Source organism: Dicentrarchus labrax, unplaced genomic scaffold (assembly GCF_905237075.1).
Source record: "Dicentrarchus labrax unplaced genomic scaffold, dlabrax2021, whole genome shotgun sequence".
Classification (NCBI taxonomy): Eukaryota; Metazoa; Chordata; class Actinopteri; family Moronidae; genus Dicentrarchus; species Dicentrarchus labrax.
Window position 1 is genome coordinate 9,258 of NW_026136877.1, and position 71,586 is coordinate 80,843.

At 47.8% G+C, this 71,586-nt stretch overlaps 2 protein-coding genes across 3 annotated transcripts; both read left to right on the forward strand.

The window, feature by feature from the left end:
- The first annotated feature begins 11,462 nt into the window (after nucleotides 1-11,462).
- Nucleotides 11,463-13,629, forward strand: LOC127360564 (uncharacterized). Its single transcript, XM_051394977.1, has 3 exons — nucleotides 11,463-11,530; nucleotides 12,782-13,298; nucleotides 13,413-13,629. Exons 2-3 carry the CDS (start codon nucleotides 12,784-12,786, stop codon nucleotides 13,627-13,629), a joined length of 732 nt encoding a protein of 243 aa, XP_051250937.1. The 5' UTR covers nucleotides 11,463-11,530; nucleotides 12,782-12,783.
- LOC127360565 (uncharacterized) lies at nucleotides 13,290-38,142 on the forward strand. Of its 2 annotated transcripts, XM_051394979.1 has the most exons (8): nucleotides 13,290-13,328; nucleotides 13,413-13,740; nucleotides 13,823-13,930; nucleotides 14,035-14,453; nucleotides 14,619-14,843; nucleotides 14,942-15,198; nucleotides 15,302-16,122; nucleotides 37,516-38,142. In XM_051394979.1, the coding sequence occupies exons 6-7, from the start codon at nucleotides 15,191-15,193 to the stop codon at nucleotides 16,098-16,100; spliced, it is 807 nt and encodes a 268-aa protein (XP_051250939.1). In that variant the 5' UTR covers nucleotides 13,290-13,328; nucleotides 13,413-13,740; nucleotides 13,823-13,930; nucleotides 14,035-14,453; nucleotides 14,619-14,843; nucleotides 14,942-15,190; the 3' UTR covers nucleotides 16,101-16,122; nucleotides 37,516-38,142. The 2 variants fall into 2 exon arrangements, with proteins under 2 accessions (XP_051250939.1, XP_051250938.1); XM_051394978.1 differs by lacking the exon at nucleotides 37,516-38,142 and having other exon boundaries at nucleotides 14,304-14,453; nucleotides 15,302-16,411.
- The last annotated feature ends 33,444 nt before the right edge of the window (nucleotides 38,143-71,586 follow it).

A 71,586-nucleotide genomic window follows, 5' to 3' on the forward strand; every position in this document is an offset into this window, starting at 1 on the left:
GGGATACTTACCTCTACCTGGAAAAAAAGAGAGAAAAAAAGAATACCTGTATGTCATGGCCGCCTGAAGAAGTCCCAAGAAGCGGACGAAACGTCGCGACCGCCATCTGACATACATGAGAGAGAACACATGTGATATAAATGAATAAAAAAACATTGAGGTAACTTAAAGGAGCCAACTGAAAACCTAGAAATAGCACTATTATACTTCATATAACAAAGGCGAACCTGTCTAAATGTAACTCATATAAAGAGTACATATAAACCTCATAAGAGAAGATGGAGACGGAGTGCAGGCCATCCGCAGGGTGGCGAGTGCAATTTTGGGGCCTCCACCTTGGTGGAATCCCCCAACCCAACCCCAACCCTAACCAGCCAGGGCCTCCTGTGGGTCAATGGTCTGTGCTCCTATCCATGCTAAGCTATTATAAGCTAACCCAGTCTAAATCCCATCTAACCCCAGCCCATACACTTCTGAACTAACCCTAACCAATTGGACCCTAACTAAGCCCCCTTTGAGGCCCTAACCCTAAATCCCAGGCCTGACTCAGTTCAGATCCCCACCCTGACTCCAAAACACTGGCCTTAATTTATTTCTAACCTCAGTGAAGGATTTTCTAAGCCCATATAATGGATGAAGCCACTAACTAAAGTAGGCATTTAAGTAAAATGGATGAAGTGTAGCCAGTAAAGGGAGGCACACATACCCAGTGGATCAAGTGTTAACCATAGATATGAACACTATATAAATTAAAGGCATAAGAATTGGAGCCAGAAACAAAGGATTTTTATTGAAAAAGACATGGGAAAGAACGGTTAGAGAAAATCACCACATGGAGGAGAAACACACGAATTTTCAGAAAGGGAGGGGTTCAGAGCATAAAAGGGAGCAGCGGACATTTTGTTTTCAGTTGGGCACGGCCCTCTGAGGGAGCCACATGTCCCCAGAGGGGCTCATTGTTAGGGGATACTTACCTCAACTAAATACTTACCTCCACTAAAGGGAATACTTACCTCAAACCAAAGGGAATACTTACCTCACCATAAGGGGATACTTACCTCTACCTGGAAAAAAAGAGAAAAAAGAATACCTGTATGTCATGGCCGCCTGAAGAAGTCCCAAGAAGCGGACGAAACGTCGCGACCGCCATCTGACATACATGAGAGAGAACACATGTGGAATAAATGAAAAAAAATACATTGAGGGAACTTAAAGGAGCCAACTGAAAACCTAGAAATAGCAACTATTATACTTCATATAACAAAGGCGAACCTGTCTAAATGTAACTCATATAAAGAGTACATATAAACCTCATAAGAGAAGATGGAGACGGAGTGCAGGCCATCCGCAGGGTGGCGAGTGCAATTTTGGGGCCTCCACCTTGGTGGAATCCCCCAACCCAACCCCAACCCTAACCAGCCAGGGCCTCCTGTGGGTCAATGGTCTGTGCTCCTATCCATGCTAAGCTATTATAAGCTAACCCAGTCTAAATCCCATCTAACCCCAGCCCATATACTTCTGAACTAACCCTAACCAATTGGACCCTAACTAAGCCCCCTTTGAGGCCCTAACCCTAAATCCCAGGCCTGACTCAGTTCAGATCCCCACCCTGACTCCAAAACACTGGCCTTAATTTATTTCTAACCTCAGTGAAGGATTTTCTAAGCCCATATAATGGATGAAGCCACTAACTAAAGTAGGCATTTAAGTAAAATGGATGAAGTGTAGCCAGTAAAGGGAGGCACACATACCCAGTGGATCAAGTGTTAACCATAGATATGAACACTATATAAATTAAAGGCATAAGAATTGGAGCCAGAAACAAAGGATTTTTATTGAAAAAGACATGGGAAAGAACGGTTAGAGAAAATCACCACATGGAGGAGAAACACACGAATTTTCAGAAAGGGAGGGGTTCAGAGCATAAAAGGGAGCAGCGGACATTTTGTTTTCAGTTGGGCACGGCCCTCTGAGGGAGCCACATGTCCCCAGAGGGGCTCATTGTTAGGGGATACTTACCTCAACTAAATACTTACCTCCACTAAAGGGAATACTTACCTCAAACCAAAGGGAATACTTACCTCACCATAAGGGGATACTTACCTCTACCTGGAAAAAAAGAGAAAAAAAAATACCTGTATGTCATGGCCGCCTGAAGAAGTCCCAAGAAGCGGACGAAACGTCGCGACCGCCATCTGACATACATGAGAGAGAACACATGTGGAATAAAGGAATAAAAATACATTGAGGGAACTTAAAGGAGCCAACTGAAAACCCAGAAATAGCAACTATTATACTTCATATAACAAAGGCGAACCTGTCTAAATGTAACTCATATAAAGAGTACATATAAACCTCATAAGAGAAGATGGAGACGGAGTGCAGGCCATCCGCAGGGTGGCGAGTGCAATTTTGGGGCCTCCACCTTGGTGGAATCCCCCAACCCAACCCCAACCCTAACCAGCCAGGGCCTCCTGTGGGTCAATGGTCTGTGCTCCTATCCATGCTAAGCTATTATAAGCTAACCCAGTCTAAATCCCATCTAACCCCAGCCCATATACTTCTGAACTAACCCTAACCAATTGGACCCTAACTAAGCCCCCTTTGAGGCCCTAACCCTAAATCCCAGGCCTGACTCAGTTCAGATCCCCACCCTGACTCCAAAACACTGGCCTTAATTTATTTCTAACCTCAGTGAAGGATTTTCTAAGCCCATATAATGGATGAAGCCACTAACTAAAGTAGGCATTTAAGTAAAATGGATGAAGTGTAGCCAGTAAAGGGAGGCACACATACCCAGTGGATCAAGTGTTAACCATAGATATGAACACTATATAAATTAAAGGCATAAGAATTGGAGCCAGAAACAAAGGATTTTTATTGAAAAAGACATGGGAAAGAACGGTTAGAGAAAATCACCACATGGAGGAGAAACACACGAATTTTCAGAAAGGGAGGGGTTCAGAGCATAAAAGGGAGCAGCGGACATTTTGTTTTCAGTTGGGCACGGCCCTCTGAGGGAGCCACATGTCCCCAGAGGGGCTCATTGTTAGGGGATACTTACCTCAACTAAATACTTACCTCCACTAAAGGGAATACTTACCTCAAACCAAAGGGAATACTTACCTCACCATAAGGGGATACTTACCTCTACCTGGAAAAAAAGAGAGAAAAAAAGAATACCTGTATGTCATGGCCGCCTGAAGAAGTCCCAAGAAGCGGACGAAACGTCGCGACCGCCATCTGACATACATGAGAGAGAACACATGTGGAATAAATGAATAAAAATACATTGAGGGAACTTAAAGGAGCCAACTGAAAACCTAGAAATAGCAACTATTATACTTCATATAACAAAGGCGAACCTGTCTAAATGTAACTCATATAAAGAGTACATATAAACCTCATAAGAGAAGATGGAGACGGAGTGCAGGCCATCCGCAGGGTGGCGAGTGCAATTTTGGGGCCTCCACCTTGGTGGAATCCCCCAACCCAACCCCAACCCTAACCAGCCAGGGCCTCCTGTGGGTCAATGGTCTGTGCTCCTATCCATGCTAAGCTATTATAAGCTAACCCAGTCTAAATCCCATCTAACCCCAGCCCATATACTTCTGAACTAACCCTAACCAATTGGACCCTAACTAAGCCCCCTTTGAGGCCCTAACCCTAAATCCCAGGCCTGACTCAGTTCAGATCCCCACCCTGACTCCAAAACACTGGCCTTAATTTATTTCTAACCTCAGTGAAGGATTTTCTAAGCCCATATAATGGATGAAGCCACTAACTAAAGTAGGCATTTAAGTAAAATGGATGAAGTGTAGCCAGTAAAGGGAGGCACACATACCCAGTGGATCAAGTGTTAACCATAGATATGAACACTATATAAATTAAAGGCATAAGAATTGGAGCCAGAAACAAAGGATTTTTATTGAAAAAGACATGGGAAAGAACGGTTAGAGAAAATCACCACATGGAGGAGAAACACACGAATTCTCAGAAAGGGAGGGGTTCAGAGCATAAAAGGGAGCAGCGGACATTTTGTTTTCAGTTTGGGCACGGCCCTCTGAGGGAGCCACATGTCCCCAGAGGGGCTCATTGTTAGGGGATACTTACCTCAACTAAATACTTACCTCCACTAAAGGGAATACTTACCTCAAACCAAAGGGAATACTTACCTCACCATAAGGGGATACTTACCTCTACCTGGAAAAAAAGAGAGAAAAAAAGAATACCTGTATGTCATGGCCGCCTGAAGAAGTCCCAAGAAGCGGACGAAACGTCGCGACCGCCATCTGACATACATGAGAGAGAACACATGTGGAATAAAAATACATTGAGGGAACTTAAAGGAGCCAACTGAAAACCCAGAAATAGCACTATTATACTTCATATAACAAAGGCGAACCTGTCTAAATGTAACTCATATAAAGAGTACATATAAACCTCATAAGAGAAGATGGAGACGGAGTGCAGGCCATCCGCAGGGTGGCGAGTGCAATTTTGGGGCCTCCACCTTGGTGGAATCCCCCAACCCAACCCCAACCCTAACCAGCCAGGGCCTCCTGTGGGTCAATGGTCTGTGCTCCTATCCATGCTAAGCTATTATAAGCTAACCCAGTCTAAATCCCATCTAACCCCAGCCCATATACTTCTGAACTAACCCTAACCAATTGGACCCTAACTAAGCCCCCTTTGAGGCCCTAACCCTAAATCCCAGGCCTGACTCAGTTCAGATCCCCACCCTGACTCCAAAACACTGGCCTTAATTTATTTCTAACCTCAGTGAAGGATTTTCTAAGCCCATATAATGGATGAAGCCACTAACTAAAGTAGGCATTTAAGTAAAATGGATGAAGTGTAGCCAGTAAAGGGAGGCACACATACCCAGTGGATCAAGTGTTAACCATAGATATGAACACTATATAAATTAAAGGCATAAGAATTGGAGCCAGAAACAAAGGATTTTTATTGAAAAAGACATGGGAAAGAACGGTTAGAGAAAATCACCACATGGAGGAGAAACACGAATTCTCAGAAAGGGAGGGGTTCAGAGCATAAAAGGGAGCAGCGGACATTTTGTTTTCAGTTGGGCACGGCCCTCTGAGGGAGCCACATGTCCCCAGAGGGGCTCATTGTTAGGGGATACTTACCTCAACTAAATACTTACCTCCACTAAAGGGAATACTTACCTCAAACCAAAGGGAATACTTACCTCACCATAAGGGGATACTTACCTCTACCTGGAAAAAAGAGAAAAAAAAAGAATACCTGTATGTCATGGCCGCCTGAAGAAGTCCCAAGAAGCGGACGAAACGTCGCGACCGCCATCTGACATACATGAGAGAGAACACATGTGGAAAAAAAAAAAAAAAATACATTGAGGGAACTTAAAGGAGCCAACTGAAAACCTAGAAATAGCACTATTATACTTCATATAACAAAGGCGAACCTGTCTAAATGTAACTCATATAAAGAGTACATATAAACCTCATAAGAGAAGATGGAGACGGAGTGCAGGCCATCCGCAGGGTGGCGAGTGCAATTTTGGGGCCTCCACCTTGGTGGAATCCCCCAACCCAACCCCAACCCTAACCAGCCAGGGCCTCCTGTGGGTCAATGGTCTGTGCTCCTATCCATGCTAAGCTATTATAAGCTAACCCAGTCTAAATCCCATCTAACCCCAGCCCATATACTTCTGAACTAACCCTAACCAATTGGACCCTAACTAAGCCCCCTTTGAGGCCCTAACCCTAAATCCCAGGCCTGACTCAGTTCAGATCCCCACCCTGACTCCAAAACACTGGCCTTAATTTATTTCTAACCTCAGTGAAGGATTTTCTAAGCCCATATAATGGATGAAGCCACTAACTAAAGTAGGCATTTAAGTAAAATGGATGAAGTGTAGCCAGTAAAGGGAGGCACACATACCCAGTGGATCAAGTGTTAACCATAGATATGAACACTATATAAATTAAAGGCATAAGAATTGGAGCCAGAAACAAAGGATTTTTATTGAAAAAGACATGGGAAAGAACGGTTAGAGAAAATCACCACATGGAGGAGAAACACGAATTCTCAGAAAGGGAGGGGTTCAGAGCATAAAAGGGAGCAGCGGACATTTTGTTTTCAGTTGGGCACGGCCCTCTGAGGGAGCCACATGTCCCCAGAGGGGCTCATTGTTAGGGGATACTTACCTCAACTAAATACTTACCTCCACTAAAGGGAATACTTACCTCAAACCAAAGGGAATACTTACCTCACCATAAGGGGATACTTACCTCTACCTGGAAAAAAAGAGAGAAAAAAAGAATACCTGTATGTCATGGCCGCCTGAAGAAGTCCCAAGAAGCGGACGAAACGTCGCGACCGCCATCTGACATACATGAGAGAGAACACATGTGGAATAAATGAATAAAAATACATTGAGGGAACTTAAAGGAGCCAACTGAAAACCTAGAAATAGCACTATTATACTTCATATAACAAAGGCGAACCTGTCTAAATGTAACTCATATAAAGAGTACATATAAACCTCATAAGAGAAGATGGAGACGGAGTGCAGGCCATCCGCAGGGTGGCGAGTGCAATTTTGGGGCCTCCACCTTGGTGGAATCCCCCAACCCAACCCCAACCCTAACCAGCCAGGGCCTCCTGTGGGTCAATGGTCTGTGCTCCTATCCATGCTAAGCTATTATAAGCTAACCCAGTCTAAATCCCATCTAACCCCAGCCCATATACTTCTGAACTAACCCTAACCAATTGGACCCTAACTAAGCCCCCTTTGAGGCCCTAACCCTAAATCCCAGGCCTGACTCAGTTCAGATCCCCACCCTGACTCCAAAACACTGGCCTTAATTTATTTCTAACCTCAGTGAAGGATTTTCTAAGCCCATATAATGGATGAAGCCACTAACTAAAGTAGGCATTTAAGTAAAATGGATGAAGTGTAGCCAGTAAAGGGAGGCACACATACCCAGTGGATCAAGTGTTAACCATAGATATGAACACTATATAAATTAAAGGCATAAGAATTGGAGCCAGAAACAAAGGATTTTTATTGAAAAAGACATGGGAAAGAACGGTTAGAGAAAATCACCACATGGAGGAGAAACACGAATTCTCAGAAAGGGAGGGGTTCAGAGCATAAAAGGGAGCAGCGGACATTTTGTTTTCAGTTGGGCACGGCCCTCTGAGGGAGCCACATGTCCCCAGAGGGGCTCATTGTTAGGGGATACTTACCTCAACTAAATACTTACCTCCACTAAAGGGAATACTTACCTCAAACCAAAGGGAATACTTACCTCACCATAAGGGGATACTTACCTCTACCTGGAAAAAAAGAGAGAAAAAAAGAATACCTGTATGTCATGGCCGCCTGAAGAAGTCCCAAGAAGCGGACGAAACGTCGCGACCGCCATCTGACATACATGAGAGAGAACACATGTGGAATAAAGGAATAAAAATACATTGAGGGAACTTAAAGGAGCCAACTGAAAACCCAGAAATAGCACTATTATACTTCATATAACAAAGGCGAACCTGTCTAAATGTAACTCATATAAAGAGTACATATAAACCTCATAAGAGAAGATGGAGACGGAGTGCAGGCCATCCGCAGGGTGGCGAGTGCAATTTTGGGGCCTCCACCTTGGTGGAATCCCCCAACCCAACCCCAACCCTAATCCCTTCTCAAATCAGAATTATAGAGGCTAAAAAGAAATAAGAGGGAGCAAAGAAAACACTAAAAGGCCCAGGATACCAGCAATGGTAACCTGGACCAGAAAAAAACATACACCAATTAGGTGTAATTGAAACATAAAAGGAGAAAGGGACTAAACACTTAAGTGGCTGCGTGCCCGTGCCTTCCTTCAACTAACTAGTTGAATTCTAAAAATCTTTTCTAAAAACCTAACCCTAACCCTAACCCTAACCCTAACCCAAATAAAGTATAAAGCCAAAGAAATAAACACAAATACAAGGCAAAGAAATACAGGGGGATGAGTGTAAAACAAATATGAACACGAATAAATTAAAGGAAAAGAATTGGTGTTAGAAGAATGGAGAAGAAGTGGAAAGGGAAATAGGAAAACCGGTTACACGAAAACATAATTTAATGGAAATACGGATACAGGACAGAAGTAAGGAGACACGAACATTCAAAGACAGAAAGGGGGCGGAGAGTATAAAAGGGAGTTACAGACAGTGGAAGCATCAGTTTGGCACGAACCTTCGACGGAGCAGCATCTCCTCGGAAGAACCTAAATAAAAGGAAAAAGAAGATTAGAACCTAAACAAAGGAAGAAGAACATTAGAACTCAAAAAAGAAGACTAAACAAAAGAAGAAAAAAAATGTATGTCTTGGCATAATGCCTGAAGAAGTCCCAACTAGGGACGAAACGTCGCGAGGCCAGACATACAAAAACAAAAGGTTAACCATAACAATGGGAGGGAAAGAAGAAGCCAAACAAAAAAAGAAAAAAACTACAAAAAAATAGAAAAAAATAGAAAAAACAAAAAAAGAGAAATTATACTTGATATAACAAAGGCAAAACCAGTCTAAAATAATTTAAATAGTAAATTATATATAAACCCAACTAAGGAAGATGGGGACGGGGGAACTGGCTGCTCATAGGGAGTGACAGTGCACCTCTGGGTCCCACCTAGGTGGGCTCAGCTCAGTTCCCCTCACCTAACCCTAACCCTAACCCTAACCCTAACCCTAACCCTAACCCTAACCCTAACCCTAACCCTAGCTGGGAGAATATATGAAACCAGCAAAGAAGGTCTCCCACTTCAACTGCAGGCACTGTGGCCAACCAAAGACGCGGGCGTTTGGCCACAGCCGCTACAAGACGGAGACCTTCTGCTCCCGGGCCGACGGGAAAGGGAGAACTGTGGAGCAGTGGCTGGCAGAGGTGAAGGGGCGTGATGGTGCAGCCCCCCCTCCCTGAGCGAACACTTTGTGTGTGTGTGTGTGTGTGAGTGTGTGATGGGGCAGCTCCCCCTCCCTGAGCGAACACTTTGTGTGTGTGTGTGTGTGTGAGTGTGTGTGATGGGGCAGCTCCCCCTCCCTGAGCGAACACTTTGTGTGTGTGTGTGTGAGTGTGTGTGATGGGGCAGCTCCCCCTCCCTGAGCGAACACTTTGTTTGTGTGTGTGTGTGTTTGGGAGGGAGGGATTTGTAAATATTGTGTATATAGTATATTTAGTTAGTCAGTTGTGTTTGTTAAATTAATATTATGTATATAGTTGTCATATATAAGTTATACCTTTTTATTTGTCCCACAATGGGCAAATTCCAATATCTATATAGTTGTATATAGTTGTCTTAATTGTTTTAGTTTAAATAAACTTTTCTTTTTTTAAACCAATGCTTTCTCCTGCTTCTTTCTGCCTTTAAGAAATTAAATAAATATAGGGAAGACTAGGTATCTAGAATAGGTGCCTGATATCAGTAAATCCCCACAAGTTACAGTCACAATACATCATTCCCTCTCCTCACTTGAAACTAGGGTCAAGGGGTCAACCAGGTCAGGTTCAAAGGCTTACTTAGAGACTAGGTGAGAATTGGCCTTTTACAAGTGGACATTGTAAAACAACAGGGGGTGCCGAGGGGCCTTCACTTCTCACCTCCTGGCTTCCTGATTAAAACAACAGGGGGGCTCTTATCTCCTGCGAGAACTTGGGGGTTTGACCGGACTGAGAGAGGGCCGAACTGGTAGGTGTGTCTCCCCCAAGAGGGGTTTCAAAAAAAAGGCAAAAAACAGACAGTCAATTCATTCAAGCATTTTATTTGGACAGAATGGAAGGCAGAAAAGCAAAGCGAAAAACCAGACATGTCACTTCATTAGGTTTGTTACAAATACACTTTTTAAAACTACATATGTGTTTCTATGTACCTTGACTAACAGAGTTCTGTATTGTATTTTATATTTTAGGGGACTACGACTGCACATCCTCCTCATCCTCCACCTCCTCAGCCTCCTCATCCTCCTCGTCATCCTCCTCCTCCTCCAGCTCCTCTCCTCGACAGCTTCAGGCAGCAGAGCCAGTGGCGGGGACCAGCAAGCCCACCCGTTGCACTGTCTACAGGCGCAAAATTAAAGCGGCAAAGGACAAAAAGTCCTCCAAAGTAGCAGGGGAAAGCCACAGCACCAGCCTGGGGACCCCTGCTACATCTGTGACCAAGCACGCACGGTGGATGGTGGCCACGCGTACTTCAAGGGCCAATACTTTTGTGCTGTGAAAGAGGGCCCTGGAGGACGCACAGTGCAAGAGTGGACCAGGGAACAGCTTGGCCCTGGTGAGCTGCAGAAGCTCCCCAGAACAACAGCCTGGAACCTCAAATGAAGGTATGAGAAACCAGAGAAACCGGGGGGGAAAGTGAGGAAGCCCCACAAACTGAGGATCTGCCAGCTCTGTGGCCAGCCACAGCAGAAAGACTTTGGCCACAGCCAATATGGGGGAGAGCACTTCTGTGCTCTTTATGAAGGGAAGACTGTGGAGCTGTGGCTGGCTGAGAAGAGGTCAAAAAAACATTAAAATTATCCAAGCACCTTATATGTTTCATCTGTTCATTGCACCTTATATTTTTTATTTTTACTTTGGACTGCATTATACTGGTTATTTATACATTTTTTATATTGCATTCTATATTGCTTTTTTTGATTGTGTGTGTATGTGTGTGTGTGTGTGTGTTTGTTGTTACTGTGTGTAATGCTGCTTCTACACTGCAATTTCCCTGCTTATGTTATACATTTTTAACCTTTCTAATAAACATTTAATTGATTAAATCCTTGTCTTCTCTATTTAAATATTTTTTAACTTAACTTTTTAAACCTGGAGCCATTCATGAGGCCAAAACCATTCAAATATTAATGTACATTTAACCAAACAAACCTGGAGCCATTCATGAGGCCAAAACCATTCAAATATTAATGTACATTTAACCAAACAGGTCTCGTCGCTTTAAATGCGTGCGGGGCCTTTAATTCTCCGTGTCGCCGCCGTATGATAAGTAGCCATGTGCTCGGGATGACGTAGGACAACAGCTTTTGACTGACACATGTCGAGAGAAGGGGGGGGAAAGGGGGGATCGTTCCAATTCTTTGGCGTTATAATCGGGAGAAATAGAAGGAGAGGCTCTTTGGGGCTGCTCTTTATCACACGAGCCCGGGGAAATGCGGCCGACCGGGGGCCGGGGGGGCCGGCTCGCGCGCCGCCCTCGGCGCTCCGCACGGCTCCCTTGCTTCTTCGCGCAATATGACCAGCAATGGTCTCTGTATGCCAGCCAATGAGCAGCAGCCAGTGCTGTCGAGCGTTAGTCGAGCGTTGTCAGCTCTGGGCCAATGAGCAGCCAGTGCTGTCGAGCGTTAGTCGAGCGTTGTCAGCTCTGGGCCAATCAGCAGCTCGGATTGTCGAGCGTTAGTCGAGCGTTAGACGTTAACGCCCACCTCTTAACCTCACCGGCTGCCGTATGCGACGGACAGAAATCCCCGTGTGTATTTGAGAGAGCAGTGAGATCTGAGAGAGTGAGTAAAACCAAAATAAATAGAATATTAATGTACTGATATAACACAGCGACCCCACTGTACTGTTACGATGTACTGAATGGAGTTAATGTTTTATTACGTTCTGCCGGCACTCTCTGGTTAGCTTATGCTAATATTGAACGTGGACGTCAGGCGTCCTGTTTACACATTTAAACCATATTTATACTTCGAATTTCGACTCCAAACTGTAGTAACTACATCTACAGGGTCTAAGGAAGATAATCAGGTAGTCTGTTTATAGATTAAATACATTGTGAGAGATCGCCAGCCCTCAGAAAAGTAGTAACTAAAATGACCCCATTCACCTCCTTGTTTTTAGTTAGCAAAATCGCGGCTGGTCTGTTTACACATTTAAACCATATTTACACTTCAAATTTTGACTCCACATCGTTGTACCAGCATCCCAATGGTCTTAAGAAGTGAGCCAAGTTGTCTCATCACGTTTTTAAAGCGTTTCCAGAGATCGTCAGCTCATCACAGCAGTGGCTAAATGCTCATTCATTTCCAACGCTTAGCATGCTAATAGCGATTTATATGCTAACGCATCTAAAGCACAGTTAAACTTTAAATATCAACTCCACACAATAGCAGTACAACATCCTAGGTCTCAACAAGTAAACACAGTATGGGAATACTATTTTAAACACATTTCACCGATCGGTAATGACATCGGCGGCAGTGCTAACTTACGCTAACGTTACATTGGCTCGCTGTTTCACTGCTAACTGATTACTGTATAATATATAAGCTGCCTTTTCGCTGTAGCACATAATCTGTTTAAAGATTAAATACATTTTGAGAGATCGCCATTATGTAATGTAATGTAACGTAGCTGTAGCTAGGATGCTACAGTATAATTACAACATGTGACGATCTCTGAAAACAAAATTAAAGTATGAAAAGACTATACAGTTAATGTCCTTAGAGCCTTAAGGTTATAATATCACCAGGTGAAATCAAAAGATAAAGTTTAAGTGTATGTTTTATACATTAACAATAAGCCTGTTTGTTTAATGGCTGCCAATGCATAGGGGGCTAACCCTGGGCTCATTATTTACCTGTTGTGTCACGTGATGTTAGTTTGTTAACGGTAATGTTTCAATAGTGAATGTGAAGTAACAGTATATCATTAATCTTATGTGTGATATTCCTGGTAATATAGCAGTTAATATGTAGTTTAACCTGTAATGCTCCTTTAATGCTGTGCTGTGTCATTTCTTGTCATTGTAGAAATGGTTTTTGCAAAACTGCAATTCACAGCCTCGCAGCAGCTTCTCCTGCGGGCCTCTGGTGAGGCGGTGGCCTACATCGCCGCCAAGGGGCCACGCGGGGCCGCCGCTGCTGCGAGGGCCAAGAAGCCGGAGGAGGTGGAGAAGGAGGCACAAGCCCACGTCGTCTCCACGGGCGGTGACCCTGGGAACCACATGCTGGTGCTGAGCTGCCACAGCATCCAGTTTGGGAAGTACCAGGGTCAAACGTTCCGTTGGCTCCTGGAGAACGACGTGGGCTACACGGTACAGTTGGTCGCCAGCCACCAGCGGGAGCGGGAGAAGAGTGCCTCCGACAGCCCCCTTATGGCCAACAAGGACGCTCTCGCCCAGTACTCGTGCGCCCACCCGGAGTTCGCTGAACACATAAGATTCCACCGGGCGCACGAGGAGGCCCGGGCTCGTGCCAGTCAGCCCGGGTGTGAGGGCGAGGCCCTTGTTGGCTTTGGGAAGTTTAAAGAGGACACCCTGAAGGACCTGTAAGAGTCCTCTGATAAGGACCGCCAAGGGTGAGTGATTGGTGCTACACACAATGGATTGTGAATTGCTGTATGTCATTATTGTTCACTAATGTGATGCCGTCCATGTTGTAGATTTGTCAAGTGGCTTCGAGGGAAGACACTGCACCCTGGGACTGCAATGGACGCCGCCAGGAAGTACATCCTGGGCCGAGACGCGAAGCGGTCGGCAGAGGCGGCAGCTGCGGCTGCTACCCCCCCTCCACCCACCAGCAGCCGCAGCATCAGCAGCAGCGCCCCCACCACCACCAGCAGTGGCCCCAGCAAGGCCGCTGCTTCCACCGCGCTGTAGCCACACAAGCCGATCGCCTCCAAGATCGCCGCCTGCGTCCCATGGGCCCAGGTGAGCTGCAGGCCAAGGTCAGGAAGCTGATGACCACACCTGCACAGCCTGCAGTTCGAGGTAGATCTCTTTCTTTCTCTTTAACACAACAGAGTACAGTTCACTGTACATGATTTACTAACCATTGCCCAACCCCCCATAGCGGTGTCTACATCCTTCAGAGACCAGCGCCCCTCGGTTCCGCCGCCGCCCCACGCCACAGAGGTGACGGACGAGGAACTGGTCCAGATGGCCACTGACATAGAAACAGGTAACTGGCACCAAACTGGACGTGTCACATTTGCCATCAATATATATTCTTCTGTCAGTGTGTTTTTTATTAACTGTAATTGTTTCATTTACTGGTCGCTACAGCTGATGCTTGAAGGACAAAGGTAGGTTTGGCAGGTAATATAGCCATCTTCGTAGGTGGTAGTGCCATCCTCACTCATGTGGCGGTAATGTAGATTTGATTAAACGCCTTCACATGTCTACTACCCTTGGCTCTGCTGCATCTTGTAGCACTAAACCTTCTGCCCTAATCACTGGCATACTGCATGTCATCAACACTCAGACTCACTTAGTCTTGTCCCATGACTATCATTGTGCTGAATCTATTTTGTTGTGTGTGACTGTGTCTGAAGCTGACGTACAGGTCCTTCAGACTCTCCCGCTCCCGCTGGTGGTGACGCCTCCATCTCCACCTCCTCCGGCACCGTCGGAGGAGGTGGAGATGGAAGAGGAAGGAGAGGAATGTGGAGCAGCCCGCAGCTCCCACTCCTGCTTCGGCTGAGGTACAAACACACACCACACACACACACACACACACACACACACACACACACCCACCTGTACTCATGGACGCACAACTCAGTGGAGTCGACTGTCAAACTGCATGTAGCACCGACTCAGCCTCCTTACAGTGTGTTTGTTTGTTTGTGTTGTTTTTTTCCTCACAGGCCCGGTTGCCTGAGAGCTGGCGGACAGCTCTCACCGTGGAAGAGCAGGAGTGGATCGGCCGGGAGCTGTTCCAGCCAGACAGCAAGGGGAGGACTAAACTCACCACGGACCTCAAGCTGTGGTGGGATCCCCCTCAGCCCCGGCCGAGTTATACTCAGCCACCCGCCTCACCAGCTGCCTTCTTCGCATGTCGGCTGTTCCTCTGGACGCCCCCTGCGTCTGAGGTAGGCACGCCACCTCTGCATCTCACATCACCACACTGTGCTCTTTTCCTCCCATTCATCTGACTGATTGTTTTCTGTCTCTGCTTGTGTGTCTGCAGGACTACAGAGGACCAGATGACCAGCCGGGGTACCTGGCCGTGGTCCAGTTGGCCACGGCCTTGGTGGGGTTGCGTTTCGAACCGGCCTTGTCCGAGGGGAGGGTAGATGAGCTAATCAGGCTCTACGAGGCCCTGTCAAAATTCGACAGGGACCGAGTAGTTTACCCTCCCCCCTACAGGGACAGGCCAGCTCGGGGGCGCTTCAAGGCAGCGAAGCCTAGCCGCACCAGTATACCTGGTGTGGAGAACATGAGACGGTAAGGCTACACTTCCATCACACGTTTCCCTGACGTACACACGAGCTATTGTAATGTTCACAGCATGCTCATATCCATCATTGTTTTTGTCCGTTGTCCGCAGCTGCCTGGTCGGACAGACCTCTGGACCTGCCAGCAGTCCCAGTGCAAGCCGGCTGGTAGAGGCAGTGTGCATCCAGCTCTGCCGCGTGTGCCCCTCAGGCACCCGTGTGAGCAGTGCCCGGCGGTCGCGGTGGCCAGGCGACGACAGCAGCGGCAAGGGCGGCGGTAACTCTGGCAGCAGCACCGGCTGTGGCAGCACCGGTGTCTGTGTGCAGACGGCTACTGGCGCCTTTACCGCCTGCCCCCTCAGCTGCTGTCCTGGCCGTACCACCAACAGCTGCTGCAGCAGCTGCAACGGGACCTTTTGCAGCTACACAGCCTCTCCTCCTGGACCTCTCACTGCCCCAGCAGAGTGTGAGGGTGCTCCCCATCCCCCCCCCATCCCAACGCTCCCTCGGACAACGCCAGCCCAACACGTCCTCCCTTTGCCGCTGGCCGCCGCACGTCACGCCGGCCCTCAGCTGCCTGCACTGCAGCTGCTGCCAGGACAGCAAGGACAACAAGCAGTGCAGGCAGCACCTCCTGCTCCTCCTCCTCAGCCTCTCTCTACGTACAAAACTGAATGGCTGAGGAGGAAGAAGGCCGAGCAGAGGGCAGCGGCACCGCCAGGAACAGGTGTCTCTGCCCGGGCCGGCGTGCCACAAGTACAGAAGTGCAGGAAGTGCGGCCAGCCAAAGCGGAGGGAGACCGGACACACCCGTTACGGCAGTGGACATTTTTGCTCTGCTGCGGCGGGTAAGAGTGTGGAGGACTGGCTGAGGGAGATGAAGGAGAGGGACCAGGGTCGAGACCCGGACTGATTTCGCACTCTTGCTGGGGCAGGTGTATATAGTTGTTTGCAGTGTTGTGTGTGTGTTTTTTTTTTAAAAAGACATTGACTTTCCCCTCCACAAGGACCGGGACTTTGCCGCAGTGTGGAGGCTTTCTACCAACACTGGTCCACCCACCCTGCCACAACTCTTCTACAGCACAGTGACACTCTGCTTGGAAAAAAATGTGTGTCCCATTCACACCTGTATAACACGCTGTCATGCCTCTGTGCTGTTCTGATTCTATGCACTGACAAGTCTTATAGGCCTGCTGTGTGTCTGCTGCCTGTCATATGGTTTAAGGGGGAAATCATTGTGTGTCCCATTCACACCTGTATAACACGCTGTCATGCCTCTGTGCTGTTCTGATTCTATGCACTGACAAGTTTTTTTATTTTTTATATTTTGGACATGTGGGTATGTTCATTAATGTGATCACTGTTACATCAGTTACATCCAGTAGCTGCGACGCAAGATATCGGACTGCCATTTGTGCTGGTTCATCTGCTGTTGCCACTGGCTCTGTTGCTGCCAAAAAAATAAAAAGCCTTGTATGTACAGGTACTTCACACTGTAATGCCCCTGTGTTATGTATCCATGCATATCTGTGCTGAGCTCTTATACTATGTGTCTGCCTGCTGTGATTGCCTTGTGCCACTGCTCTGTTCTGCATCACCATTTATTATTATTATTATTATTATTATTATTATTATTGGATTGTAGTTTAAATAATCTATTTTGCTCTGTACTTCTGCTGTGTTTGATGTTGTTGTTGTGAAGATGCAGAACACAACAACAATATATTTAATTGATATTTATTTCACTGAAGAAAAAGGGGAAACAAATCATACACAGCATGTAACTTTAATTTATACATAAATAATTTATTTACCCTTTTTTACTGAGAATTGTATTTTATTTGTAAAGCCCTTTCCACACTGATATGCTGCACTGTCCTGTATCCTGGACATCTGACTTCATATTTCAAATAAATTGTCATCATTTTATACTGGTATCATTGTTCTCTTGTCCTATATCAAATTTAAAGCAATAAACACTGATGATACATATTCTCAATAAACACTGATGATACATATTCTCAATAAAATGAAGACACAGGAGATAAACCGTACTGTAAATGAAAAATCCATTTATTATTGCATTGCCTGGCCTTGGAAATATGCAAATTCATTATCATTTATAGACTCTATACAACGGTTCCAAGCATGTTTTAATCATTTTTTTATATTTAGAGAAGACATTTCGACGCTATGCACGCGTTTCGCAGTTTGCCTCCGTCGGGATTCGAACCGGCGAGCGGGAGTGCCGTTCCGCACGTCGACCGCGCGTCTTTTGCGCTCTAGTGCGCATGCGCCAAAACAGAGAAGAACGCTGGGGGAGCGCCTCTGGGACAGCCTTCGTCTCTGTACCTGTGTTCCACATAAATGTCCCCACCTACCGATTTCAGAGGCTATCATTGGCTCATGCTCAAATGGAACAGGCCAATGGGTGAAGGCCAGGTCAACCCCATTGGTCTGTTCCATTTGGGTGCTGTGCTGTGATTCGACAGCTCGCCGCATGTCCCGCCCACCCCCAAAGCCACAGCCACGGTCAGTGTCATTCATTCATTCGGACTGAGCGGCGTTTGAGTGAGCGGACGGACGGACATTCACACAATATTATATGGTTAGACAAACTTTATTGTTTGTAAAATTATGTGCTACATTGAAAAGGCAGCTTATATATTATACAGTAATCAGTTAGCAGTGAAACAGCGAGCCAATGTAACGTTAGCGTAAGTTAGGACTGCCGCCGATGTCATTACCGATCGGTGAAATGTGTTTAAAATAATATTCCCATACTGGGTTTACTTGTTGAGACCTAGGATATTGTACTGCTATTGTGTGGAGTTGATATTTAAAGTTTAACTGTGCTTTAGATGCGTTAGCATATAAATCGCTATTAGCATGCTAAGCGTTGGAAATGAATGAGCATTTAGCCACTGCTGTGATGAGCTGACGATCTCTGGAAACGCTTTAAAAACGTGATGAGACAACTTGGCTCACTTCTTAAGACCCTTGGTATGCTGGTACAACGAGGTGGAGTCAAAATTTGAAGTGTAAATATGGTTTAAATGTGTAAACAGACCAGCCGTGATTTTGCTAGCTAAAAACAAGGAGGTGAATGAGGTCATTTTAGTTACTACTTTTCTGAGGGCTGGCGATCTCTCACAATGTATTTAATCTTTAAACAGACTACCTGATTATCTTCCTTAGACCCTGTAGATGTAGTTACTACAGTTTGAAGTCAAAATTCAAAGTGTAAATATGGTTTAAATGTGTAAACAGGACGCCTGATGTTGAATGTATGTTAATGAATGGGCACAGTATCATTGAGTACAGTAATAGACGGTCAGTAGGATGTAAACAGTGCATGTGTAGCAGATTACTGACTTAAATCTTATTTCTTGTCTTTCTAGAAAATGCAGCCTATTTTCCGCTTTGAGGCAAACCTTGACCTGACCCTGCGGGCCTCTCAGGAGGCGCTGGCCTTGAGCCGCCGCCAGAGGGGGGGCCTCTGCCTCTGCCACTGCCCTGGTGGTGGTTAAGACCCCTGAGCTGGTGCGCTCTGAGGCAAGAGACAGGGTGGTGCAGAAGGGAGGTAACCCCACCGATCACCATCAGGCTGTTCCCGCCGATGGTGGCAGCCATCGACAGGCGTAGGATGCTCGAGGGCAGTCCCCAGACCATGAGGGGCGTGGACGACACGCTGGTGGGGTTCGGTGTTCATAGTGACCTGACCTACAAGACCCTGTACGAGTCGACGGACCGTGAGCGGGCAAGGTAAGTTGTTTGTTTGTTTGTGTGTGTGTGTGTGTGTGTGTGTGTGTGTGTGTGTCTGTGTGTGTCTGTGTGTGTCTGTGTGTGTGTGTGTGTGTGTGTGTCTGTGTGTGTATCTGTGTGTGTCTGTGTGTGTATGTCTGTGTGTGTGCGTGACTTTTTTACCCATTGCATTTCTGTTCTCTTTTTTAGCTATGTACAGTTTGTGAGGCAGGCGGCACCCACAGCCAAAGCGTCCAGGTTGGTGGACTTAAAAAAATATGTGCAGGCCCGGGATGCAGAGAAGGCAGCCCTGGCAGCACAACCACCACAACCACCCCTGGACGCTGTTGGTCCCCAGGATGGACCCTCGGATGCTGACCTGCTCGCTGCCGCCATGGAGGTCGACCCGTGCAGGGATGCCCCATCAGCCGTGCCCCCCCTTCTCTCTCTCCCAGCCACCGGAACGTCCCCTTCAGGACAACACCTGTGGGGAGAGGTCAGGCCCCGGCGCACAGGTATGCTCAGTGATGACATATTGTGTTGTAGTGTGTGTGTGTCTGTGTTCAGTACACTAACGGTCTGACACTGCTGTGTGTTTCAGCTGCTACCACGTGGCTGGAGGCTGACGCTCCCCGAAGAGCAGCACGACTGGGTGGGCCGGGCACTGTTCAGGAGGGCACCCAACGGGCAGGGTGTCCTCACATCTGAACTCCGCCTGTGGTGGCACCCACCAGGTGCCCGGCCCCTCTACACCCAGCCACCCGCCACAGCCCACCCCTTTTTCCAGAGTCCCTTTTTCCTGTGGGTGCCCTACAGGATGTGGGCGTACCACCTCCGCTGCCCCATCGTCGCCTGTGGGGGCAAGCTTGCGGGAGCTGGCCTCTACAAGACGGTGAGGAGGGTCTTGGACAGGAGCTGCTGGTACTTCATGGGCACGGAGTACCTGGAATGCAGCTCCTGTCACAAGAAGATGCCGGGATGGTCGCAGGACATCTTGGGACAGCTGGACATGGCCCATCGTGAGCAGTTTCCAGCAGTTCTCACGTACAAGTAAGTAATGTAAACAGTAACAGCAACAGTAATGTATTTCTGTGGTTTTCTCCAGTAACCTCTGATCACCTCTTTCCCCTCCCAGGTTGTCCTGCGACAGAGCTGTGATCGGGCTCATGAAGGAGCGCACTTTGGGCAACAGTGCGTCTCGCCTCCGTGCCTCTCTGGTGGAGCAGCACACCAGAGAGTGGATGGCGCGGTCGATGCTGTACCTTTCCGTGCTCCGCAAGCTTCGGGTACCGGGCGCTGCGCCGCTGGCGGCGTCGTCGCTCCCAACCATGCACCCGGTGCCCACAGTGCTCTGGCTCATCAACGTCTACGTCAGGGACGCCTTGACGAGGCTCGACGAGACGAGAGCCAGAGTCACTTCCATCTTTGGTGATCTTTTGAAGATGGACTCCACCAAGAAGGTAGGTTTTGTTATCCACCACAGCGTGCCGTGTACCCAGTGTAATGTTTGTTTTGTCATGTGTCTGAATGTTGTTGTGTTGCTGTGTCACACAGATCACCAAAAAGCTTGCGGGCGGTGCTGCCGGGACGGCCGCCTGGGTCACCAACGTCGGCAATGAGTACGGGCAGGTGCTCATGTCCGTCCTCACCGCAGCTGAGGGGGGGCGGACTTGTCGACATGGCATGGTACCGCGAAGCCGGGAAGGCCCCTCCAAGGGTCCTGTACGTGGACCGGGACTGCTGTGCCACCGTGGGACAGTGTCAAACGTCCAAGCTGTTCCACGAGTGGCACGAGCTGGTCGTCAGGCTCGACGTGTGGCACCTCATGCGGCGTTTCGCCAGAGGGGGTGACCACCGACAGCCACCAGCTCTACGGCCTCTTCATGGCGAGGCTCTCCTTCGCCATTTTTGAGTGGGACGCCGAAGACGTGTCCCGCCTGAGAGGAGCCAAGCAGTCCGAGGAGGGGAGGGACGCCCAGGAGGTCAAGCTGTCCGCCAAGGAGCTCGCCCGTCACTGCCGGCGCCGCACCAGGGGTGCAGTGGAGACGGAGCGGCTGGTCCAAGAGGTGCTGGACACCTTCTGGCACGTGACGGACAGCATGGGCGTCCCTTTGATCGACCGCGCCCGAATGGAGGAGATCTGGAGCACGCAGCGCCGACACCTCGACTGCATCCAGGACCCTGCGGGAGTGGACCTCTACACCAAGACGGGAGAGCTCACCAAAGGCGGGGTGAGGCTCCCCGTCTACCGGTGCGGCCGAGGCTCCACTTCCCTGGAATCGTTCCACCTGCACCTGTGCCGCTTCATCCCAGGTAAGTACATGTGTGGTTTACAACACAGACTCAATTATGTATTTGTGTGTTTATTTGTCCTCACACTAACTGTGTTGCTTTGTTTCTGCTTAGGACAATCTGCAAGTGATGTACACTTCCAGGTGTACCTGCTGGAGGGCCTGGTGCGGTGGAACGAGAATCGAGGGAGGACAGAGGTCGGCGCTGCGTTGCTACAGTGCCCAGCTGCAGCACAGCTTCGACCAGCTGACCCAAGAGCTTCTTGGGCTCACGCTGGTCGACACGTACACCATGCCCAGGGAGTACACAGGTAAGTCATAAATCTGTCTGAGGTAACGGTAACGTTTAACACCTGTCTTAGGTGTCTGTCATTTAACATCTGTGTCTCTGTGTGCCCACAGGGGAACTCATTGGGGTGGAGTACCTGTTCTCCCAGACGGGCGCTGTGCTGCAGAAGGACCTGGATGATCCTGACGCTCCAGGAGGGACTGATGAGGACGAAGCCGGGGGGGGGGGTGGGGGGGCAGTGATGAAGAGTTCGAGGAGGAGGAACCAGAGGAGATTCGTCTCCTCGAACACCACAGCGCTCTCCTTCAGTCCTCAAACCTCACCCGCGTGGACCAAATGGAGGTGCAGCAGGCTGAGGAGGAGGAGGAGGAGGAGGAGGAGGAGGAGGAGGAGGATGTTATCGGGCCAGGTGGAGGCAGCTACCAGCACGTCGTGGCCCTGGCCCAGGCCCTCGTGGAACTGCGCCACCGCCGCTACGTCACTCCCAGGCAAGCCAGAGAGATCACCGCTCTCTGGCTGAAGTTGAGTGATTGGGACAAGGCAGCGGTCAAATTCCCCCCCCCCCGTCACCAGGGCCGGCTTGTCCAAGGCCGATTCCGGACCACCCAGCGGCACGCTCACATGCCAGGGGTGTGGATAGTGTGAAGCGGTAAGCAGTCACAATAAATTTCCAAGCTTTTTTTGGTTCTTGTCCTGTCCTGTCAGTCACTAATTAACTCACTGACTCACTCTCTCTCTCTCTCTCTCTCCCTCTCTCTCTCTCTGTCTATGTAGTGCGGTCCTGGGCAAGGGGGGCGGGAGCGGCGCAGTCTCCCGATGTGTCGAGGCTTGTGGAGGCTGTCCTGCTGGACCTCAGCATCCTCCACTGCAGCGAGGGCAGGAAGATTGCCGGGGTCTGGATTCCTCGCTGGGGTGCCGTCATGAGGGACTATCTAACAATTCGCGAGAATGTTTATAGTTGTGCAGCCCTCATGACGAGCACCCGCATCCAGCTATATGATGTCAATCGGCGGACCCTGACGCAATGGTAAGACCTGATCCTTTCTCTCACATCTGATTTGAAGTGGCACTGTGTGAGTGTGATGTCATGATTACTAATGTGCATTTGTTACATTCTGTTTTTTAAGGCACAACCAGAGGAGCAAGGCCATGATGAGGGACACCATCGCCATTGCAGTCCTGGGGCCCAGCACTCCCCAGACTGCAGCGGAGCCCCTGCCTGCCCCACCGACTGTGCTGCAGCAGCCTGAGCAGCCAGACCAGCCCCTCCAGCACCGCCTGCCCACGGACGCTTCTGGTCCTGGACCTCATCGTCGCCAGCTCCTCCACTGCCTCCTCCTCCTCCTCCTCATCAGCCACCCCACAAGCCTCCAGCGCGGACGCCGTCCTGTCCACCAGCGTCAGCGCGGAGGCCGGTGACATCCCCTCCACAGCCACAGCTGCCACTGCTCCACCAGTGCCAAGGAACACCGCCTGGAGGCGCAAGCTCCAGGAGGAGAAAGAGCGTTGTGCCGGGAGCTGGGAGAACACTTAAAACCAGCAAAGAAGGTCTCCCACTTTAACTGCAGGCGCAGTGGCCAACCGAAGACGCGGGCGTTTGGCCACAGCCGCTACAAGAAGGAGACCTTCTGCTCCCGGGCCGAGGGGAAAGGGAGAACTGTGGAGCAGTGGCTGGCAGAGGTGAAGGGGCGTGATGGAGCAGCCCCCCCTGCCTGAGCGAACACTTCACTTTGTGTGTGTGTGTGTGTGTGAGTGAGTGATGGGGCGGCTCCCCCTCTCTGAACGAACGCTTTTGTGTGTGTGTGTGTGTGTGTGTGTGTGTGTGTGTGTGTGTGTGTGTTTGGGAGGGAGGGATTTGTAAATATTGTGTATATAGTGTATTTAGTTTGTCAATTATGTTTGCTAAATAAATATTGTGTATATAGTTGTCTTATATAAGATATTCCTTTATTTGTCCCACAATGGGGAAATTCCAATATATATCTATATAGTTGTATATTGCTGTCTTAATTGTTTTTGTTTTAAATAAACTTTTCTTTTTTAAACCAATGCTTTCTCCTGCTTCTTTCGGTCTTTAAGAAATTAAATAAATATAGGGAAGACTAGGTATCTAGACTAGGTGCCTGATATCACTAAATTCCCACAGGTAACAGTCACACAATACATCATTCCCTCTCCTCACTTAAAACTAGGGTCAAGGGGTCAACCCAGGGTCAGGTTCAAAGGTTTACCTAGAGACTAGATGAGAATGGGCCTCAGATGGACACTGTAAAACAACAGGGGGTGCTGAGGGTTTAGTTGGACAGAATGGAAGGCAGAAAAGCAACGCGGAAAACCAAACACGTCACTTCATTAGGTTTGTTAGAAATATACTTTGTTAAACTGCATCTGTGTTTCTATGTACCTTGACTAACAGAGTTCTGTATTGTATTTGTATTTAAGTGGACTACGACTGCACATCCTCCTCCTCCTCCTCCTCCAGCTCCTCTCCTTGACGGCTTCAGGCAGCAGAGCCAGTGGCGGGGACCAGCAAGCCCACCCGTTGCACTGTGTACAGGCGCAAAATTAAAGCAGCAAAAGACAAAAAAGTCCTCCAAAGTACCAGGGGAAAGCCACAGCACAAACCTGGTGACCCCTGCAACATCCGTGGCCAAGCATGCACGGTGGATGGTGGCCACACTTACCTCAAGGGCCAATACTTTTGTGCTGTGGAAGAGGGCCCTGGAGGACGCACAGTGCAAGAGTAGATCAGGGAACAGCTTGGCCCTGGTGAGCTACAGAAGCTCCCCAGAACAACAGCCTGGAACCTCAAACAGAGGCATGAGAAACCAGAGAAACCAGGTGGGAAAGTGAGGAAGCCCCACAAACTGCGGATCTGCCAACTCTGTGGCCAGCCACAGCAGAAAGACTTTGGCCACAGCCAATATGGGGGAGAGCACTTCTGTGCTTTCTATGAAGGGAAGACTGTGGAGCTGTGGCTGGCTGAGAAGAGTTTAAAAAGACATTAAAAGTTTTTTTTTTTTAAATATTTACTGTACTATTATCCAAGCACCTTATATGTTTCATCTGTTCACTGCACCTTATATTTTTTATTTTTAGTTTGCACTGCAATTATACTGGTTATTTATCCATTTTTTATATTGCATTCTATGTTGATTTTTTTGATATGTCTGTGTGTTGTTACTGTGTGTAATGCTGCTGCTACATTGCACTTTCCCAGCTTATCTATTATACATTTTGACCATTCCTAATAAATATTGAATTGATTAAAACCTTGTCATGTCTATTTAAATACTTTTTAACTTGACTTTTTAAACCTGGAGCCATTCAGGAGGCCAAAACGATACAAATATTAATGCACATTTAACAAAACAGGTCTCCTTGCTTTAAATGCGTGCAGGTGCCTTTAATTCGCCATATGATAAGTAACCATGTGCTCGGGATGACGTCGAACAACAGCTGAGAAAAGAAGCTTTTTCATTTAAGCTGCCATTGTCTTCCAGAAGCACCTATCTGCCAGTTTCCACCTCAGGAAGCTTCACAGCGGTGACTAGTACATTATAGAGTGGTTTGGTGTGGCTCTCTCACTTAGTTTGGCTGTAATGCACAAAACTATTAAAAGTGACTTTTTTGCGTTCCCCATGTAATTCTGGCTTTTTCCTGTTTCACATGCAATTCTGTGGGACTTTGGTGTTTTTCCACCTAAGTGTGCTGAATGAGCTTCTCAGGCTGAGAAAACAAGCTTTTTCACACAAGCTGCCATTCTCTTCTGGAAGCACCTATCTGCCAGTTTCCACCTTAGGAAGCTTCACAGCAGTGACTTGTACATTATAGAGTGGTTTTCTGTGTTCCAAATGCAGTTACGCTTTTTCGACAAAAGAGGGCACACTTGACCACAGAATAATTCATTCTGGACTTGCAAAGCTTCACAGTGGCATAATTAAAGTGATGCATAAGTGGTTTGGTGTGGCTCTCTCACTTAGTTCAGCTGTAATGGACAAAACTATTAAAAGTGACTTTTTTGCGTTTCCCATGTAATTCTTGCTTTTTCCTGTTTCACATGCAATTCTGTGGGACTTTGGTGTTTTTCCACATGAGTGTGCCAGGCTGAAAAAACAAGCTTTTTCACACAAGCTGCCATTCTCTTCCAGAAGCACCTATCTGCCAGTTTCCACCTCAGGAAGCTTCACAGCGGTGACTTGTACATTATAGAGTGGTTTGATGTGGCTCTCTCACTTAGTTTGGCTCTAATGGACAAAACTATTAAAAGTGACTTTTTTGCGTTTCCCATGTAATTCTGGCTTTTTCCTGTTTCAAGTGCAATTCTGTGGGACTTTGGTGTTTTTCCACCTAAGTGTGCCAGGCTGAGAAACCAAGCTTTTTCACACAAGCTGCCATTCTCTTCCAGAAGCACCTATCTGCCAGTTTCCACCTCAGGAAGCTTCACAGCGGTGAATTGTACATTATAGAGTGGTTTTCTGTGTTCCAAATGCAGTTACGCTTTTTCGACAAAAGAGGGCACACTTGACCACAGAATAATTCATTCTGGACTTGCAAAGCTTCACAGTGGCATAATTAAAGTGATGCATAAGTGGTTTGGTGTGGCTCTCTCACTTAGTTTGGCTGTAATGAACAAAAATATTAAAATTGACTTTTTTGCTTTTCCCATGTAATTCTGGCTTTTTCCTTTTTCACATGCAATTCTGTGGGACTTTGGTGTTTTTCCAACTAAGTGTGCTGAATGAGCTTCTCAGGCTGAGAAAACAAGCTTTTTCACACAAGCTGCCATTCTCTTCCAGAAGCACCTATCTGCCAGTTTCCACCTCAGGAATCTTCACAGCGGTGAATTGTACATTATAGAGTGGTTTTCTGTCTTCCAAATGCAGTTACGCTTTTTCGACAAAAGAGGGCACACTTGACCACAGAATAATTCATTCTGGACTTGCAAAGCTTCACACTGGCATAATTAAAGTGATGCATAAGTGGTTTGGTGTGGCTCTCTCACTTAGTTTGGCTGTAATGAACAAAAATATTAAAATTGACTTTTTTGCTTTTCCATGTAATTCTGGCTTTTTCCTTTTTCACATGCAATTCTGTGGGACTTTGGTGTTTTTCCAACTAAGTGTGCTGAATGAGCTTCTCAGGCTGAGAAAACAAGCTTTTTCACACAAGCTGCCATTCTCTTCTGGAAGCACCTATCTGCCAGTTTCGACCTCAGGAAGCTTCACAGCGGCGACTTGTACATTATAGAGTGGTTTGGTGTGGCTCTCTCACTTAGTTTGGCTGTAATGGACAAAACTATTAAAAGTGACTTTTTAGCGTTTCCCATGTAATTCTGGCTTTTTCCTGTTTCACATGCAATCGAGCCCCGGACTGATTTCGCACTCTTGCTGGGGCAGGTGTATATAGTTGTTTGCAGTGTTGTGTGTGTGTGTTTTTTTTAAAAGACATTGACTTTCCCCTCCACAAGGACCGGGACTTTGCCGCAGTGTGGAGGCTTTCTACCAACACCGGTCCACCCACCCTGCCACAACTCTTCTACAGCACAGTGACACTCTGCTTGGAAAAAAATGTGTGTCCCATTCACACCTGTATAACACGCTGTCATGCCTCTGTGCTGTTCTGATTCTATGCACTGACAAGTCTTATAGGCCTGCTGTGTGTCTGCTGCCTGTCATATGGTTTAAGGGGGGGGAAATCATTGTGTGTCCCATTCACACCTGTATAACACGCTGTCATGCCTCTGTGCTGTTCTGATTCTATGCACTGACAAGTTTTTTTATTTTTTATATTTTGGACATGTGGGTATGTTCATTAATGTGATCACTGTTACATCAGTTACATCCAGTAGCTGCGACGCAAGATATCGGACTGCCATTTGTGCTGGTTCATCTGCTGTTGCCACTGGCTCTGTTGCTGCCAAAAAAATAAAAAGCCTTGTATGTACAGGTACTTCACACTGTAATGCCCCTGTGTTATGTATCCATGCATATCTGTGCTGAGCTCTTATACTATGTGTCTGCCTGCTGTGATTGCCTTGTGCCACTGCTCTGTTCTGCATCACCATTTATTATTATTATTATTATTATTATTATTATTATTGGATTGTAGTTTAAATAATCTATTTTGCTCTGTACTTCTGCTGTGTTTGATGTTGTTGTTGTGAAGATGCAGAACACAACAACAATATATTTAATTGATATTTATTTCACTGAAGAAAAAGGGGAAACAAATCATACACAGCATGTAACTTTAATTTATACATAAATAATTTATTTACCCTTTTTTACTGAGAATTGTATTTTATTTGTAAAGCCCTTTCCACACTGATATGCTGCACTGTCCTGTATCCTGGACATCTGACTTCATATTTCAAATAAATTGTCATCATTTTATACTGGTATCATTGTTCTCTTGTCCTATATCAAATTTAAAGCAATAAACACTGATGATACATATTCTCAATAAACACTGATGATACATATTCTCAATAAAATGAAGACACAGGAGATAAACCGTACTGTAAATGAAAAATCCATTTATTATTGCATTGCCTGGCCTTGGAAATATGCAAATTCATTATCATTTATAGACTCTATACAACGGTTCCAAGCATGTTTTAATCATTTTTTTATATTTAGAGAAGACATTTCGACGCTATGCACGCGTTTCGCAGTTTGCCTCCGTCGGGATTCGAACCGGCGAGCGGGAGTGCCGTTCCGCACGTCGACCGCGCGTCTTTGCGCTCTAGTGCGCATGCGCGGGTGCCGACCAAAACAGAGAAGAACGCTGGGGGAGCGCTCTCTGGGACAGCCTTCGTCTCTGTACCTGTGTTCCACATAAATGTCCCCACCTACCGATTTCAGAGGCTATCATTGGCTCATGCTCAAATGGAACAGGCCAATGGGTGAAGGCCAGGTCAACCCCATTGGTCTGTTCCATTTGGGTGCTGTGCTGTGATTCGACAGCTCGCCGCATGTCCCGCCCACCCCCAAAGCCACAGCCACGGTCAGTGTCATTCATTCATTCGGACTGAGCGGCGTTTGAGTGAGCGGACGGACGGACATTCACACAATATTATATGGTTAGACAAACTTTATTGTTTGTAAAATTATGTGCTACATTGAAAAGGCAGCTTATATATTATACAGTAATCAGTTAGCAGTGAAACAGCGAGCCAATGTAACGTTAGCGTAAGTTAGGACTGCCGCCGATGTCATTACCGATCGGTGAAATGTGTTTAAAATAATATTCCCATACTGGGTTTACTTGTTGAGACCTAGGATATTGTACTGCTATTGTGTGGAGTTGATATTTAAAGTTTAACTGTGCTTTAGATGCGTTAGCATATAAATCGCTATTAGCATGCTAAGCGTTGGAAATGAATGAGCATTTAGCCACTGCTGTGATGAGCTGACGATCTCTGGAAACGCTTTAAAAACGTGATGAGACAACTTGGCTCACTTCTTAAGACCCTTGGTATGCTGGTACAACGAGGTGGAGTCAAAATTTGAAGTGTAAATATGGTTTAAATGTGTAAACAGACCAGCCGTGATTTTGCTAGCTAAAAACAAGGAGGTGAATGAGGTCATTTTAGTTACTACTTTTCTGAGGGCTGGCGATCTCTCACAATGTATTTAATCTTTAAACAGACTACCTGATTATCTTCCTTAGACCCTGTAGATGTAGTTACTACAGTTTGAAGTCAAAATTCAAAGTGTAAATATGGTTTAAATGTGTAAACAGGACGCCTGATGTTGAATGTATGTTAATGAATGGGCACAGTATCATTGAGTACAGTAATAGACTGTCAGTAGGATGTAAACAGTGCATGTGTAGCAGATTACTGACTTAAATCTTATTTCTTGTCTTTCTAGAAAATGCAGCCTATTTTCCGCTTTGAGGCAAACCTTGACCTGACCCTGCGGGCCTCTCAGGAGGCGCTGGCCTTGAGCCGCCGCCAGAGGGGGGGCCTCTGCCTCTGCCACTGCCCTGGTGGTGGTTAAGACCCCTGAGCTGGTGCGCTCTGAGGCAAGAGACAGGGTGGTGCAGAAGGGAGGTAACCCCACCGATCACCATCAGGTGCTGGCCGAGAGCGAGCTGCAGCTCGGCCAGTACCGTGGTCAGACGTTCCGGTGGCTGCTGGAGAATGACGTGGGATACGCAGTCACCATCTGTGTGTCCCACGAGGGAGAGAGAGACAAAGGGGGCACTAGTCAGCAGAATGCCCTCATGGTGCACAAAGACGCCCTCGTCTCCTACGCCAGGCTGTTCCCGCCGATGGTGGCAGCCATCGACAGGCGTAGGATGCTCGAGGGCAGTCCCCAGACCATGAGGGGCGTGGACGACACGCTGGTGGGGTTCGGTGTTCATAGTGACCTGACCTACAAGACCCTGTACGAGTCGACGGACCGTGAGCGGGCAAGGTAAGTTGTTTGTTTGTTTGTGTGTGTGTGTGTGTGTGTGTGTGTGTGTCTGTGTGTGTGTGTGTGTGTGTGTGTGTGTGTGTGTGTGTCTGTGTGTGTATCTGTGTGTGTGTCTGTGTGTGTATCTTGTGTCTGTGTGTGTATGTCTGTGTGTGTGCGTGACTTTTTTACCCATTGCATTTCTGTTCTCTTTTTAGCTATGTACAGTTTGTGAGGCAGGCGGCACCCACAGCCAAAGCGTCCAGGTTGGTGGACTTAAAAAAATATGTGCAGGCCCGGGATGCAGAGAAGGCAGCCCTGGCAGCACAACCACCACAACCACCCCTGGACGCTGTTGGTCCCCAGGATGGACCCTCGGATGCTGACCTGCTCGCTGCCGCCATGGAGGTCGACCCGTGCAGGGATGCCCCATCAGCCGTGCCCCCCCTTCTCTCTCTCCCAGCCACCGGAACGTCCCCTTCAGGACAACACCTGTGGGGAGAGGTCAGGCCCCGGCGCACAGGTATGCTCAGTGATGACATATTGTGTTGTAGTGTGTGTGTGTCTGTGTTCAGTACACTAACGGTCTGACACTGCTGTGTGTTTCAGCTGCTACCACGTGGCTGGAGGCTGACGCTCCCCGAAGAGCAGCACGACTGGGTGGGCCGGGCACTGTTCAGGAGGGCACCCAACGGGCAGGGTGTCCTCACATCTGAACTCCGCCTGTGGTGGCACCCACCAGGTGCCCGGCCCCTCTACACCCAGCCACCCGCCACAGCCCACCCCTTTTTCCAGAGTCCCTTTTTCCTGTGGGTGCCCTACAGGATGTGGGCGTACCACCTCCGCTGCCCCATCGTCGCCTGTGGGGGCAAGCTTGCGGGAGCTGGCCTCTACAAGACGGTGAGGAGGGTCTTGGACAGGAGCTGCTGGTACTTCATGGGCACGGAGTACCTGGAATGCAGCTCCTGTCACAAGAAGATGCCGGGATGGTCGCAGGACATCTTGGGACAGCTGGACATGGCCCATCGTGAGCAGTTTCCAGCAGTTCTCACGTACAAGTAAGTAATGTAAACAGTAACAGCAACAGTAATGTATTTCTGTGGTTTTCTCCAGTAACCTCTGATCACCTCTTTCCCCTCCCAGGTTGTCCTGCGACAGAGCTGTGATCGGGCTCATGAAGGAGCGCACTTTGGGCAACAGTGCGTCTCGCCTCCGTGCCTCTCTGGTGGAGCAGCACACCAGAGAGTGGATGGCGCGGTCGATGCTGTACCTTTCCGTGCTCCGCAAGCTTCGGGTACCGGGCGCTGCGCCGCTGGCGGCGTCGTCGCTCCCAACCATGCACCCGGTGCCCACAGTGCTCTGGCTCATCAACGTCTACGTCAGGGACGCCTTGACGAGGCTCGACGAGACGAGAGCCAGAGTCACTTCCATCTTTGGTGATCTTTTGAAGATGGACTCCACCAAGAAGGTAGGTTTTGTTATCCACCACAGCGTGCCGTGTACCCAGTGTAATGTTTGTTTTGTCATGTGTCTGAATGTTGTTGTGTTGCTGTGTCACACAGATCACCAAAAAGCTTGCGGGCGGTGCTGCCGGGACGGCCGCCTGGGTCACCAACGTCGGCAATGAGTACGGGCAGGTGCTCATGTCCGTCCTCACCGCAGCTGAGGGGGGGCGGACTTGTCGACATGGCATGGTACCGCGAAGCCGGGAAGGCCCCTCCAAGGGTCCTGTACGTGGACCGGGACTGCTGTGCCACCGTGGGACAGTGTCAAACGTCCAAGCTGTTCCACGAGTGGCACGAGCTGGTCGTCAGGCTCGACGTGTGGCACCTCATGCGGCGTTTCGCCAGAGGGGTGACCACCGACAGCCACCAGCTCTACGGCCTCTTCATGGCGAGGCTCTCCTTCGCCATTTTTGAGTGGGACGCCGAAGACGTGTCCCGCCTGAGAGGAGCCAAGCAGTCCGAGGAGGGGAGGGACGCCCAGGAGGTCAAGCTGTCCGCCAAGGAGCTCGCCCGTCACTGCCGGCGCCGCACCAGGGGTGCAGTGGAGACGGAGCGGCTGGTCCAAGAGGTGCTGGACACCTTCTGGCACGTGACGGACAGCATGGGCGTCCCTTTGATCGACCGCGCCCGAATGGAGGAGATCTGGAGCACGCAGCGCCGACACCTCGACTGCATCCAGGACCCTGCGGGAGTGGACCTCTACACCAAGACGGGAGAGCTCACCAAAGGCGGGGTGAGGCTCCCCGTCTACCGGTGCGGCCGAGGCTCCACTTCCCTGGAATCGTTCCACCTGCACCTGTGCCGCTTCATCCCAGGTAAGTACATGTGTGGTTTACAACACAGACTCAATTATGTATTTGTGTGTTTATTTGTCCTCACACTAACTGTGTTGCTTTGTTTCTGCTTAGGACAATCTGCAAGTGATGTACACTTCCAGGTGTACCTGCTGGAGGGCCTGGTGCGGTGGAACGAGAATCGAGGGAGGACAGAGGTCGGCGCTGCGTTGCTACAGTGCCCAGCTGCAGCACAGCTTCGACCAGCTGACCCAAGAGCTTCTTGGGCTCACGCTGGTCGACACGTACACCATGCCCAGGGAGTACACAGGTAAGTCATAAATCTGTCTGAGGTAACGGTAACGTTTAACACCTGTCTTAGGTGTCTGTCATTTAACATCTGTGTCTCTGTGTGCCCACAGGGGAACTCATTGGGGTGGAGTACCTGTTCTCCCAGACGGGCGCTGTGCTGCAGAAGGACCTGGATGATCCTGACGCTCCAGGAGGGACTGATGAGGACGAAGCCGGGGGGTGGGGGGCAGTGATGAAGAGTTCGAGGAGGAGGAACCAGAGGAGATTCGTCTCCTCGAACACCACAGCGCTCTCCTTCAGTCCTCAAACCTCACCCGCGTGGACCAAATGGAGGTGCAGCAGGCTGAGGAGGAGGAGGAGGAGGAGGAGGAGGAGGAGGAGGAGGATGTTATCGGGCCAGGTGGAGGCAGCTACCAGCACGTCGTGGCCCTGGCCCAGGCCCTCGTGGAACTGCGCCACCGCCGCTACGTCACTCCCAGGCAAGCCAGAGAGATCACCGCTCTCTGGCTGAAGTTGAGTGATTGGGACAAGGCAGCGGTCAAATTCCCCCCCCCGTCACCAGGGCCGGCTTGTCCAAGGCCGATTCCGGACCACCCAGCGGCACGCTCACATGCCAGGGGTGTGGATAGTGTGAAGCGGTAAGCAGTCACAATAAATTTCCAAGCTTTTTTTGGTTCTTGTCCTGTCCTGTCAGTCACTAATTAACTCACTGACTCACTCTCTCTCTCTCTCTCTCTCTCTCTCTCTCTCTCTCTGTCTATGTAGTGCGGTCCTGGGCAAGGGGGCGGGAGCGGCGCAGTCTCCCGATGTGTCGAGGCTTGTGGAGGCTGTCCTGCTGGACCTCAGCATCCTCCACTGCAGCGAGGGCAGGAAGATTGCCGGGGTCTGGATTCCTCGCTGGGGTGCCGTCATGAGGGACTATCTAACAATTCGCGAGAATGTTTATAGTTGTGCAGCCCTCATGACGAGCACCCGCATCCAGCTATATGATGTCAATCGGCGGACCCTGACGCAATGGTAAGACCTGATCCTTTCTCTCACATCTGATTTGAAGTGGCACTGTGTGAGTGTGTGTGTGTGATGTCATGATTACTAATGTGCATTTGTTACATTCTGTTTTTTAAGGCACAACCAGAGGAGCAAGGCCATGATGAGGGACACCATCGCCATTGCAGTCCTGGGGCCCAGCACTCCCCAGACTGCAGCGGAGCCCCTGCCTGCCCCACCGACTGTGCTGCAGCAGCCTGAGCAGCCAGACCAGCCCCTCCAGCACCGCCTGCCCACGGACGCTTCTGGTCCTGGACCTCATCGTCGCCAGCTCCTCCACTGCCTCCTCCTCCTCCTCATCAGCCACCCCACAAGCCTCCAGCGCGGACGCCGTCCTGTCCACCAGCGTCAGCGCGGAGGCCGGTGACATCCCCTCCACAGCCACAGCTGCCACTGCTCCACCAGTGCCAAGGAACACCGCCTGGAGGCGCAAGCTCCAGGAGGAGAAAGAGCGTTGTGCCGGGAGCTGGGAGAACACTTAAAACCAGCAAAGAAGGTCTCCCACTTTAACTGCAGGCGCAGTGGCCAACCGAAGACGCGGGCGTTTGGCCACAGCCGCTACAAGAAGGAGACCTTCTGCTCCCGGGCCGAGGGGAAAGGGAGAACTGTGGAGCAGTGGCTGGCAGAGGTGAAGGGGCGTGATGGAGCAGCCCCCCTGCCTGAGCGAACACTTCACTTTGTGTGTGTGTGTGTGTGTGAGTGAGTGATGGGGCGGCTCCCCTCTCTGAACGAACTTTTGTGTGTGTGTGTGTGTGTGTGTGTGTGTGTGTGTGTGTGTGTGTTTGGGAGGGAGGGATTTGTAAATATTGTGTATATAGTGTATTTAGTTTGTCAATTATGTTTGCTAAATAAATATTGTGTATATAGTTGTCTTATATAAGATATTCCTTTATTTGTCCCACAATGGGGAAATTCCAATATATATCTATATAGTTGTATATTGCTGTCTTAATTGTTTTTGTTTTAAATAAACTTTTCTTTTTTAAACCAATGCTTTCTCCTGCTTCTTTCGGTCTTTAAGAAATTAAATAAATATAGGGAAGACTAGGTATCTAGACTAGGTGCCTGATATCACTAAATTCCCACAGGTAACAGTCACACAATACATCATTCCCTCTCCTCACTTAAAACTAGGGTCAAGGGGTCAACCCAGGGTCAGGTTCAAAGGTTTACCTAGAGACTAGGTGAGAATGGGCCTCAAATGGACACTGTAAAACAACAGGGGGTGCTGAGGGTTTAGTTGGACAGAATGGAAGGCAGAAAAGCAACGCGGAAAACCAAACACGTCACTTCATTAGGTTTGTTAGAAATATACTTTGTTAAACTGCATCTGTGTTTCTATGTACCTTGACTAACAGAGTTCTGTATTGTATTTGTATTTAAGTGGACTACGACTGCACATCCTCCTCCTCCTCCTCCTCCTCCAGCTCCTCTCCTTGACGGCTTCAGGCAGCAGAGCCAGTGGCGGGGACCAGCAAGCCCACCCGTTGCACTGTGTACAGGCGCAAAATTAAAGCAGCAAAAGACAAAAAAGTCCTCCAAAGTACCAGGGGAAAGCCACAGCACAAACCTGGTGACCCCTGCAACATCCGTGGCCAAGCATGCACGGTGGATGGTGGCCACACTTACCTCAAGGGCCAATACTTTTGTGCTGTGGAAGAGGGCCCTGGAGGACGCACAGTGCAAGAGTAGATCAGGGAACAGCTTGGCCCTGGTGAGCTACAGAAGCTCCCCAGAACAACAGCCTGGAACCTCAAACAGAGGCATGAGAAACCAGAGAAACCAGGTGGGAAAGTGAGGAAGCCCCACAAACTGCGGATCTGCCAACTCTGTGGCCAGCCACAGCAGAAAGACTTTGGCCACAGCCAATATGGGGGAGAGCACTTCTGTGCTTTCTATGAAGGGAAGACTGTGGAGCTGTGGCTGGCTGAGAAGAGTTTAAAAAGACATTAAAAGTTTTTTTTTTTTAAATATTTACTGTACTATTATCCAAGCACCTTATATGTTTCATCTGTTCACTGCACCTTATATTTTTTATTTTTAGTTTGCACTGCAATTATACTGGTTATTTATCCATTTTTTATATTGCATTCTATGTTGATTTTTTTGATATGTCTGTGTGTTGTTACTGTGTGTAATGCTGCTGCTACATTGCACTTTCCCAGCTTATCTATTATACATTTTGACCATTCCTAATAAATATTGAATTGATTAAAACCTTGTCATGTCTATTTAAATACTTTTTAACTTGACTTTTTAAACCTGGAGCCATTCAGGAGGCCAAAACGATACAAATATTAATGCACATTTAACAAAACAGGTCTCCTTGCTTTAAATGCGTGCAGGTGCCTTTAATTCGCCATATGATAAGTAACCATGTGCTCGGGATGACGTCGAACAACAGCTGAGAAAAGAAGCTTTTTCATTTAAGCTGCCATTGTCTTCCAGAAGCACCTATCTGCCAGTTTCCACCTCAGGAAGCTTCACAGCGGCGACTTGTACATTATAGAGTGGTTTGGTGTGGCTCTCTCACTTAGTTTGGCTGTAATGGACAAAACTATTAAAAGTGACTTTTTGCGTTCCCATGTAATTCTGGCTTTTTCCTTTTCACATGCAATTCTGTGGGACTTTGGTGTTTTTCCACCTGAGTGTGCTGAATGGTTCTCAGGCTGAGAAAACAAGCTTTTTCACACAAGCTGCCATTCTCTTCTGGAAGCACCTATCTGCCAGTTTCCACCTTAGGAAGCTTCACAGCGGTGACTTGTACATTATAGAGTGGTTTTCTGTGTTCCAAATGCAGTTACGCTTTTTCGACAAAAGAGGGCACACTTGACCACAGAATAATTCATTCTGGACTTGCAAAGCTTCACAGTGGCATAATTAAAGTGATGCATAAGTGGTTTGGTGTGGCTCTCTCACTTAGTTCAGCTGTAATGGACAAAACTATTAAAAGTGACTTTTTTGCGTTTCACATGTAATTCTTGCTTTTTCCTGTTTCACATGCAATTCTGTGGGACTTTGGTGTTTTTCCACATAAGTGTGCCGAATGAGCTTCTCAGGCTGAGAAAACAAGCTTTTTCACACAAGCTGCCATTCTCTTCCAGAAGCACCTATCTGCCAGTTTCCACCTCAGGAAGCTTCACAGCGGTGACTTGTACATTATAGAGTGGTTTGGTGTGGCTCTCTCACTTAGTTTGGCTCTAATGGACAAAACTATTAAAAGTGACTTTTTTGCGTTTCCCATGTAATTCTGGCTTTTTCCTGTTTCACATGCAATTCTGTGGGACTTTGGTGTTTTTCCACCTAAGTGTGCCAGGCTGAGAAACCAAGCTTTTTCACACAAGCTGCCATTCTCTTCCAGAAGCACCTATCTGCCAGTTTCCACCTCAGGAAGCTTCACAGCGGTGACTTGTACATTATAGAGTGGTTTTCTGTGTTCCAAATGCAGTTACGCTTTTTCGACAAAAGAGGGCACACTTGACCACAGAATAATTCATTCTGGACTTGCAAAGCTTCACAGTGGCATAATTAAAGTGATGCATAAGTGGTTTGGTGTGGCTCTCTCACTTAGTTTGGCTGTAATGAACAAAAATATTAAAATTGACTTTTTTGCTTTTCCCATGTAATTCTGGCTTTTTCCTTTTTCACATGCAATTCTGTGGGACTTTGGTGTTTTTCCAACTAAGTGTGCTGAATGAGCTTCTCAGGCTGAGAAAACAAGCTTTTTCACACAAGCTGCCATTCTCTTCTGGAAGCACCTATCTGCCAGTTTCGACCTCAGGAAGCTTCACAGCGGCGACTTGTACATTATAGAGTGGTTTGGTGTGGCTCTCTCACTTAGTTTGGCTGTAATGGACAAAACTATTAAAAGTGACTTTTTAGCGTTTCCCATGTAATTCTGGCTTTTTCCTGTTTCACATGCAATCGAGCCCCGGACTGATTTCGCACTCTTGCTGGGGCAGGTGTATATAGTTGTTTGCAGTGTTGTGTGTGTGTGTTTTTTTTTAAAAGACATTGACTTTCCCCTCCACAAGGACCGGGACTTTGCCGCAGTGTGGAGGCTTTCTACCAACACCGGTCCACCCACCCTGCCACAACTCTTCTACAGCACAGTGACACTCTGCTTGGAAAAAAATGTGTGTCCCATTCACACCTGTATAACACGCTGTCATGCCTCTGTGCTGTTCTGATTCTATGCACTGACAAGTCTTATAGGCCTGCTGTGTGTCTGCTGCCTGTCATATGGTTTAAGGGGGGGGGAAATCATTGTGTGTCCCATTCACACCTGTATAACACGCTGTCATGCCTCTGTGCTGTTCTGATTCTATGCACTGACAAGTTTTTTTATTTTTTATATTTTGGACATGTGGGTATGTTCATTAATGTGATCACTGTTACATCAGTTACATCCAGTAGCTGCGACGCAAGATATCGGACTGCCATTTGTGCTGGTTCATCTGCTGTTGCCACTGGCTCTGTTGCTGCCAAAAAAATAAAAAGCCTTGTATGTACAGGTACTTCACACTGTAATGCCCCTGTGTTATGTATCCATGCATATCTGTGCTGAGCTCTTATACTATGTGTCTGCCTGCTGTGATTGCCTTGTGCCACTGCTCTGTTCTGCATCACCATTTTATTATTATTATTATTATTATTATTATTATTATTGGATTGTAGTTTAAATAATCTATTTTGCTCTGTACTTCTGCTGTGTTTGATGTTGTTGTTGTGAAGATGCAGAACACAACAACAATATATTTAATTGATATTTATTTCACTGAAGAAAAAGGGGAAACAAATCATACACAGCATGTAACTTTAATTTATACATAAATAATTTATTTACCCTTTTTTACTGAGAATTGTATTTTATTTGTAAAGCCCTTTCCACACTGATATGCTGCACTGTCCTGTATCCTGGACATCTGACTTCATATTTCAAATAAATTGTCATCATTTTATACTGGTATCATTGTTCTCTTGTCCTATATCAAATTTAAAGCAATAAACACTGATGATACATATTCTCAATAAACACTGATGATACATATTCTCAATAAAATGAAGACACAGGAGATAAACCGTACTGTAAATGAAAAATCCATTTATTATTGCATTGCCTGGCCTTGGAAATATGCAAATTCATTATCATTTATAGACTCTATACAACGGTTCCAAGCATGTTTTAATCATTTTTTTATATTTAGAGAAGACATTTCGACGCTATGCACGCGTTTCGCAGTTTGCCTCCGTCGGGATTCGAACCGGCGAGCGGGAGTGCCGTTCCGCACGTCGACCGCGCGTCTTTGCGCTCTAGTGCGCATGCGCGGGTGCCGACCAAAACAGAGAAGAACGCTGGGGGAGCGCCTCTGCTCTGGGACAGCCTTCGTCTCTGTACCTGTGTTCCACATAAATGTCCCCACCTACCGATTTCAGAGGCTATCATTGGCTCATGCTCAAATGGAACAGGCCAATGGGTGAAGGCCAGGTCAACCCCATTGGTCTGTTCCATTTGGGTGCTGTGCTGTGATTCGACAGCTCGCCGCATGTCCCGCCCACCCCCAAAGCCACAGCCACGGTCAGTGTCATTCATTCATTCGGACTGAGCGGCGTTTGAGTGAGCGGACGGACGGACATTCACACAATATTATATGGTTAGACAAACTTTATTGTTTGTAAAATTATGTGCTACATTGAAAAGGCAGCTTATATATTATACAGTAATCAGTTAGCAGTGAAACAGCGAGCCAATGTAACGTTAGCGTAAGTTAGGACTGCCGCCGATGTCATTACCGATCGGTGAAATGTGTTTAAAATAATATTCCCATACTGGGTTTACTTGTTGAGACCTAGGATATTGTACTGCTATTGTGTGGAGTTGATATTTAAAGTTTAACTGTGCTTTAGATGCGTTAGCATATAAATCGCTATTAGCATGCTAAGCGTTGGAAATGAATGAGCATTTAGCCACTGCTGTGATGAGCTGACGATCTCTGGAAACGCTTTAAAAACGTGATGAGACAACTTGGCTCACTTCTTAAGACCCTTGGTATGCTGGTACAACGAGGTGGAGTCAAAATTTGAAGTGTAAATATGGTTTAAATGTGTAAACAGACCAGCCGTGATTTTGCTAGCTAAAAACAAGGAGGTGAATGAGGTCATTTTAGTTACTACTTTTCTGAGGGCTGGCGATCTCTCACAATGTATTTAATCTTTAAACAGACTACCTGATTATCTTCCTTAGACCCTGTAGATGTAGTTACTACAGTTTGAAGTCAAAATTCAAAGTGTAAATATGGTTTAAATGTGTAAACAGGACGCCTGATGTTGAATGTATGTTAATGAATGGGCACAGTATCATTGAGTACAGTAATAGACTGTCAGTAGGATGTAAACAGTGCATGTGTAGCAGATTACTGACTTAAATCTTATTTCTTGTCTTTCTAGAAAATGCAGCCTATTTTCCGCTTTGAGGCAAACCTTGACCTGACCCTGCGGGCCTCTCAGGAGGCGCTGGCCTTGAGCCGCCGCCAGAGGGGGGCCTCTGCCTCTGCCACTGCCCTGGTGGTGGTTAAGACCCCTGAGCTGGTGCGCTCTGAGGCAAGAGACAGGGTGGTGCAGAAGGGAGGTAACCCCACCGATCACCATCAGGTGCTGGCCGAGAGCGAGCTGCAGCTCGGCCAGTACCGTGGTCAGACGTTCCGGTGGCTGCTGGAGAATGACGTGGGATACGCAGTCACCATCTGTGTGTCCCACGAGGGAGAGAGAGACAAAGGGGGCACTAGTCAGCAGAATGCCCTCATGGTGCACAAAGACGCCCTCGTCTCCTACGCCAGGCTGTTCCCGCCGATGGTGGCAGCCATCGACAGGCGTAGGATGCTCGAGGGCAGTCCCCAGACCATGAGGGGCGTGGACGACACGCTGGTGGGGTTCGGTGTTCATAGTGACCTGACCTACAAGACCCTGTACGAGTCGACGGACCGTGAGCGGGCAAGGTAAGTTGTTTGTTTGTTTGTTTGTGTGTGTGTGTGTGTGTGTGTGTGTGTGTGTGTGTGTGTGTGTGTGTGTGTCTGTGTGTGTGTGTGTGTGTGTGTGTCTGTGTGTGTATCTGTGTCTGTGTGTGTATGTCTGTGTGTGTGCGTGACTTTTTTACCCATTGCATTTCTGTTCTCTTTTTTAGCTATGTACAGTTTGTGAGGCAGGCGGCACCCACAGCCAAAGCGTCCAGGTTGGTGGACTTAAAAAAATATGTGCAGGCCCGGGATGCAGAGAAGGCAGCCCTGGCAGCACAACCACCACAACCACCCCTGGACGCTGTTGGTCCCCAGGATGGACCCTCGGATGCTGACCTGCTCGCTGCCGCCATGGAGGTCGACCCGTGCAGGGATGCCCCATCAGCCGTGCCCCCCCTTCTCTCTCTCCCAGCCACCGGAACGTCCCCTTCAGGACAACACCTGTGGGGAGAGGTCAGGCCCCGGCGCACAGGTATGCTCAGTGATGACATATTGTGTTGTAGTGTGTGTGTGTGTCTGTGTTCAGTACACTAACGGTCTGACACTGCTGTGTGTTTCAGCTGCTACCACGTGGCTGGAGGCTGACGCTCCCCGAAGAGCAGCACGACTGGGTGGGCCGGGCACTGTTCAGGAGGGCACCCAACGGGCAGGGTGTCCTCACATCTGAACTCCGCCTGTGGTGGCACCCACCAGGTGCCCGGCCCCTCTACACCCAGCCACCCGCCACAGCCCACCCCTTTTTCCAGAGTCCCTTTTTCCTGTGGGTGCCCTACAGGATGTGGGCGTACCACCTCCGCTGCCCCATCGTCGCCTGTGGGGGCAAGCTTGCGGGAGCTGGCCTCTACAAGACGGTGAGGAGGGTCTTGGACAGGAGCTGCTGGTACTTCATGGGCACGGAGTACCTGGAATGCAGCTCCTGTCACAAGAAGATGCCGGGATGGTCGCAGGACATCTTGGGACAGCTGGACATGGCCCATCGTGAGCAGTTTCCAGCAGTTCTCACGTACAAGTAAGTAATGTAAACAGTAACAGCAACAGTAATGTATTTCTGTGGTTTTCTCCAGTAACCTCTGATCACCTCTTTCCCCTCCCAGGTTGTCCTGTGACAGAGCTGTGATCGGGCTCATGAAGGAGCGCACTTTGGGCAACAGTGCGTCTCGCCTCCGTGCCTCTCTGGTGGAGCAGCACACCAGAGAGTGGATGGCGCGGTCGATGCTGTACCTTTCCGTGCTCCGCAAGCTTCGGGTACCGGGCGCTGCGCCGCTGGCGGCGTCGTCGCTCCCAACCATGCACCCGGTGCCCACAGTGCTCTGGCTCATCAACGTCTACGTCAGGGACGCCTTGACGAGGCTCGACGAGACGAGAGCCAGAGTCACTTCCATCTTTGGTGATCTTTTGAAGATGGACTCCACCAAGAAGGTAGGTTTTGTTATCCACCACAGCGTGCCGTGTACCCAGTGTAATGTTTGTTTTGTCATGTGTCTGAATGTTGTTGTGTTGCTGTGTCACACAGATCACCAAAAAGCTTGCGGGCGGTGCTGCCGGGACGGCCGCCTGGGTCACCAACGTCGGCAATGAGTACGGGCAGGTGCTCATGTCCGTCCTCACCGCAGCTGAGGGGGGCGGACTTGTCGACATGGCATGGTACCGCGAAGCCGGGAAGGCCCCTCCAAGGGTCCTGTACGTGGACCGGGACTGCTGTGCCACCGTGGGACAGTGTCAAACGTCCAAGCTGTTCCACGAGTGGCACGAGCTGGTCGTCAGGCTCGACGTGTGGCACCTCATGCGGCGTTTCGCCAGAGGGGTGACCACCGACAGCCACCAGCTCTACGGCCTCTTCATGGCGAGGCTCTCCTTCGCCATTTTTGAGTGGGACGCCGAAGACGTGTCCCGCCTGAGAGGAGCCAAGCAGTCCGAGGAGGGGAGGGACGCCCAGGAGGTCAAGCTGTCCGCCAAGGAGCTCGCCCGTCACTGCCGGCGCCGCACCAGGGGTGCAGTGGAGACGGAGCGGCTGGTCCAAGAGGTGCTGGACACCTTCTGGCACGTGACGGACAGCATGGGCGTCCCTTTGATCGACCGCGCCCGAATGGAGGAGATCTGGAGCACGCAGCGCCGACACCTCGACTGCATCCAGGACCCTGCGGGAGTGGACCTCTACACCAAGACGGGAGAGCTCACCAAAGGCGGGGTGAGGCTCCCCGTCTACCGGTGCGGCCGAGGCTCCACTTCCCTGGAATCGTTCCACCTGCACCTGTGCCGCTTCATCCCAGGTAAGTACATGTGTGGTTTACAACACAGACTCAATTATGTATTTGTGTGTTTATTTGTCCTCACACTAACTGTGTTGCTTTGTTTCTGCTTAGGACAATCTGCAAGTGATGTACACTTCCAGGTGTACCTGCTGGAGGGCCTGGTGCGGTGGAACGAGAATCGAGGGAGGACAGAGGTCGGCGCTGCGTTGCTACAGTGCCCAGCTGCAGCACAGCTTCGACCAGCTGACCCAAGAGCTTCTTGGGCTCACGCTGGTCGACACGTACACCATGCCCAGGGAGTACACAGGTAAGTCATAAATCTGTCTGAGGTAACGGTAACGTTTAACACCTGTCTTAGGTGTCTGTCATTTAACATCTGTGTCTCTGTGTGCCCACAGGGGAACTCATTGGGGTGGAGTACCTGTTCTCCCAGACGGGCGCTGTGCTGCAGAAGGACCTGGATGATCCTGACGCTCCAGGAGGGACTGATGAGGACGAAGCCGGGGGGGTGGGGGGCAGTGATGAAGAGTTCGAGGAGGAGGAACCAGAGGAGATTCGTCTCCTCGAACACCACAGCGCTCTCCTTCAGTCCTCAAACCTCACCCGCGTGGACCAAATGGAGGTGCAGCAGGCTGAGGAGGAGGAGGAGGAGGAGGAGGAGGATGTTATCGGGCCAGGTGGAGGCAGCTACCAGCACGTCGTGGCCCTGGCCCAGGCCCTCGTGGAACTGCGCCACCGCCGCTACGTCACTCCCAGGCAAGCCAGAGAGATCACCGCTCTCTGGCTGAAGTTGAGTGATTGGGACAAGGCAGCGGTCAAATTCCCCCCCCCCCGTCACCAGGGCCGGCTTGTCCAAGGCCGATTCCGGACCACCCAGCGGCACGCTCACATGCCAGGGGTGTGGATAGTGTGAAGCGGTAAGCAGTCACAATAAATTTCCAAGCTTTTTTTGGTTCTTGTCCTGTCCTGTCAGTCACTAATTAACTCACTGACTCACTCTCTCTCTCTCTCTCTCTCTCTCTCTCTCTCTCTGTCTATGTAGTGCGGTCCTGGGCAAGGGGGGCGGGAGCGGCGCAGTCTCCCGATGTGTCGAGGCTTGTGGAGGCTGTCCTGCTGGACCTCAGCATCCTCCACTGCAGCGAGGGCAGGAAGATTGCCGGGGTCTGGATTCCTCGCTGGGGTGCCGTCATGAGGGACTATCTAACAATTCGCGAGAATGTTTATAGTTGTGCAGCCCTCATGACGAGCACCCGCATCCAGCTATATGATGTCAATCGGCGGACCCTGACGCAATGGTAAGACCTGATCCTTTCTCTCACATCTGATTTGAAGTGGCACTGTGTGAGTGTGTGTGTGTGATGTCATGATTACTAATGTGCATTTGTTACATTCTGTTTTTTAAGGCACAACCAGAGGAGCAAGGCCATGATGAGGGACACCATCGCCATTGCAGTCCTGGGGCCCAGCACTCCCCAGACTGCAGCGGAGCCCCTGCCTGCCCCACCGACTGTGCTGCAGCAGCCTGAGCAGCCAGACCAGCCCCTCCAGCACCGCCTGCCCACGGACGCTTCTGGTCCTGGACCTCATCGTCGCCAGCTCCTCCACTGCCTCCTCCTCCTCCTCATCAGCCACCCCACAAGCCTCCAGCGCGGACGCCGTCCTGTCCACCAGCGTCAGCGCGGAGGCCGGTGACATCCCCTCCACAGCCACAGCTGCCACTGCTCCACCAGTGCCAAGGAACACCGCCTGGAGGCGCAAGCTCCAGGAGGAGAAAGAGCGTTGTGCCGGGAGCTGGGAGAACACTTAAAACCAGCAAAGAAGGTCTCCCACTTTAACTGCAGGCGCAGTGGCCAACCGAAGACGCGGGCGTTTGGCCACAGCCGCTACAAGAAGGAGACCTTCTGCTCCCGGGCCGAGGGGAAAGGGAGAACTGTGGAGCAGTGGCTGGCAGAGGTGAAGGGGCGTGATGGAGCAGCCCCCCCTGCCTGAGCGAACACTTCACTTTGTGTGTGTGTGTGTGTGAGTGAGTGATGGGGCGGCTCCCCTCTCTGAGCGAACGCTTTTTGTGTGTGTGTGTGTGTGTGTGTGTGTGTGTGTGTGTGTGTGTTTGGGAGGGAGGGATTTGTAAATATTGTGTATATAGTGTATTTAGTTTGTCAATTATGTTTGCTAAATAAATATTGTGTATATAGTTGTCTTATATAAGATATTCCTTTATTTGTCCCACAATGGGGAAATTCCAATATATATCTATATAGTTGTATATTGCTGTCTTAATTGTTTTTGTTTTAAATAAACTTTTCTTTTTTAAACCAATGCTTTCTCCTGCTTCTTTCGGTCTTTAAGAAATTAAATAAATATAGGGAAGACTAGGTATCTAGACTAGGTGCCTGATATCACTAAATTCCCACAGGTAACAGTCACACAATACATCATTCCCTCTCCTCACTTAAAACTAGGGTCAAGGGGTCAACCCAGGGTCAGGTTCAAAGGTTTACCTAGAGACTAGGTGAGAATGGGCCTCAAATGGACACTGTAAAACAACAGGGGGTGCTGAGGGTTTAGTTGGACAGAATGGAAGGCAGAAAAGCAACGCGGAAAACCAAACACGTCACTTCATTAGGTTTGTTAGAAATATACTTTGTTAAACTGCATCTGTGTTTCTATGTACCTTGACTAACAGAGTTCTGTATTGTATTTGTATTTAAGTGGACTACGACTGCACATCCTCCTCCTCCTCCTCCTCCTCCAGCTCCTCTCCTTGACGGCTTCAGGCAGCAGAGCCAGTGGCGGGGACCAGCAAGCCCACCCGTTGCACTGTGTACAGGCGCAAAATTAAAGCAGCAAAAGACAAAAAAGTCCTCCAAAGTACCAGGGGAAAGCCACAGCACAAACCTGGTGACCCCTGCAACATCCGTGGCCAAGCATGCACGGTGGATGGTGGCCACACTTACCTCAAGGGCCAATACTTTTGTGCTGTGGAAGAGGGCCCTGGAGGACGCACAGTGCAAGAGTAGATCAGGGAACAGCTTGGCCCTGGTGAGCTACAGAAGCTCCCCAGAACAACAGCCTGGAACCTCAAACAGAGGCATGAGAAACCAGAGAAACCAGGTGGGAAAGTGAGGAAGCCCCACAAACTGCGGATCTGCCAACTCTGTGGCCAGCCACAGCAGAAAGACTTTGGCCACAGCCAATATAGGGGGAGAGCACTTCTGTGCTTTCTATGAAGGGAAGACTGTGGAGCTGTGGCTGGCTGAGAAGAGTTTAAAAAGACATTAAAAGTTTTTTTTTTTTAAATATTTACTGTACTATTATCCAAGCACCTTATATGTTTCATCTGTTCACTGCACCTTATATTTTTTATTTTTAGTTTGCACTGCAATTATACTGGTTATTTATCCATTTTTTATATTGCATTCTATGTTGATTTTTTTGATATGTCTGTGTGTTGTTACTGTGTGTAATGCTGCTGCTACATTGCACTTTCCCAGCTTATCTATTATACATTTTGACCATTCCTAATAAATATTGAATTGATTAAAACCTTGTCATGTCTATTTAAATACTTTTTAACTTGACTTTTTAAACCTGGAGCCATTCAGGAGGCCAAAACGATACAAATATTAATGCACATTTAACAAAACAGGTCTCCTTGCTTTAAATGCGTGCAGGTGCCTTTAATTCGCCATATGATAAGTAACCATGTGCTCGGGATGACGTCGAACAACAGCTGAGAAAAGAAGCTTTTTCATTTAAGCTGCCATTGTCTTCCAGAAGCACCTATCTGCCAGTTTCCACCTCAGGAAGCTTCACAGCGGCGACTTGTACATTATAGAGTGGTTTGGTGTGGCTCTCTCACTTAGTTTGGCTGTAATGGACAAAACTATTAAAAGTGACTTTTTGCGTATCCCATGTAATTCTGGCTTTTTCCTTTTCACATGCAATTCTGTGGGACTTTGGTGTTTTTCCACCTGAGTGTGCATCAGGCTGAAAAAACAAGCTTTTTCACACAAGCTGCCATTCTCTTCTGGAAGCACCTATCTGCCAGTTTCCACCTAAGGAAGCTTCACAGCGGTGACTTGTACATTATAGAGTGGTTTTCTGTGTTCCAAATGCAGTTACGCTTTTTCGACAAAAGAGGGCACACTTGACCACAGAATAATTCATTCTGGACTTGCAAAGCTTCACAGTGGCATAATTAAAGTGATGCATAAGTGGTTTGGTGTGGCTCTCTCACTTAGTTTGGCTGTAATGAACAAAAATATTAAAATTGACTTTTTTGCTTTTCCCATGTAATTCTGGCTTTTTCCTTTTTCACATGCAATTCTGTGGGACTTTGGTGTTTTTCCAACTAAGTGTGCTGAATGAGCTTCTCAGGCTGAGAAAACAAGCTTTTTCACACAAGCTGCCATTCTCTTCCAGAAGCACCTATCTGCCAGTTTCCACCTCAGGAAGCTTCACAGCGGTGACTTGTACATTATAGAGTGGTTTTCTGTCTTCCAAATGCAGTTACGCTTTTTCGACAAAAGAGGGCACACTTGACCACAGAATAATTCATTCTGGACTTGCAAAGCTTCACAGTGGCATAATTAAAGTGATGCATAAGTGGTTTGGTGTGGCTCTCTCACTTAGTTTGGCTGTAATGAACAAAAATATTAAAATTGACTTTTTTGCTTTTCCCATGTAATTCTGGCTTTTTCCTTTTTCACATGCAATTCTGTGGGACTTTGGTGTTTTTCCAACTAAGTGTGCTGAATGAGCTTCTCAGGCTGAGAAAACAAGCTTTTTCACACAAGCTGCCATTCTCTTCTGGAAGCACCTATCTGCCAGTTTCGACCTCAGGAAGCTTCACAGCGGCGACTTGTACATTATAGAGTGGTTTGGTGTGGCTCTCTCACTTAGTTTGGCTGTAATGGACAAAACTATTAAAAGTGACTTTTTAGCGTTTCCCATGTAATTCTGGCTTTTTCCTGTTTCACATGCAATCGAGCCCCGGACTGATTTCGCACTCTTGCTGGGGCAGGTGTATATAGTTGTTTGCAGTGTTGTGTGTGTGTGTTTTTTTTTAAAAGACATTGACTTTCCCCTCCACAAGGACCGGGACTTTGCCGCAGTGTGGAGGCTTTCTACCAACACCGGTCCACCCACCCTGCCACAACTCTTCTACAGCACAGTGACACTCTGCTTGGAAAAAAATGTGTGTCCCATTCACACCTGTATAACACGCTGTCATGCCTCTGTGCTGTTCTGATTCTATGCACTGACAAGTCTTATAGGCCTGCTGTGTGTCTGCTGCCTGTCATATGGTTTAAGGGGGGGGAAATCATTGTGTGTCCCATTCACACCTGTATAACACGCTGTCATGCCTCTGTGCTGTTCTGATTCTATGCACTGACAAGTTTTTTTATTTTTTATATTTTGGACATGTGGGTATGTTCATTAATGTGATCACTGTTACATCAGTTACATCCAGTAGCTGCGACGCAAGATATCGGACTGCCATTTGTGCTGGTTCATCTGCTGTTGCCACTGGCTCTGTTGCTGCCAAAAAAATAAAAAGCCTTGTATGTACAGGTACTTCACACTGTAATGCCCCTGTGTTATGTATCCATGCATATCTGTGCTGAGCTCTTATACTATGTGTCTGCCTGCTGTGATTGCCTTGTGCCACTGCTCTGTTCTGCATCACCATTTATTATTATTATTATTATTATTATTATTATTATTATTGGATTGTAGTTTAAATAATCTATTTTGCTCTGTACTTCTGCTGTGTTTGATGTTGTTGTTGTGAAGATGCAGAACACAACAACAATATATTTAATTGATATTTATTTCACTGAAGAAAAAGGGGAAACAAATCATACACAGCATGTAACTTTAATTTATACATAAATAATTTATTTACCCTTTTTTACTGAGAATTGTATTTTATTTGTAAAGCCCTTTCCACACTGATATGCTGCACTGTCCTGTATCCTGGACATCTGACTTCATATTTCAAATAAATTGTCATCATTTTATACTGGTATCATTGTTCTCTTGTCCTATATCAAATTTAAAGCAATAAACACTGATGATACATATTCTCAATAAACACTGATGATACATATTCTCAATAAAATGAAGACACAGGAGATAAACCGTACTGTAAATGAAAAATCCATTTATTATTGCATTGCCTGGCCTTGGAAATATGCAAATTCATTATCATTTATAGACTCTATACAACGGTTCCAAGCATGTTTTAATCATTTTTTTATATTTAGAGAAGACATTTCGACGCTATGCACGCGTTTCGCAGTTTGCCTCCGTCGGGATTCGAACCGGCGAGCGGGAGTGCCGTTCCGCACGTCGACCGCGCGTCTTTTGCGCTCTAGTGCGCATGCGCGGGTGCCGACCAAAACAGAGAAGAACGCTGGGGGAGCGCTCTCTGGGACAGCCTTCGTCTCTGTACCTGTGTTCCACATAAATGTCCCCACCTACCGATTTCAGAGGCTATCATTGGCTCATGCTCAAATGGAACAGGCCAATGGGTGAAGGCCAGGTCAACCCCATTGGTCTGTTCCATTTGGGTGCTGTGCTGTGATTCGACAGCTCGCCGCATGTCCCGCCCACCCCCAAAGCCACAGCCACGGTCAGTGTCATTCATTCATTCGGACTGAGCGGCGTTTGAGTGAGCGGACGGACGGACATTCACACAATATTATATGGTTAGACAAACTTTATTGTTTGTAAAATTATGTGCTACATTGAAAAGGCAGCTTATATATTATACAGTAATCAGTTAGCAGTGAAACAGCGAGCCAATGTAACGTTAGCGTAAGTTAGGACTGCCGCCGATGTCATTACCGATCGGTGAAATGTGTTTAAAATAATATTCCCATACTGGGTTTACTTGTTGAGACCTAGGATATTGTACTGCTATTGTGTGGAGTTGATATTTAAAGTTTAACTGTGCTTTAGATGCGTTAGCATATAAATCGCTATTAGCATGCTAAGCGTTGGAAATGAATGAGCATTTAGCCACTGCTGTGATGAGCTGACGATCTCTGGAAACGCTTTAAAAACGTGATGAGACAACTTGGCTCACTTCTTAAGACCCTTGGTATGCTGGTACAACGAGGTGGAGTCAAAATTTGAAGTGTAAATATGGTTTAAATGTGTAAACAGACCAGCCGTGATTTTGCTAGCTAAAAACAAGGAGGTGAATGAGGTCATTTTAGTTACTACTTTTCTGAGGGCTGGCGATCTCTCACAATGTATTTAATCTTTAAACAGACTACCTGATTATCTTCCTTAGACCCTGTAGATGTAGTTACTACAGTTTGAAGTCAAAATTCAAAGTGTAAATATGGTTTAAATGTGTAAACAGGACGCCTGATGTTGAATGTATGTTAATGAATGGGCACAGTATCATTGAGTACAGTAATAGACTGTCAGTAGGATGTAAACAGTGCATGTGTAGCAGATTACTGACTTAAATCTTATTTCTTGTCTTTCTAGAAAATGCAGCCTATTTTCCGCTTTGAGGCAAACCTTGACCTGACCCTGCGGGCCTCTCAGGAGGCGCTGGCCTTGAGCCGCCGCCAGAGGGGGGGCCTCTGCCTCTGCCACTGCCCTGGTGGTGGTTAAGACCCCTGAGCTGGTGCGCTCTGAGGCAAGAGACAGGGTGGTGCAGAAGGGAGGTAACCCCACCGATCACCATCAGGTGCTGGCCGAGAGCGAGCTGCAGCTCGGCCAGTACCGTGGTCAGACGTTCCGGTGGCTGCTGGAGAATGACGTGGGATACGCAGTCACCATCTGTGTGTCCCACGAGGGAGAGAGAGACAAAGGGGGCACTAGTCAGCAGAATGCCCTCATGGTGCACAAAGACGCCCTCGTCTCCTACGCCAGGCTGTTCCCGCCGATGGTGGCAGCCATCGACAGGCGTAGGATGCTCGAGGGCAGTCCCCAGACCATGAGGGGCGTGGACGACACGCTGGTGGGGTTCGGTGTTCATAGTGACCTGACCTACAAGACCCTGTACGAGTCGACGGACCGTGAGCGGGCAAGGTAAGTTGTTTGTTTGTTTGTGTGTGTGTGTGTGTGTGTGTGTGTGTGTGTGTGTGTGTGTGTGTGTGTGTGTGTGTGTGTCTGTGTGTGTCTGTGTGTGTCTGTGTGTGTTGTGTGTCTGTGTGTGTATGTGTGTCTGTGTGTGTGCGTGACTTTTTTACCCATTGCATTTCTGTTCTCTTTTTTAGCTATGTACAGTTTGTGAGGCAGGCGGCACCCACAGCCAAAGCGTCCAGGTTGGTGGACTTAAAAAAATATGTGCAGGCCCGGGATGCAGAGAAGGCAGCCCTGGCAGCACAACCACCACAACCACCCCTGGACGCTGTTGGTCCCCAGGATGGACCCTCGGATGCTGACCTGCTCGCTGCCGCCATGGAGGTCGACCCGTGCAGGGATGCCCCATCAGCCGTGCCCCCCCTTCTCTCTCTCCCAGCCACCGGAACGTCCCCTTCAGGACAACACCTGTGGGGAGAGGTCAGGCCCCGGCGCACAGGTATGCTCAGTGATGACATATTGTGTTGTAGTGTGTGTGTGTGTCTGTGTTCAGTACACTAACGGTCTGACACTGCTGTGTGTTTCAGCTGCTACCACGTGGCTGGAGGCTGACGCTCCCCGAAGAGCAGCACGACTGGGTGGGCCGGGCACTGTTCAGGAGGGCACCCAACGGGCAGGGTGTCCTCACATCTGAACTCCGCCTGTGGTGGCACCCACCAGGTGCCCGGCCCCTCTACACCCAGCCACCCGCCACAGCCCACCCCTTTTTCCAGAGTCCCTTTTTCCTGTGGGTGCCCTACAGGATGTGGGCGTACCACCTCCGCTGCCCCATCGTCGCCTGTGGGGGCAAGCTTGCGGGAGCTGGCCTCTACAAGACGGTGAGGAGGGTCTTGGACAGGAGCTGCTGGTACTTCATGGGCACGGAGTACCTGGAATGCAGCTCCTGTCACAAGAAGATGCCGGGATGGTCGCAGGACATCTTGGGACAGCTGGACATGGCCCATCGTGAGCAGTTTCCAGCAGTTCTCACGTACAAGTAAGTAATGTAAACAGTAACAGCAACAGTAATGTATTTCTGTGGTTTTCTCCAGTAACCTCTGATCACCTCTTTCCCCTCCCAGGTTGTCCTGCGACAGAGCTGTGATCGGGCTCATGAAGGAGCGCACTTTGGGCAACAGTGCGTCTCGCCTCCGTGCCTCTCTGGTGGAGCAGCACACCAGAGAGTGGATGGCGCGGTCGATGCTGTACCTTTCCGTGCTCCGCAAGCTTCGGGTACCGGGCGCTGCGCCGCTGGCGGCGTCGTCGCTCCCAACCATGCACCCGGTGCCCACAGTGCTCTGGCTCATCAACGTCTACGTCAGGGACGCCTTGACGAGGCTCGACGAGACGAGAGCCAGAGTCACTTCCATCTTTGGTGATCTTTTGAAGATGGACTCCACCAAGAAGGTAGGTTTTGTTATCCACCACAGCGTGCCGTGTACCCAGTGTAATGTTTGTTTTGTCATGTGTCTGAATGTTGTTGTGTTGCTGTGTCACACAGATCACCAAAAAGCTTGCGGGCGGTGCTGCCGGGACGGCCGCCTGGGTCACCAACGTCGGCAATGAGTACGGGCAGGTGCTCATGTCCGTCCTCACCGCAGCTGAGGGGGGCGGACTTGTCGACATGGCATGGTACCGCGAAGCCGGGAAGGCCCCTCCAAGGGTCCTGTACGTGGACCGGGACTGCTGTGCCACCGTGGGACAGTGTCAAACGTCCAAGCTGTTCCACGAGTGGCACGAGCTGGTCGTCAGGCTCGACGTGTGGCACCTCATGCGGCGTTTCGCCAGAGGGGTGACCACCGACAGCCACCAGCTCTACGGCCTCTTCATGGCGAGGCTCTCCTTCGCCATTTTTGAGTGGGACGCCGAAGACGTGTCCCGCCTGAGAGGAGCCAAGCAGTCCGAGGAGGGGAGGGACGCCCAGGAGGTCAAGCTGTCCGCCAAGGAGCTCGCCCGTCACTGCCGGCGCCGCACCAGGGGTGCAGTGGAGACGGAGCGGCTGGTCCAAGAGGTGCTGGACACCTTCTGGCACGTGACGGACAGCATGGGCGTCCCTTTGATCGACCGCGCCCGAATGGAGGAGATCTGGAGCACGCAGCGCCGACACCTCGACTGCATCCAGGACCCTGCGGGAGTGGACCTCTACACCAAGACGGGAGAGCTCACCAAAGGCGGGGTGAGGCTCCCCGTCTACCGGTGCGGCCGAGGCTCCACTTCCCTGGAATCGTTCCACCTGCACCTGTGCCGCTTCATCCCAGGTAAGTACATGTGTGGTTTACAACACAGACTCAATTATGTATTTGTGTGTTTATTTGTCCTCACACTAACTGTGTTGCTTTGTTTCTGCTTAGGACAATCTGCAAGTGATGTACACTTCCAGGTGTACCTGCTGGAGGGCCTGGTGCGGTGGAACGAGAATCGAGGGAGGACAGAGGTCGGCGCTGCGTTGCTACAGTGCCCAGCTGCAGCACAGCTTCGACCAGCTGACCCAAGAGCTTCTTGGGCTCACGCTGGTCGACACGTACACCATGCCCAGGGAGTACACAGGTAAGTCATAAATCTGTCTGAGGTAACGGTAACGTTTAACACCTGTCTTAGGTGTCTGTCATTTAACATCTGTGTCTCTGTGTGCCCACAGGGGAACTCATTGGGGTGGAGTACCTGTTCTCCCAGACGGGCGCTGTGCTGCAGAAGGACCTGGATGATCCTGACGCTCCAGGAGGGACTGATGAGGACGAAGCCGGGGGGGTGGGGGGGCAGTGATGAAGAGTTCGAGGAGGAGGAACCAGAGGAGATTCGTCTCCTCGAACACCACAGCGCTCTCCTTCAGTCCTCAAACCTCACCCGCGTGGACCAAATGGAGGTGCAGCAGGCTGGGGAGGAGGAGGAGGAGGAGGAGGAGGAGGATGTTATCGGGCCAGGTGGAGGCAGCTACCAGCACGTCGTGGCCCTGGCCCAGGCCCTCGTGGAACTGCGCCACCGCCGCTACGTCACTCCCAGGCAAGCCAGAGAGATCACCGCTCTCTGGCTGAAGTTGAGTGATTGGGACAAGGCAGCGGTCAAATTCCCCCCCCCCGTCACCAGGGCCGGCTTGTCCAAGGCCGATTCCGGACCACCCAGCGGCACGCTCACATGCCAGGGGTGTGGATAGTGTGAAGCGGTAAGCAGTCACAATAAATTTCCAAGCTTTTTTTGGTTCTTGTCCTGTCCTGTCAGTCACTAATTAACTCACTGACTCATCTCTCTCTCTCTCTCTCTCTCCTCTCTCTCTCTCTGTCTATGTAGTGCGGTCCTGGGCAAGGGGGCGGGAGCGGCGCAGTCTCCCGATGTGTCGAGGCTTGTGGAGGCTGTCCTGCTGGACCTCAGCATCCTCCACTGCAGCGAGGGCAGGAAGATTGCCGGGGTCTGGATTCCTCGCTGGGGTGCCGTCATGAGGGACTATCTAACAATTCGCGAGAATGTTTATAGTTGTGCAGCCCTCATGACGAGCACCCGCATCCAGCTATATGATGTCAATCGGCGGACCCTGACGCAATGGTAAGACCTGATCCTTTCTCTCACATCTGATTTGAAGTGGCACTGTGTGAGTGTGTGTGTGTGATGTCATGATTACTAATGTGCATTTGTTACATTCTGTTTTTTAAGGCACAACCAGAGGAGCAAGGCCATGATGAGGGACACCATCGCCATTGCAGTCCTGGGGCCCAGCACTCCCCAGACTGCAGCGGAGCCCCTGCCTGCCCCACCGACTGTGCTGCAGCAGCCTGAGCAGCCAGACCAGCCCCTCCAGCACCGCCTGCCCACGGACGCTTCTGGTCCTGGACCTCATCGTCGCCAGCTCCTCCACTGCCTCCTCCTCCTCCTCATCAGCCACCCCACAAGCCTCCAGCGCGGACGCCGTCCTGTCCACCAGCGTCAGCGCGGAGGCCGGTGACATCCCCTCCACAGCCACAGCTGCCACTGCTCCACCAGTGCCAAGGAACACCGCCTGGAGGCGCAAGCTCCAGGAGGAGAAAGAGCGTTGTGCCGGGAGCTGGGAGAACACTTAAAACCAGCAAAGAAGGTCTCCCACTTTAACTGCAGGCGCAGTGGCCAACCGAAGACGCGGGCGTTTGGCCACAGCCGCTACAAGAAGGAGACCTTCTGCTCCCGGGCCGAGGGGAAAGGGAGAACTGTGGAGCAGTGGCTGGCAGAGGTGAAGGGGCGTGATGGAGCAGCCCCCCTGCCTGAGCGAACACTTCACTTTTGTGTGTGTGTGTGTGTGTGTGTGTGAGTGAGTGATGGGGCGGCTCCCCCTCTCTGAGCGAACGCTTTTTGTGTGTGTGTGTGTGTGTGTGTGTGTGTGTGTGTGTGTGTGTGTGTGTGTGTTTGGGAGGGAGGGATTTGTAAATATTGTGTATATAGTGTATTTAGTTTGTCAATTATGTTTGCTAAATAAATATTGTGTATATAGTTGTCTTATATAAGATATTCCTTTATTTGTCCCACAATGGGGAAATTCCAATATATATCTATATAGTTGTATATTGCTGTCTTAATTGTTTTTGTTTTAAATAAACTTTTCTTTTTTAAACCAATGCTTTCTCCTGCTTCTTTCGGTCTTTAAGAAATTAAATAAATATAGGGAAGACTAGGTATCTAGACTAGGTGCCTGATATCACTAAATTCCCACAGGTAACAGTCACACAATACATCATTCCCTCTCCTCACTTAAAACTAGGGTCAAGGGGTCAACCCAGGGTCAGGTTCAAAGGTTTACCTAGAGACTAGGTGAGAATGGGCCTCAAATGGACACTGTAAAACAACAGGGGGTGCTGAGGGTTTAGTTGGACAGAATGGAAGGCAGAAAAGCAACGCGGAAAACCAAACACGTCACTTCATTAGGTTTGTTAGAAATATACTTTGTTAAACTGCATCTGTGTTTCTATGTACCTTGACTAACAGAGTTCTGTATTGTATTTGTATTTAAGTGGACTACGACTGCACATCCTCCTCCTCCTCCTCCTCCTCCAGCTCCTCTCCTTGACGGCTTCAGGCAGCAGAGCCAGTGGCGGGGACCAGCAAGCCCACCCGTTGCACTGTGTACAGGCGCAAAATTAAAGCAGCAAAAGACAAAAAAGTCCTCCAAAGTACCAGGGGAAAGCCACAGCACAAACCTGGTGACCCCTGCAACATCCGTGGCCAAGCATGCACGGTGGATGGTGGCCACACTTACCTCAAGGGCCAATACTTTTGTGCTGTGGAAGAGGGCCCTGGAGGACACACAGTGCAAGAGTAGATCAGGGAACAGCTTGGCCCTGGTGAGCTACAGAAGCTCCCCAGAACAACAGCCTGGAACCTCAAACAGAGGCATGAGAAACCAGAGAAACCAGGTGGGAAAGTGAGGAAGCCCCACAAACTGCGGATCTGCCAACTCTGTGGCCAGCCACAGCAGAAAGACTTTGGCCACAGCCAATATGGGGGAGAGCACTTCTGTGCTTTCTATGAAGGGAAGACTGTGGAGCTGTGGCTGGCTGAGAAGAGTTTAAAAAGACATTAAAAGTTTTTTTTTTTTAAATATTTACTGTACTATTATCCAAGCACCTTATATGTTTCATCTGTTCACTGCACCTTATATTTTTTATTTTTAGTTTGCACTGCAATTATACTGGTTATTTATCCATTTTTTATATTGCATTCTATGTTGATTTTTTTGATATGTCTGTGTGTTGTTACTGTGTGTAATGCTGCTGCTACATTGCACTTTCCCAGCTTATCTATTATACATTTTGACCATTCCTAATAAATATTGAATTGATTAAAACCTTGTCATGTCTATTTAAATACTTTTTAACTTGACTTTTTAAACCTGGAGCCATTCAGGAGGCCAAAACGATACAAATATTAATGCACATTTAACAAAACAGGTCTCCTTGCTTTAAATGCGTGCAGGGGCCTTTAATTCGCCATATGATAAGTAACCATGTGCTCGGGATGACGTCGAACAACAGCTGAGAAAAGAAGCTTTTTCATTTAAGCTGCCATTGTCTTCCAGAAGCACCTATCTGCCAGTTTCCACCTCAGGAAGCTTCACAGCGGTGACTAGTACATTATAGAGTGGTTTGGTGTGGCTCTCTCACTTAGTTTGGCTGTAATGCACAAAACTATTAAAAGTGACTTTTTTGCGTTTCCCATGTAATTCTGGCTTTTTCCTGTTTCACATGCAATTCTGTGGGACTTTGGTGTTTTTCCACCTAAGTGTGCCGAATGAGCTTCTCAGGCTGAGAAAACAAGCTTTTTCACACAAGCTGCCATTCTCTTCCAGAAGCACCTATCTGCCAGTTTCCACCTCAGGAAGCTTCACAGCGGCGACTTGTACATTATAGAGTGGTTTGGTGTGGCTCTCTCACTTAGTTTGGGTGTAATGGACAAAAATATTAAAAGTGACTTTTTAGCGTATCCCATGTAATTCTGGCTTTTTCCTTTTTCACATGCAATTCTGTGGGACTTTGGTGTTTTTCCACATGAGTGTGCCAGGCTGAAAAAACAAGCTTTTTCACACAAGCTGCCATTCTCTTCCAGAAGCACCTATCTGCCAGTTTCCACCTAAGGAAGCTTCACAGCGGTGACTTGTACATTATAGAGTGGTTTTCTGTGTTCCAAATGCAGTTATGCTTTTTCGACAAAAGAGGGCACACTTGACCACAGAATAATTCATTCTGGACTTGCAAAGCTTCACAGTGGCATAATTAAAGTGATGCATAAGTGGTTTGGTGTGGCTCTCTCACTTAGTTCAGCTGTAATGGACAAAACTATTAAAAGTGACTTTTTTGCGTTTCACATGTAATTCTGGCTTTTTCCTGTTTCACATGCAATTCTGTGGGACTTTGGTGTTTTTCCACCTAAGTGTGCCGAATGAGCTTCTCAGGCTGAGAAAACAAGCTTTTTCACACAAGCTGCCATTCTCTTCCAGAAGCACCTATCTGCCAGTTTCCACCTCAGGAAGCTTCACAGCGGCGACTTGTACATTATAGAGTGGTTTGGTGTGGCTCTCTCACTTAGTTTGGCTGTAATGCACAAAACTATTAAAAGTGACTCTTTTGCGTTTCCCATGTAATTCTGGCTTTTTCTTGTATCACATGCAATTCTGTGGGACTTTGGTGTATTTCCACCTAAGTGTGCCAAATGAGTTTCTTAGGCTGAGAAAACAAGCTTTTTCACACAAGCTGCCATTCTCTTCCAGAAGCACCTATCTGCCAGTTTCCACCTCAGGAAGCTTCACAGCGGCGACTTGTACATTATAGAGTGGTTTGGTGTGGCTCTCTCACTTAGTTTAGCTGTAATGGACAAAACTATTAACCGTCTGTACTCTATGCTGGCCGTTTGTGTCCAATTCACTTCCTTTTTTTGGCCATTTTAGCTGTGTTAATGCATATGGAATGTTATTGCCCAAGGGTCTGGATTTTTTTCAGATTTTTTAATTTTCAAAACCTGCTCTTTAAATATGTCAATATTATACTGTATATCTCCAATTGTACCTCGTGGCTCTATCATGGACACTTTTGGCCAATTGAAACCCATGACAACATTTTTTTTAAAATTCCTTGTGATGTGCAGTATTAAATCATATAATTTTAGGTAAAATGGCTTTCATTCTAAACTCAACAATTGAAAATTTTAGTTTTTAATGTTTTCTACCAGATTATGTCATTTGTCCATTTTTTGCCAAGGGAGCAATTTCAGGTAATATTCTTAGTTTCCACTAGGGGCGTATGATGGCTTACTGCACTCCAATGGAGCAAATGAATGACACAATTTTGACATAGGTGTGATCTTAAGGATGTCAGATAATGATGTGTGTTTGTGCATGAAAAAAAATGTGCCTATAAATATGTATTTGCAAGATAGAGTGACATAAATTACAGTGTAGCATACCTCCAAGTTTCAGTGAATTTCTTTTGGTACAGGCTATTGAGCTTTGAGTTTCCAAGGCAAACTTGGCTTTGATGCACAAGTTGAAAACACCTGTAGCTTTGATCTTTTTGTAAAAGAATGCCACACACAACTACACAATAGCCCTTACATACTCAAATAGCTGCTCTCCAAAAAAAAAAAAAAAAAGGATCACAGGTCATCTTGACTTCGGGGTGAACAAAAACAAAGTCTGACAATGTTTATAAATCTGTCCTGGAGTTTATGCAGGTGCAGTCAGTACTAATGCTATAAGTGAGCCTAACAGCTCCCAGATCATTCTTTCTCTGGCAAGATGGCGAAAAGGTCATATTCACTGAATGAAGCACTTGAGTATGTGATGGGCTCGGTCAGGGAAGGTGGGGAGAAATCCTCTGCGCTTGAGGAGGAGACATCTTCTACCCAAGATGAGGACACGTCCTCTCCTGAAGATGAGGGGACACCCTCCTCAGAGGATGACAGCAACACCACTGATGAGGAGTACCAGCCAGTGCCTGATTCCTCTTCCTCAGGGGAAGAGGACGATACAGACACAGCGGTGGAGGCCGAGCAGCTGATGGCAGAGACAGTGGAGCCGGCGGGTGAGTGGACGTCTCATCATTGGAAAATTATGTGGTTTCACACTGCTGAAGAGACACTGCACTACAATCCAGTACCCACTGGTATCACCCCAGGGCCCACCCTTTATGCAGTTGCACGCATCAGCAACCTGAGTTCTGCCCCTTATCTGTCAGTTTCCACCTCAGAAAGCTTCACAGCGGTGAATTTTACATTATAGAGTGGTTTTCTGTGTTCCAACTGCAGTTACGCCTTTCGACAAAAGAGGGAATACTTGACCACAGAATAATTCATTTTGGACTTGCAAAGCTTCACAGTGGCATAATTAAAGTGATGGATGAAGTGGTTTGGTGTGGCTCTCTCACTTAGTTTAGCTGTAATGGATAAAACTATGAAAAGTGAATTTTTTGTGTTTCCCATGTAATACTGGCTTTTTCCTGTTTCACATGCAATTCTGTGGGACTTTGGTGTTTTTCCACCTAAGTGTGCCAGGCTGAGAAAACAAGCTTTTTCACACAAGCTGCCATTCTCTTCCAGAAGCACCTATCTGCCAGTTTCCACCTCAGGAAGCTTCACAGCGGCGACTTGTACATTATAGAGTGGTTTGGTGTGGCTCTCTCACTTAGTTTGGCTGTAATGGACAAAAATATTAAAAGTGACTTTTTTGCGTTTCCCATGTAATTCTGGCTTTTTGCTGTTTCACATGCAATTCTGTGGGACTTTGGTGTTTTTCCACCTAAGTGTGCAGGGCTGAAAAAACAAGCTTTTTCACACAAGCTGCCATTCTCTTCCAGAAGCACCTATCTGCCAGTTTCCACCTCAGGAAGCTTTACAGCGGCATCCTGAAGATGATTGGACACCCTCCTCAGAGGATGACAGCAACACCACTGATGAGGAGTACCAGCCAGTGCCTGATTCCTCTTCCTCAGGGGAAGAGGACGATACAGACACAGCGGTGGAGGCCGAGCAGCTGATGGCAGAGACAGTGGAGCCGGCGGGTGAGTGGATGTCTCATCATTGGAAAATAATGTGGTTTCACACTGCTGAAGAGACACTGCACTACAATCTAGTACCCACTGGTATCACCCCAGGGCCCACCCTTTATGCAGTTGCACGCATCAGCAACCTGAGTTCTGCCCCTTATCTGTCAGTTTCCACCTCAGAAAGCTTCACAGCGGTGAATTTTACATTATAGAGTGGTTTTCTGTGTTCCAACTGCAGTTACGCCTTTTCGACAAAAGAGGGAATACTTGACCACAGAATAATTCATTTTGGACTTGCAAAGCTTCACAGTGGCATAATTAAAGTGATGGATGAAGTGGTTTGGTGTGGCTCTCTCACTTAGTTTAGCTGTAATGGACAAAACTATGAAAAGTGACTTTTTTGCGTTTTCCATGTAATTCTGTCTTTTCCTGTTTCACATGTAATTCTGTGGGACTTTGGTGTTTTTCCACCTAAGTGTGCCAGGCTGAGAAAACAAGCTTTTTCACACAAGCTGCCATTCTCTTCCAGAAGCACCTATCTGCCAGTTTCCACCTCAGGAAGCTTCACAGCGGCGACTTGTACATTATAGAGTGGTTTGGTGTGGCTCTCTCACTTAGTTTGGCTGTAATGGACAAAAATATTAAAAGTGACTTTTTTGCGTTTCCCATGTAATTCTGGCTTTTTCCTGTTTCACATGCAATTCTGTGGGACTTTGGTGTTTTTCCACCTAAGTGTGCCAGGCTGAGAAAACAAGCTTTTTCACACAAGCTGCCATTCTCTTCCAGAAGCACCTATCTGCCAGTTTCCACCTCAGGAAGCTTCACAGCGGCATCCTGAAGATGATTGGACACCCTCCTCAGAGGATGACAGCAACACCACTGATGAGGAGTACCAGCCAGTGCCTGATTCCTCTTCCTCAGGGGAAGAGGACGATACAGACACAGCGGTGGAGGCCGAGCAGCTGATGGCAGAGACAGTGGAGCCGGCGGGTGAGTGGATGTCTCATCATTGGAAAATTATGTGGTTTCACACTGCTGAAGAGACACTGCACTACAATCCAGTACCCACTGGTATCACCCCAGGGCCCACCCTTTATGCAGTTGCACGCATCAGCAACCTGAGTTCTGCCCCTTATCTGTCAGTTTCCACCTCAGAAAGCTTCACAAAGGTGACTTTTACATTATACAGTGGTTTTCTGTGTTCCAACTGCAGTTACGCCTTTTCGACAAAAGAGGGAATACTTGACCATAGAATAATTCATTTTGGACTTGCAAAGCTTCACAGTGGCATAATTAAAGTGATGGATGAAGTGGTTTGGTGTGGCTCTCTCACTTAGTTTAGCTGTAATGGACAAAACTATGAAAAGTGACTTTTTGCGTTTTCCATGTAATTCTGTCTTTTTCCTGTTTCACATGTAATTCTGTGGGACTTTGGTGTTTTTCCACCTAAGTGTGCCAGGCTGAGAAAACAAGCTTTTTCACACAAGCTGCCATTCTCTTCCAGAAGCACCTATCTGCCAGTTTCCACCTCAGGAAGCTTCACAGCGGCGACTTGTACGTTATAGAGTGGTTTGGTGTGGCTCTCTCACTTAGTTTGGCTGTAATGGACAAAAATATTAAAAGTTACTTTTTTGCGTTTCCCATGTAATTCTGGCTTTTTGCTGTTTCACATGCAATTCTGTGGGACTTTGGTGTTTTTCCACCTAAGTGTGCAGGGCTGAAAAAACAAGCTTTTTCACACAAGCTGCCATTCTCTTCCAGAAGCACCTATCTGCCAGTTTCCACCTCAGGAAGCTTTACAGCGGCATCCTGAAGATGATTGGACACCCTCCTCAGAGGATGACAGCAACACCACTGATGAGGAGTACCAGCCAGTGCCTGATTCCTCTTCCTCAGGGGAAGAGGACGATACAGACACAGCGGTGGAGGCCGAGCAGCTGATGGCAGAGACAGTGGAGCCGGCGGGTGAGTGGATGTCTCATCATTGGAAAATAATGTGGTTTCACACTGCTGAAGAGACACTGCACTACAATCTAGTACCCACTGGTATCACCCCAGGGCCCACCCTTTATGCAGTTGCACGCATCAGCAACCTGAGTTCTGCCCCTTATCTGTCAGTTTCCACCTCAGAAAGCTTCACAGCGGTGAATTTTACATTATAGAGTGGTTTTCTGTGTTCCAACTGCAGTTACGCCTTTTCGACAAAAGAGGGAATACTTGACCACAGAATAATTCATTTTGGACTTGCAAAGCTTCACAGTGGCATAATTAAAGTGATGGATGAAGTGGTTTGGTGTGGCTCTCTCACTTAGTTTAGCTGTAATGGACAAAACTATGAAAAGTGACTTTTTTGCGTTTTCCATGTAATTCTGTCTTTTTCCTGTTTCACATGTAATTCTGTGGGACTTTGGTGTTTTTCCACCTAAGTGTGCCAGGCTGAGAAAACAAGCTTTTTCACACAAGCTGCCATTCTCTTCCAGAAGCACCTATCTGCCAGTTTCCACCTCAGGAAGCTTCACAGCGGCGACTTGTACATTATAGAGTGGTTTGGTGTGGCTCTCTCACTTAGTTTGGCTGTAATGGACAAAAATATTAAAAGTGACTTTTTTGCGTTTCCCATGTAATTCTGGCTTTTTCCTGTTTCACATGCAATTCTGTGGGACTTTGGTGTTTTTCCACCTAAGTGTGCCAGGCTGAGAAAACAAGCTTTTTCACACAAGCTGCCATTCTCTTCCAGAAGCACCTATCTGCCAGTTTCCACCTCAGGAAGCTTCACAGCGGCATCCTGAAGATGATTGGACACCCTCCTCAGAGGATGACAGCAACACCACTGATGAGGAGTACCAGCCAGTGCCTGATTCCTCTTCCTCAGGGGAAGAGGACGATACAGACACAGCGGTGGAGGCCGAGCAGCTGATGGCAGAGACAGTGGAGCCGGCGGGTGAGTGGATGTCTCATCATTGGAAAATTATGTGGTTTCACACTGCTGAAGAGACACTGCACTACAATCCAGTACCCACTGGTATCACCCCAGGGCCCACCCTTTATGCAGTTGCACGCATCAGCAACCTGAGTTCTGCCCCTTATCTGTCAGTTTCCACCTCAGAAAGCTTCACAAAGGTGAATTTTACATTACACAGTGGTTTTCTGTGTTCCAACTGCAGTTACGCCTTTTCGACAAAAGAGGGAATACTTGACCATAGAATAATTCATTTTGGACTTGCAAAGCTTCACAGTGGCATAATTAAAGTGATGGATGAAGTGGTTTGGTGTGGCTCTCTCACTTAGTTTAGCTGTAAAGGACAAAACTATGAAAAGTGACTTTTTTGCGTTTTCCATGTAATTCTGTCTTTTTCCTGTTTCACATGTAATTCTGTGGGACTTTGGTGTTTTTCCACCTAAGTGTGCCGAATGAGCTTCTCAGGCTGAGAAAACAAGCTTTTTCACACAAGCTGCCATTCTCTTCCAGAAGCACCTATCTGCCAGTTTCCACCTCAGGAAGCTTCACAGCGGCGACTTGTACATTATAGAGTGGTTTGGTGTGGCTCTCTCACTTAGTTTGGCTGTAATGGACAAAAATATTAAAAGTGACTTTTTTGCGTTTCCCATGTAATTCTGGCTTTTTGCTGTTTCACATGCAATTCTGTGGGACTTTGGTGTTTTTCCACCTAAGTGTGCGAATAGCTTCAGGCTGAAAAAACAAGCTTTTTCACACAAGCTGCCATTCTCTTCCAGAATCACCTATCTGCCAGTTTCCACCTCAGGAAGCTTTACAGCGGCATCCTGAAGATGATTGGACACCCTCCTCAGAGGATGACAGCAACACCACTGATGAGGAGTACCAGCCAGTGCCTGATTCCTCTTCCTCAGGGGAAGAGGACATACAGACACAGCGTGGAGGCCGAGCAGCTGATGGCAGAGACAGTGGAGCCGGCGGGTGAGTGGATGTCTCATCATTGGAAAATTATGTGGTTTCACACTGCTGAAGGGACACTGCACTACAATCCAGTACCCACTGGTATCACCCCAGGGCCCACCCTTTATGCAGTTGCACGCATCAGCAACCTGAGTTCTGCCCCTTATCTGTCAGTTTCCACCTCAGAAAGCTTCACAGTGGTGAATTTTACATTATAGAGTGGTTTTCTGTGTTCCAACTGCAGTTACGCCTATTCGACAAAAGAGGGAATACTTGACCACAGTATAATTCATTTTGGACTTGCAAAGCTTCACAGTGGCATAATTAAAGTGATGGATGAAGTGGTTTGGTGTGGCTCTCTCACTTAGTTTGGCTGTAATGGACAAAACTATTAAAAGTGACTTTTCTGCGTTTCCCATGTAATTCTGGCTTTTTCTTGTTTCACATGCAATTCTGTGGGACTTTGGTGTTTTTCCACCTAAGTGTGCCGAATGAGCTTCTCAGGCTGAGAAAACAAGCTTTTTCACACAAGCTGCCATTCTCTTCCAGAAGCACCTATGTGCCAGTTTCCACCTCAGGAAGCCTCACAGCGACGACTTGTACATTATAGAGTGGATTTGGTGTGGCTCTGTCACTTAGTTTGGCTGTAATGCACAAAACTATTAAAAGTGACTTTTCTGCGTTTCCCATGTAATTCTGGCTTTTTCTTGTTTCACATGCAATTCTGTGGGACTTTGGTGTTTTTCCACCTAAGTGTGCCGAATGAGCTTCTCAGGCTGAGAAAACAAGCTTTTTCACACAAGCTGCCATTCTCTTCCAGAAGCACCTATCTGTCAGTTTCCACCTCAGGAAGCCTCACAGCGGCGACTTGTACATTATAGAGTGGTTTGGTGTGGCTCTGTCACTTAGTTTGGCTGTAATGCACAAAACTATTAAAAGTGACTTTTCTGCGTTTCCCATGTAATTCTGGCTTTTTCTTGTTTCACATGCAATTCTGTGGGACTTTGGTGTTTTTCCACCTAAGTGTGCCGAATGAGCTTCTCAGGCTGAGAAAACAAGCTTTTTCACATAAGCTGCAATTCTCTTCCAGAAGCACCTATCTGCCAGTTTCCACCTCAGGAAGCCTCACAGTGGCGACTTGTACATTATAGAGTGGTTTTGTGTGGCTCTGTCACTTAGTTTGGCTGTAATGCACAAAACTATTAAAAGTGACTTTTCTGCGTTTCCCATGTAATTCTGGCTTTTTCTTGTTTCACATGCAATTCTGTGGGACTTTGGTGTTTTTCCACCTAAGTGTGCCGAATGAGCTTCTCAGGCTGAGAAAACAAGCTTTTTCACACAAGCTGCCATTCTCTTCCAGAAGCACCTATGTGCCAGTTTCCACCTCAGGAAGCCTCACAGCGGCGACTTGTACATTATAGAGTGGTTTGGTGTGGCTCTGTCACTTAGTTTGGCTGTAATGCACAAAACTATTAAAAGTGACTTTTCTGCGTTTCCCATGTAATTCTGGCTTTTTCTTGTTTCACATGCAATTCTGTGGGACTTTGGTGTTTTTCCACCTAAGTGTGCTGAATGAGCTTCTCAGGCTGAGAAAACAAGCTTTTTCACACAAGCTGCCATTCTCTTCCAGAAGCACCTATGTGCCAGTTTCCACCTCAGGAAGCCTCACAGCGGCGACTTGTACATTATGGAGTGGTTTTGGTGTGGCTCTGTCACTTAGTTTGGCTGTAATGCACAAAACTATTAAAAGTGACTTTTCTGCGTTTCCCATGTAATTCTGGCTTTTTCTTGTTTCACATGCAATTCTGTGGGACTTTGGTGTTTTTCCACCTAAGTGTGCTGAATGAGCTTCTCAGGCTGAGAAAACAAGCTTTTTCACACAAGCTGCCATTCTCTTCCAGAAGCACCTATGTGCCAGTTTCCACCTCAGGAAGCCTCACAGCGGCGACTTGTACATTATAGAGTGGTTTTGTGTGGCTCTGTCACTTAGTTTGGCTGTAATGCACAAAACTATTAAAAGTGACTTTTCTGCGTTTCCCATGTAATTCTGGCTTTTTGTTGTTTCACATGCAATTCTGTGGGACTTTGGTGTTTTTCCACCTAAGTGTGCTGAATGAGCTTCTCAGGCTGAGAAAACAAGCTTTTTCACACAAGCTGCCATTCTCTTCCAGAAGCACCTATCTTACAGTTTCCACCTCAGGAAGCCTCACAGCGGCGACTTGTACATTATAGAGTGGTTTGGTGTGGCTCTGTCACTTAGTTTGGCTGTAATGCACAAAACTATTAAAAGTGACTTTTCTGCGTTTCCCATGTAATTCTGGCTTTTTCTTGTTTCACATGCAATTCTGTGGGACTTTGGTGTTTTTCCACCTAAGTGTGCTGAATGAGCTTCTCAGGCTGAGAAAACAAGCTTTTTCACACAAGCTGCCATTCTCTTCCAGAAGCACCTATGTGCCAGTTTCCACCTCAGGAAGCCTCACAGCGGCGACTTGTACATTATAGAGTGGTTTGGTGTGGCTCTGTCACTTAGTTTGGCTGTAATGCACAAAACTATTAAAAGTGACTTTTCTGCGTTTCCCATGTAATTCTGGCTTTTTCTGGTTTCACATGCAATTCTGTGGGACTTTGGTGTTTTTCCACCTAAGTGTGCTGAATGAGCTTCTCAGGCTGAGAAAACAAGCTTTTTCACACAAGCTGCCATTCTCTTCCAGAAGCACCTATGTGCCAGTTTCCACCTCAGGAAGCCTCACAGCGGCGACTTGTACATTATAGAGTGGTTTGGTGTGGCTTTGTCACTTAGTTTGGCTGTAATGCACAAAACTATTAAAATTGACTTTTCTGCGTTTCCCATGTAATTCTGGCTTTTTCTTGTTTCACATGCAATTCTGTGGGACTTTGGTGTTTTTCCACCTAAGTGTGCTGAATGAGCTTCTCAGGCTGAGAAAACAAGCTTTTTCACACAAGCTGCCATTCTCTTCCAGAAGCACCTATCTTCCAGTTTCCACCTCAGGAAGCCTCACAGCGGCGACTTGTACATTATAGAGTGGTTTGGTGTGGCTCTGTCACTTAGTTTGGCTGTAATGCACAAAACTATTAAAAGTGACTTTTCTGCGTTTCCCATGTAATTCTGGCTTTTTCTGGTTTCACATGCAATTCTGTGGGACTTTGGTGTTTTTCCACCTAAGTGTGCAGAATGAGCTTCTCAGGCTGAGAAAACAAGCTTTTTCACACAAGCTGCCATTCTCTTCCAGAAGCACCTATGTGCCAGTTTCCACCTCAGGAAGCCTCACAGCGGCAACTTGTACATTATAGAGTGGTTTGGTGTGGCTCTGTCACTTAGTTTGGCTGTAATGCAAAAAACTATTAAAAGTGACTTTTCTGCGTTTCCCATGTAATTCTGGCTTTTTCTTGTTTCACATGCAATTCTGTGGGACTTTGGTGTTTTTCCACCTAAGTGTGCTGAATGAGCTTCTCAGGCTGAGAAAACAAGCTTTTTCACACAAGCTGCCATTCTCTTCCAGAAGCACCTATGTGCCAGTTTCCACCTCAGGAAGCCTCACAGCGGCTACTTGTACATTATAGAGTGGTTTGGTGTGGCTCTGTCACTTAGTTTGGCTGTAATGCACAAAACTATTAAAAGTGACTTTTCTGCGTTTCCCATGTAATTCTGGCTTTTTCTGGTTTCACATGCAATTCTGTGGGACTTTGGTGTTTTTCCACCTAAGTGTGCCGAATGAGCTTCTCAGGCTGAGAAAACAAGCTTTTTCACACAAGCTGCCATTCTCTTCCAGAAGCACCTATGTGCCAGTTTCCACCTCAGGAAGCCTCACAGCGGCGACTTGTACATTATAGAGTGGTTTGGTGTGGCTCTGTCACTTAGTTTGGCTGTAATGCACAAAACTATGAAAAGTGACTTTTCTGCGTTTCCCATGTAATTCTGGCTTTTTCTTGTTTCACATGCAATTCTGTGGGACTTTGGTGTTTTTCCACCTAAGTGTGCCGAATGAGCTTCTCAGGCTGAGAAAACAAGCTTTTTCACACAAGCTGCCATTCTCTTCCAGAAGCACCTATCTGACAGTTTCCACCTCAGGAAGCCTCACAGCGGGTACTTGTACAGTATAGAGTGGTTTGGTGTGGCTCTGTCACTTAGTTTGGCTGTAATGCACAAAACTATTAAAAGTGACTTTTCTGCGTTTCCCATGTAATTCTGGCTTTTTCTTGTTTCACATGCAATTCTGTTTGACTTTGGTGTTTTTCCACCTAAGTGTGCCGAATGAGCTTCTCAGGCTGAGAAAACAAGCTTTTTCACACAAGCTGCCATTCTCTTCCAGAAGCACCTATGTGCCAGTTTCCACCTCAGGAAGCCTCACAGCGGCGACTTGTACATTATAGAGTGGTTTTGTGTGGCTGTGTCCCTTAGTTTGGCTGTAATGCACAAAACTATTAAAAGTGACTTTTCTGCGTTTCCCATGTAATTCTGGCTTTTTCTTGTTTCACATGCAATTCTGTGGGACTTTGGTGTTTTTCCACCTAAGTGTGCCGAATGAGCTTCTCAGGCTGAGAAAACAAGCTTTTTCACACAAGCTGCCATTCTCTTCCAGAAGCACCTATCTTACAGTTTCCACCTCAGGAAGCCTCACAGCGGCGACTTGTACATTATAGAGTGGTTTGGTGTGGCTCTGTCACTTAGTTTGGCTGTAATGCACAAAACTATTAAAAGTGACTTTTCTGCGTTTCCCATGTAATTCTGGCTTTTTCTGGTTTCACATGCAATTCTGTGGGACTTTGGTGTTTTTCCACCTAAGTGTGCCGAATGAGCTTCTCAGGCTGAGAAAACAAGCTTTTTCACACAAGCTGCCATTCTCTTCCAGAAGCACCTATGTGCCAGTTTCCACCTCAGGAAGCCTCACAGCGGCGACTTGTACATTATAGAGTGGTTTGGTGTGGCTCTGTCACTTAGTTTGGCTGTAATGCAAAAAACTATTAAAAGTGACTTTTCTGCGTTTCCCATGTAATTCTGGCTTTTTCTTGTTTCACATGCAATTCTGTGGGACTTTGGTGTTTTTCCACCTAAGTGTGCCGAATGAGCTTCTCAGGCTGAGAAAACAAGCTTTTTCACACAAGCTGCCATTCTCTTCCAGAAGCACCTATGTGCCAGTTTCCACCTCAGGAAGCCTCACAGCGGCGACTTGTACATTATAGAGTGGTTTTGTGTGGCTGTGTCACTTAGTTTGGCTGTAATGCACAAAACTATTAAAAGTGACTTTTCTGCGTTTCCCATGTAATTCTGGCTTTTTCTTGTTTCACATGCAATTCTGTGGGACTTTGGTGTTTTTCCACCTAAGTGTGCCGAATGAGCTTCTCAGGCTGAGAAAACAAGCTTTTTCACACAAGCTGCCATTCTCTTCCAGAAGCACCTATGTGCCAGTTTCCACCTCAGGAAGCCTCACAGCGGCGACTTGTACATTATAGAGTGGTTTGGTGTGGCTCTGTCACTTAGTTTGGCTGTAATGCACAAAACTATTAAAAGTGACTTTTCTGCGTTTCCCATGTAATTCTGGCTTTTTCTTATTTCACATGCAATTCTGTGGGACTTTGGTGTTTTTCCACCTAAGTGTGCTGAATGAGCTTCTCAGGCTGAGAAAACAAGCTTTTTCACACAAGCTGCCATTCTCTTCCAGAAGCACCTATGTGCCAGTTTCCACCTCAGGAAGCCTCACAGCGGCGACTTGTACATTATAGAGTGGTTTGGTGTGGCTTTGTCACTTAGTTTGGCTGTAATGCACAAAACTATTAAAATTGACTTTTCTGCGTTTCCCATGTAATTCTGGCTTTTTCTTGTTTCACATGCAATTCTGTGGGACTTTGGTGTTTTTCCACCTAAGTGTGCCGAATGAGCTTCTCAGGCTGAGAAAACAAGCTTTTTCACACAAGCTGCCATTCTCTTCCAGAAGCACCTATCTTACAGTTTCCACCTCAGGAAGCCTCACAGCGGCGACTTGTACATTATAGAGTGGTTTGGTGTGGCTCCGTCACTTAGTTTGGCTGTAATGCACAAAACTATTAAAAGTGACTTTTCTGCGTTTCCCATGTAATTCTGGCTTTTTCTTGTTTCACATGCAATTCTGTGGGACTTTGGTGTTTTTCCACCTAAGTGTGCTGAATGAGCTTCTCAGGCTGAGAAAACAAGCTTTTTCACACAAGCTGCCATTCTCTTCCAGAAGCACCTATGTGCCAGTTTCCACATCAGGAAGCCTCACAGCGGCGACTTGTACATTATAGAGTGGTTTGGTGTGGCTCTGTCACTTAGTTTGGCTGTAATGCAAAAAACTATTAAAAGTGACTTTTCTGCGTTTCCCATGTAATTCTGGCTTTTTCTTGTTTCACATGCAATTCTGTGGGACTTTGGTGTTTTTCCACCTAAGTGTGCTGAATGAGCTTCTCAGGCTGAGAAAACAAGCTTTTTCACACAAGCTGCCATTCTCTTCCAGAAGCACCTATGTGCCAGTTTCCACCTCAGGAAGCCTCACAGCGGCGACTTGTACATTATAGAGTGGTTTTGTGTGGCTCTGTCACTTAGTTTGGCTGTAATGCACAAAACTATTAAAAGTGACTTTTCTGCGTTTCCCATGTAATTCTGGCTTTTTGTTGTTTCACATGCAATTCTGTGGGACTTTGGTGTTTTTCCACCTAAGTGTGCTGAATGAGCTTCTCAGGCTGAGAAAACAAGCTTTTTCACACAAGCTGCCATTCTCTTCCAGAAGCACCTATCTTACAGTTTCCACCTCAGGAAGCCTCACAGCGGCGACTTGTACATTATAGAGTGGTTTGGTGTGGCTCTGTCACTTAGTTTGGCTGTAATGCACAAAACTATTAAAAGTGACTTTTCTGCGTTTCCCATGTAATTCTGGCTTTTTCTGGTTTCACATGCAATTCTGTGGGACTTTGGTGTTTTTCCACCTAAGTGTGCTGAATGAGCTTCTCAGGCTGAGAAAACAAGCTTTTTCACACAAGCTGCCATTCTCTTCCAGAAGCAGCTATGTGCCAGTTTCCACCTCAGGAAGCCTCACAGCGGCGACTTGTACATTATAGAGTGGTTTGGTGTGGCTCTGTCACTTAGTTTGGCTGTAATGCACAAAACTATTAAAAGTGACTTTTCTGCGTTTCCCATGTAATTCTGGCTTTTTCTTGTTTCACATGCAATTCTGTGGGACTTTGGTGTTTTTCCACCTAAGTGTGCTGAATGAGCTTCTCAGGCTGAGAAAACAAGCTT

Coding starts and splice junctions, on each gene's coding strand:
- LOC127360564 (XM_051394977.1), top strand. CDS start 12,784: ATGGTTTTTGCAAAACTGCAATTCACAGCCTCGCAGCAGCTTCTCCTG. Junction 13,299..13,412: donor GAGGACACCCTGAAGGACCT/GTAAGAGTCCTC, acceptor TCCATGTTGTAG/ATTTGTCAAGTGGCTTCGAG.